A 72,089-nucleotide genomic window follows, 5' to 3' on the forward strand; every position below is an offset into this window, starting at 1 on the left:
AACACACACACACTCCTACCCCATGCCTTAAACATAAAGATAAAATCAGAGAAGGGCCTACCTTGCTCTCAAGAGGAGATAAAATAACAACATAAGGTAGAAAGCGTAAGCACCCTGAGAGATGTGCAGATGTTACTATCTCACAGAAACATAACCCTTTCATCTGTTGAAAGCAATTTTATAACAATTAACTCCCTCTAGGCTCACAACAGCCAACTCTGTTGCTGAAGTGCAAATGTTTTCCTAATATTACAGATGAGGAAACTGAAGCACAGAAAGGTTGATCAGTTCCAAAATGTCACACAGTTAGTTACAAAAATAGAGACTGTTTCTGTTATATTTTTTCTGGGGGAGTAGATCAACATATGGCAAGCCTTTTGTAAAAGGAAAGAGTATTTTGATACTGTGAGCAATCACTTCCTAGTCTATTTTATATATATATACATAGATACCTATATAAAAAACCTTGATTTCCATTAACAGGTGTGCTTAAAGCAAGGCAAAGCAACTAGGTATTATAAATATTAAAATAAACCTCCACTATGTTTTAACAGAATGAGAAAATCAGATGCAAGATTTCTCCCTCCAGTAACTTGAGCTTATTTCTTCTGTAATTTTTACTCATGTCTAAATAAGATTCTAAAATTGGTCTGCTCCGGAGCCCAGACAAGTAAAAGTTGGTTCATCCAATAAACGCCTTTAAGAAAGGGTTCATCAAAACATTTTCAAAAAGCTACTGAAAAGTAAATAATGCCATGAGCTCTTCAGTTATCCATAGGGCCACGATGTGACCCAGCCTCGGCAGCTATTGATCAAGTATGCTGAACGGATGAATGAATCTCCGTAGCATTCTAAAATCCCAGGCCTGTTGCTCTTTGCACACTGCCGTGTTCCGCCTCCCATCACTGCCTCACCAGGTGCACACACGGAATGTAAATCTCAATATAGTGAGGATATAATCAGGGAAGCAAATCTGATGCAGGTGAATACACTAATCCCAAAGGTTAGAATTGCCCACACCACTACTCTCCAAGGTTAACTCCTCTCTTTAAGAGCGACCGAGGCATGCAGCTATCATGGAAAGAAAAGTGACATACTTTGAGCAAATACTTTTCATAAATATCACTTATTCCCATCCAATACATGACTATTCTGATCCAGTTTATTGGAAGAACTCCATCTCTTCTCCATTAGGGCCGATTTCTCAACTACAGCTTCTCAACTCCCCCCCCCCCCCCAGCCAAAAAGAAGCGGCTCACCGACCTCACACGTGAAAGCACCAACAACGCACGGCGGAAGGCACAGGGTTCGGATCTTTGCCGTCTCCACCGCGACCCACCCTGCCCCCTTGCACGTGGTCTGGTTAGAAAGGCGAACTTATTTGCTCTTCCCGCACCTGTCCCCCGCTGTCACCCTCCCTGGCCCCTTCCGCGCTCCCCAGTCGGCCCCCGACTCCGCCCCAGGCCGAGCCCAGGCCGCCCCTGCGGGGACCCCAGCCCGGCCCCGCGTCGCCCGGCCCCGCACGGGACAGCCCCGGGCCGGCCCCCGCAGCCCGCTCTTCCTCCGAACCCCACGAGCTTCCCCCGCCCGGCCGAGCTCCCGCCGCCCCGACGCGCCCCTGGGCGGCCGAGGGAGGAGGCCGGGCGGCGGGGACCGGTCCCGACCCGCCGGGCCTGCGGCGCCCTCGCCCGGCCGAGAAGCCGACCCCGCGGCGGGAGTCCTGGGCGCCCTCGGACGAGCAGGCGCGCGGAGGCCGGAGCTGCCGGCGCCGGGGCCCGCTCACCGGGAGCTGGCGGAGCGCGGGAGTCGACGCGCCCCGGGCCTGAGGGGCAGGACGCGGCCCCGTCGCGCGGCCCCACGCCGGGACCTCGCTCCGCGCGGCGCACCGGGTGCTGCCTCCAGCCGCAGCCGCCGCCGCCGCCGCCATCTTGCCTTAGCCCCGCCCCCTCCGTCCCGCCCCGCCCCGCGGCCGGCGCCGGCCCCGCCCCCTTCCGAGCGCTGGGAGACCGGCGCCCTCTGCCGGGCGAGCGCCGCTCCTACCGCGGCCGAGTTCCTGGCTGGCGCCGCGCCTGGTCCCTGGAGTCTCCCCTAGGCCGGGCGGCGGGAGTCCCCTCTCATGCGTGTGTCAAACTGAAGAAGTGAACTCAGAAGATTAGAAATTAATTTTGTAGGTATTTCAACTCCACTCAACTTTCCGTGAAAGTTTCAAAGCATAGGTCCTTTGCAATACAGAAAAGGTCGAGTGACAAAACGAACATTGACCACGATACTGGATTATTGGATAATTGCACAGGTGTATTAGGTTATTAAGTATGAAACGTCCGATTTCCTTAAGTACTAACTTTGACGGTTGATATCTCTGACATTTCACTGTGACATTTATTTTATTTTTATTGTGAAGGTACATCCTCAGTCTTGTAAACACACGTTTTGGCTTGTGGTTATCTTTCAAATTAGTCAAAATTTCGTGTAATTTTCGAATATGAGTTACATCGGGGAACCAGTGCAGCACGGACAACTCGAAATACCAACGAAGTGTTTGGGAAGGATGTGGCTAATGAACGCACAGGAGCCTATGGTTTGAGAAGTTCCCTTCTGGTGATTTTAATCTTGAAAATGAGCTACGTCGGCGACCTGAGACCAAGGTGGATAATGATGAGCCGAAAGCTGTAGTGGAAGCAAATCCATCTAAACCTACGCATGAATTAGCAGCAAGGTTTGACGTTATTTTCCAACATTTTTAGACCATTTGAAACAAATGCTCAAGGTAAAGAAGCCGGATACATGGGTTCCGCAAGAATTAAACGAGCATGAGAAGAAAAATCATCTCGAAGCTTCCCTTTCTTTGGTGTCACAACATAAAGGGGAACCATTTTGACACCATATTGTTACGTGTGATGAAAAATGGATTCTTTTTGACAATTTCAAGTGTTTGGCAGAATGGTTGGATAAAGATGAAGTGCCGAACACAGTCCAAAACTGAATATCATCAAAAATGCTAATGGTGTCTGTTTGGTGGTCCAGCAAAGGTACGATCCACTACAGCTTCATGAAACCTGGTCAGTTGATTACAGTGGATGTCTACTGCAACCAACTGGACAAAATGATGAGGATACTTGTGATTAAGCAGCTGAGATTTGTCAATAGAGACAGGCCAATCCTCTTGCAAGACAACGCTTGACCACATGTCTCACAAACAACGCTGCTCAAACTACAAAAACTGGACTTGGAAACTCTCTGTCACCCACTGCATTCAGCAGACCGTGCACCAACTGACACTTCCTCCAGGCTTTGGACCACTTCTTGCAAGGAAAAATATTAAACTCTCAACAAGCTGTGGAAAATGCCTTTTGTGATTTCATTACCACTGGCTCTCCAGGCTTCTTCGCTGCTGGCATAAACAAGCTGCCATTAAAATGGCAAAACTGTGTCCATAGTTTAGGCGCATACTTTGATGCATTGTACTGCCTCTTGTTTGAGGTATAATAAACCACAGTTTTGATTCAAAATCGGACATTTCATATTTAATGACCCAATATAAATGAAGTCATTGAACTGTACACATACAGTCGGTGAGTTTTATGGTATGTCAACTTATACCTCAATAAAGCTGTTTTTTTTGTTTTCTTTTTTTTTTACATTTATTGCATGTTATATTTATTTTATGTTATATACATATGATGAATATATATATATTTTTTTATTTCAGCTCTTCATGGGGGTACAAAACCTCAAGTTACATACACTGTCCATGTCCCGCCCATCCCCCTGAGTCAGAGCCTCAAGCGTGTCCATTCTCCAGACAGTGCTCCTGGCACTCACCACGTAGTCACACCTCCATCCCCTCCCCCCCCCACCTCCCCGAGTCAGCACCTTCAAGCATGACCATTCCCCAGACGGTGCACAACGCACTCATCATGCAGGCATACACCCATCCCCTCCCCCCACCCCCCGCCTCAGTCTGATATGCAGTTGGTTTCCTTCCCCGATGTGCATTTAGGTGATGATCAGGGAAACCAATTTTCTGGTGAGTACATGTGCTGCTTGTTTTTCCATTCTTTGGATACTTCACTTAATATGATGGGTTCCAACTCTCTCCAGGAGAACCAAAGAGATGTCGTATCATCGTTATTTCTTATAGCTGAGTAATACTCCATGGTATACATATACTACAGTTTACTAATCCATTCGTGGATTGATGGGGACCTGGGTTGTTTCCACATCTTTGCGATTGTGAATTGTGCTGCTATAAACATTCAGGTACAGGTGTCTTTGTTATAGAATGACTTTTGTTCTTCTGGGTAGATGCCCAATAATGGGATTGCCGGATCGAATAGTAGGTCTACTTCAATCTGTTTAAGGTATCTCCATAATGCTTTCCACAGGGGTTGCACTAGTTTGCATTCCCACCAGCAGTGTATGAGTGTTCCTGTCTCTCCGCATCCACGCCAACATGTATTGTTTTGGGATTTTTTGATAAAGGCCATTCTCACCAGAGTTCAGTGGTATCTCATTGTGGTTTGGATTTGCATTTCACTGATGATTAGGGATGTTGAGCATTTTTTCATATGTTTGTTAGCCATTCTTATATCTTCTTTTGAAAAACTTCTATTTATGTCATTTGCCCACTTTTTGATAGGATTGTTTGATTTTTTTCTTGCTGATTTTCCTGAGTTCTAAATAGATTCTTGTTATCAGTCTTTTATCTGATGTGTAGTATGCGAAAATTTTTTCCCATTCTGTAGGCTGTCTGTTTATTTTCGTGACTGTTTCTTTGGCTGTGCAGAAGCTTTTTAATTTAATCAGGTCCCTTTCATTTATTTTTGTTGTTGCTGTGATTGCCTTAGGGGTTTTCTTCATAAATTCTTTGCCTAGACCAATGTCTGTAAGAGTCTTTCCTATATTTTCTTCTAGAATTCTACTCGTTTCCCATTTAAGGTTTAAATCTGTTATCCACCGTGATTTGATTTTTGTGAGAGGTGAAATCTGTGGGTCTAAATAAAGCTGTTTTTTAAAATTGCCCATGACTTCTTTTCCCATTTGGTTGTGCGTGGTTCCAATTCTTTTCCTATACAGATTTGTCACAGAAATCACATTTTGTAAAATTTTATATTCTTTTCACTAAACATTACTTTTTCATTTATTTAGCTAATATTTATTAAACATTTATGTGCTAGGCCTTATTCTGTGCCCTAGGAATACAACAGTAAAAACAAGCTAGATAAGGGCTGTGTCCTCATGAAACTTGAAATTAAAACATTTACTCATGTTAATAAGAGCTAAATATACAACCTTTTAAATGGTTTCATCAAGATAAACCTTAAATTAGTCTTCCTTTATTGTGTGTATACTTAGGGGTTTTTAAATACTTTTTCTCTATTACAAATGACAGCATCTGTATTTAAAATTATTTCATTAGGATTAATTTCTAAAATTGGCTGTTTTAAGGCTTTGCATGCAAATCACATTCCCAAAAACATTAAACCAATTTATATGTTTACTGGCAGTAATGAGAGTATCTGTCTTAATATATTACCCTCGCTAAAGCATTGGCTGGCATTTTTTATAAATCTCTTGATTACTATTTTTTCTCAAAAAGTCTTTTCTTTCCAGTAGGAGTAAACCATCTTCCATACTTATTGAGAATTTGGGTCTAAGCACTTCTCACTCTGTGCTGTGTTAAGGATTGCTCCTAATTGCAAATCGGTCAGGCCAGTGGCTCCCACGTGTAATCCTAGCACTCTGGGAGACCGAGGAGGGAGGAATGCTTGAGGTCAGGAGTTCCGAGACCAGCCTGAACAAGGGCAAGACCCAGTCTCTACTAAAAATAGAAAAAAATTAGCTGGTCGTGGTGATGTACATGTGTAGTCCCAGCTACTCAGCTGGCTGAGGATCACTTGAACATGGTAGTGTGAAGTTGCTGTGAGCCAGGCTGATGCCACTGCACTCTAGTCAGAGTGACAGAGTGAGACTCTGTCTCAAAAAAATAAATTTTTTTTTAAAAATATCGTACTACAAGCCGTTTTTCCTACTATTTTCTGGTTTCTATAAATATACTTTACTGACTAGCCTCTTCAATTAAAAACAAAAATCAGACAACTGGTTTTGTGAGTTTCATGACCTTTGGGCTTAAAAATCTGCTCAAAACCAGCAACATATCTTTGGGGGTTTATTATAAATGACTTTGTCCTTCCTTGCTTTTTTGGAGATGTCCTCTTCTATTATTGGGTAATATGCAAGAAGGTGATAATAAAACTTGAAACATGATAAAGAGACAAGTTCCCTTTAATATGAGCAAAGAAAGAAAAACACCGCTCTATATATACATAAATGGCCAAAGTAGTAGTTTTTCTACTTTTCAATTCATTTCTAAAACACAAAATTTGCAATCAGGCACCATGCCTCATGGTTGCAATCCCTGCAAATTGGGAGGCCTAGGCAGGATGATCGCTTGACCCTTGGAGTTCAAGACAAGTCTGGGCAACATAGCAAGACCCTATGTCTACAAAAATAAAAAACAAAATTAGCTGGGTGTGGTGGTACCTCGGCTACTTGGAAGGCTGAGGCAGGAGGATTAAGTGAGCCTGGGAGTTCAAGGTTGCCATGAGCTGCAATTGCATCACTGCACTCCAGCCTGGGCCACAGAGCCAGACTTTGTCTCAAAAACCAAAACCAAGACAGACAAACAAAAAATTTTGCTCTGCTATTCTTACAGGACAGAAGTACTACAAAAAGAAGTTGTATCTTTACTATAACCTATATCTAGTTATGTCATAATTTTCAGACACTGTCCAGGAGCTAACCCCAGTTTGGATAGAGTTGCTACCTACAAATAGGTAGACAATAATCAATTTCTAAGATACACTGATAACTTTACCTAAACAGCTGACCTTATGCTCTGGGACACACAAGAGAAGCCTATGAAGAAGACACAGCGCCCGTGTCTAGAAAGTGGTTTCCATCATCTAGATTCTAGACACTCAGCTAAGGACCAGGGAGGAGCTGCCAAATAAGAGGCTGCCAAGTCCGTATATAAAGAAGGTCCCCACCAGCCTCATTCACTGTTTGTTTATTTTTATTTTCTACATCAGTGCAACAAACTTGGTCCCAATTGGTTTTGGTTTGGTTGGGGGGTTGTTTGTTTTTTGCCCTTAGAAGATGAGAACCAGTGTGTTATTAGAAGGTGGAGGGGGTTCCTGCCACAGGCACATACGGAGGAGTAGTAAATTACAAATGGGCACTGAATCTGCCGGGATCCCTTTAGGTGGCTTCAGCAGTAAGATTTGTCCTCTCACATATGAAGTCATCCAGAAGCAAGAGGGTTCCAGGGTGGCTCAACAATGTCCCAAGTCCTCCCATCTTTCTATGTGGCCGTTTCCATCGTATCAACATGCCTCCCCTCACGGTTACAAGTGACTGCAGCAGGTCCAGATGTCACACACAGACACAACCGTGTACTGCCAAGAAGGGGGCTATTTTATTCCTGCACATTGCTTTATATTCTGGAGAAAAAACAGAAGTGCCCAGCAGACTTGCTCAGGTCTCTTGCCCTGCATGGCTTACCACCCCAACCTCTACTACCTTCCCAACCGCTGAAGCTGCTAGATACTGGGAAAACCACTATCTAATATTTTCAGCTTTTGTAGTGGCAGGTGACATTTGCCAGCAGAGTTGGGAATGCTATAGCTAGGAAAAAATGCTTATTTTATTTCGTTGTCTTGCAAAGCTCATATGCTTTATACCCAACATGGACTTATGTTTTTCTTCAATTATGTTAGTGAAGTAAGCTTAGGGGGTTGGCCTAGCCTGGGTCCTAGGTGTAGGACTGCTTGGGATACAGAGCAAGGAGATGCATTTCAAGTCAAATCCATAGCAAAGTTTAACATGAGGTAGGTTAAGCAGAAGTAAACACAGGAAAGGAGGTGAGAAAACAGAATAAGCTTTGCTCTGTGGGTAGCACCTGGAAAACCGCCCCGCACCTGCAGAGGATCCACAGCAGAGCCTGGGGATGGGAAGAGGCTATTAGTGGCTCTAAGCTGGTGAAGACTGCTTTGGTGAGAAGAATCTCCGTTAGGTTGCTAGTGTTAGATTGGCTCCATGCCTTGTCCATGAGCTCACTCATTCCCCCTGAGTTTCCTTTTTCATTTCAACATCTGCTTTAGTTGCCTGCTTTTTTCCCCCAGTGGAAAAAGCAGTGAGTGGAGTTTAGGTGATCCATGAAAGAATTAGCATCGTCAGCATGTGCATCTCTTCCTGTCTGAACCTTCATGACATCACACAGCAACATAAACTGTGAATGGTAGAGAGAGCTGACTTTAGAAGGCATCAGACGGCACAAAAACAATTTAGGTAACCAAAACGTTTGTACCCCTGTAATATTCTGAAGCAAAAAAAAAATATATAAAATCAATAAATCTGCTATATACTTGCAATAAATCCTTATAAAATATGTCAAAAATATTATTGACAATAACAAAAATAAAATGAATCAAAATAAACTTTGCAAGAACTATTTAGTACCCAGATGAAGAAAACTATAAGAAGTCCCATACTTTGACCTTGGGGTCAGGGTCGAGGCCAGGCAGCTGCCCTGGGCCTGGCCAGCACCCGGGCGTGGCGGCTGGAGTTGAAAGAGACCAGACATGCGGGGATCTCCCAGGTGTCAGCCATTTGGTTGCCTTCTGGGAGGGAAGAGTGTGCCCAGCCTTACCATAGAATAACCGGAGTCCTCCTTCCTGGCCACCCTCTGGGCTGCCTTCTGGACCCGGCACTCCCACTGAAGCTTTAGGTTTCACCTGGTGGGAGGCTGCAGAGGGAGTAGTAGCTAGAAGAAAGTGAGAGGAAGTGAAGTTTGCAAGGCTCGGTGCCCCTGTGACTGGTGCAGTGACCAGGACCTGGAGCCACAAGAGGGTCCCATGGCTGTGGCAGGGGTCAGGAAGCCTGCTTTGAATAAGAGACTTTTGGGGGACGTCCAGGGGAACAGTAGAAAAATGAACAATGGACACTAACAAAGGAAGTAAAAAGGAATGTAAAACGAATACAAAATACTCTGTGGTAGGAAGAATAATTCACCCACCTCCCCCAAGATGTCTATGTGAAGACTGCAGATTAATTTATGGTTCTATTCAGCTGAACTTGAGGGAGGGAGATCATCCTTGATAATCTGGTGGGTCCACTGTATTCACAAGGTCCTTAGAAGTTAAAGGACACAGGAGAGAGAGCCAGTCTGATGTGATGTGAGAAATATAGGACTTGGAGTTGACTGCCGGCTTTAAAGGTGGAAGGGGACCAGGGGACAAAGAACATCAGCCCCTCTACAAGCTAGAAAAGGCAAGGAGAAGAATTCTCTCCTAGAACTTCCAAGGGGAGCACAGCCCAAAGGACACACTGATTTTTGGCCCAGTGATCCTCATTTCAGATATCTGACCTCTAAGTCTGTGAGATAGTAAATGGATTTTTTTTTTTGGCATGGGAGACAGAGTCTCACTCTGTCGTCTAAGCTAGAATGCAGTGGTGTCATCATAGCTCACTGCAACCTCAAACTCCTGGGCTCAAAAGATCCTCCTGCCTCAGCCTCCCCAGTAGCTGGGACTACAGGGACATGCCACCATGCCCAGCTAATGTTTTCTATCTTTTTGGTAGAGATGGGATCTTACTCTTGCTCAGGCTGGTCTCAAACTCCTGACCTAATCGATCCTCCCACCTCAGCCTCCCAAAGTGCTAGGATCACAGGTGTGAACCATCGTGCCTGGCCCAATTGATGTTGTTTTCAGCCTCTAAGTTTGTGATCATTTGTCATAGCAGCTACAGGAAACTAATACAGACACCAACATACGTAGAAAGATGTTCACCCTCATTTACTATGAACAACCTGGAAACCTGAACAAAGACATCATTTTTTTTCTTTTTAACCTGTTAGATTAGCATCAATTAATGATATTAAGAAACGTGTTAATATACTTGAGCCCCTGAGAGGAAGAAAACAAGACTGTGGTTCCATATTGGTGAAAGAAAAAAATTAGCTCAAACATTTAAGAGGGTGCTTTGGGAATATACAGAACAATTTGACATGTAGATATCCTCTAATATAGATTAATGGCTAAGAATCCACTGTCCTGTATCTCCCCAAACCTGCCAAGGGTTTTGTTTTTAAAGCAACTTTATTGAGTTTATAATCAGAATACAAAAAAAATGCATTTATTCAGTGTGCAAAATTGGATAAAGTCGAATGAATACCTCTTGAGACCATCACCAGAATCAGGAGTGTGAACTCGCTCATGACCCCACAGGTGTCCTCAAGCTCCAGAACATGAATGTCCATCTTCATTTGAATCTGTTAGTCCTGGCCTTCCCAGCAGGGCCACTAGGTCCAGCCGGTGGCTGCGGGGCAGGAGGAGCCGGGCCTGGGTTCCAGATGGTGACAGGGACTGGGCTGGACGTGACCCTCCCCCAAAGGTGAGGTCTGGATGGGGATCCTGGGGGACCCTATGACCTCAGTGACCAAGGGGTGTGGCTCGTCCTGGGCTCTGGCACATGGGGATGGAGAGGTCCCCAAGTGAGAGCTCCTGGGAAGTCCTGGCCCTGGTGACAGTGTCTTGGCCACAGCACTTTGGGAGACAGGAGAGACCCTTTGGTGCAGCCCCGGATATACTGCGGTTCCCACAGGTCAGTTAAGGTGCGGGTCTGGGTGCCACCGGCATCCGTGAATTGTACAGACAACTCTAATTTGTCACTTAAAGTCACTTCTTTGCTCCTTTGCTTTCAAAGGGAACACCCCTGCTCCCCACCCAGTCTCCATCTGTCTTACTCAGGGGCGCATTCCTGAGCTGGAAGAGTTTGCAGCCTTTTGAACCCGACCTTCCTAGATATCTTGGACTCAATATCTAGAACCAAAAACAGAGCCTATAGACCATCTTTCCACCCGAAGGAGCGGGGTCCACGGTCCCCACACCTGCGTGTTGGGAAGGTGAGCCCCACTGGACCAGGGAGCTTAGAAGTCCTGTCCCATCCCAACGACAGGGCATCAGCCCAGGAACACGTGTTAGGGGCGTTCCTGCCCGCACATTTCCGTGGGAGGTCCCCTACTCTTTGGACACTTCATGTACTTGTATTTTACCAACTAGAATTTTGAAACTCATGTTTGTAGTTGAAAGGGTTTTTTTAAAAAATCAAACAAAAATTTTTAAATTGATTTGATAAGTCAAATGGAGAAGGATGCAGAGGATTTGCCACACTGAGGACTTCAGGGAGTCTTTATCAGACGGTGTGCACCTGCGGCCTCCTCCCTGGGCATCTCCGGCCACTCAGGACCATGCGGCATTGCAGGAAGGAAGCCAAGACCTGGCTCCTCGCTCCTTGCGGAAATGAAATGGAGAGGCAGAGTCCTCCTGCGTGTTTTATCAGACCTTACACTATTCCTGTACCTTCCTCCCTTGGTGGGAGCAGTAACCAGACTTTAGGCTCAGATTGTCATAATGGAATTTCCAGGGCTAGATGGTGTCACACTTGACTTACATTTAAACTTTGTTAGGTAAAGCAAAACAAAATAAAAATAGAATAATTTAAAAACCCATGATTTCTCACAATGAGCTCTCTAGGGGCCAAGAGGCAGCATATAACCCTGGAAGAGCCGTTCACACTCTCAGTGCCTTGACTCTGGAGGATGATTTTCCTTATCGGTGACAGCTGCACAGACATGTGAGGGTTTGCCTTCTTTTCAGTAGGTTATGCCTCAAGTAAGATTCTCTCTAAACTATCACTGTCACATTTCTACTTCTTCTAGTGGCACTTGAGCATATAACTGTGGCAACTCCAGGAGAGAATCCCTTGTGATTGTTTATACCAGGGCTCCTGTGCACGAGGTCACGGCAGAGGGGAAGGCAGGTGGACATGGGTGGGGGAGGGTGGGTGCTCCCCGCATCGAGGCTGAGCCCAGAGGGGTCAGCAGGGCCTGGCTCTGTCCCAGCCTTAGGTGGGCAGGGTCGTCTGTTCCCCACCATGTGATCCAGGGGAGCAGATCTCTCTTGTCTCTGAACCGAGGGCCAGCGCCCCACCCCCAGAACTTCCCGGCCCACTTGAGCGTGTGAGGCTGTTTGGCTCTCACATTCCTGGAGGCCCAGGGCAATTTCAGCCCTAAGAAGCCTCTGTAAACCCATCCCCTAGCACTGCACAAATTCACGGCAGAGGGAAAGCCAGGGAAAGAGAGGGGAGCCAACCCCAGGGTGGGGTCTCCATTGGGTCTGACAGCCCTGAAGACTCTGTAGTGATGGGCTTATGAAAACAAGGTGCAGGGAGGGACCCTGGGGTGAGGGTGCGTCTGCAAGCCCACCAGGCTCCTGCACGCCTGTCCCTTCTAGGACCCACACGCGGGGAGAGCAACACTGGCCCCTTACCTGTACCCCCGCATCCCATAGACAAAAGCCACCAGCACTAATGAGAAAAAACCACATTTATTAGGAATATTAGGAAGCAATACATGTCTTTTTAGGAGGAAGGCATTAGCATATAGGGGATGCAATACCATGAGACAAAACAGCTTTTCTCTGAATGAACACAACATTCCTTCCCTTGGAGAGAACGTCCCACCAGGAAAGGCACAAGCAGCATGGTCTGGTTGACCAGACAACCATGTTATGTGATAGTGAAGGAGGCCCGAGGCTCTTGCTGCCTTTGCTCTTGCTGGCAGGATCTGGCCGGGGAAACAGCCTCCCTGAGTGGGGAGCCCCAACTGCTGTCCCTGCTTTGGACCCGCCTGCTCTTCATAGGGCGGCTGTGGCCCATGGGGGTGGTGTAGTGACTGCAGGTCACATCTTGCATCACCACCTTTTGCTCTGGGTGGCAGGGATCCCCAGGGTAGCAGGAACACCCATACATTGGGCCTGGAGTTGCTCCTTGTGACAACTGAACTCCAAGGGACTAAGGCCTTGCCAAACCCCGATTTCTCCTCTAGGATCTGTCCAACTAGTGGAACGAGTGCCTGGACCTGAGCAGCCCTGCTGTGCACAGACACTCTTCTTGGGGCTGGCCCTGGGCTCTGGGCTGGGGCTGACCCAGGCGTGCCCTTCTGCAGGGGATCTTCCTGCCTTTTGCCTTTTTTATTGGGCTGCAGGCAGTGCAGAAAGTATTCCCTTTACTGAAGCGGCTTTCTTCTGTAAGTTTTCTGCCAGAAAATGATAGTATTCCCTGACCCAGGCAGCGTGGCTCATCATACTGTCTTGGGAGGTCCTTGGTCCTACAAACCTTTGTTCGTGCTCTGCTAGTCTGGGCCTCCCACAGGGCTCTGTCTTCTCAGTAGGGCCAAACTTCTCTCTCTGACTCTTCCTGGGCACCTTGAATTTTGGGCTGCTGGGCTCCTGCTGCCACTGGCTGCTCGCTCCCTTCCATGCAGGGTCACATAGCCCCTGGGAAGATGACATTTCCCTAGTGGACGCACTCACGGAATAGGACAGAGGGGCCTGAGAAGGCAACGTGTCTGCGGGGGGAGCACATCTGTGTGACGGCCTCGAGAGTGCAGGCCAGCGGCACAGCCTTGGAGGAGGACACCAGTGGCAGGACCCTGAAGCCGGTTCTCTGACTCTGCCTCCACTTGGAACTCAAACTTACTCACAACCTTTGCTTTCAGGCATAGCTCTGCTGGATCCTGGCTGGGAGAAATTCTAGAGAGTGGGGAGCTCTGACTGGTCCCCAGAGAGGCTGAGCTCAGATTCACATTGACGGCTTGGTAGTTTGTGATCATACTTGCTCCCAAGGTGACTTCCCAGGGGCTTCTCCTCCTCAGCCTCCACGGTCTTCTCTGGCCTTCAAGATAGGGACCCTCCGCTGAGCTTCAGCACTGCTGGGCCACTGTAGGAGTCTCCTAATACCACAGTCTCCTTCTCCTCCCCTAGCACATTCCTGCCCATTGCTGAACTTGGACTTGGCTCTGCACTGCCTCTCCTGGTCCCTAGGACTGTCCTACTCTGCCAGGTTCTGTCCCTGAGGCTGCATGTGAGGAGATGAGAAAGTCACCTGCCCTCCGGTCCAGTGTGAGGGGCCCCTGAGTGCCCATGGTTGTCCCCAGACTGGGGCTATCTCTGGACGTCCTCTGCCGCAGGTGAGGGGGCAGAGAGAAAACCAGTCAGGGTGAGGACTGACTTCTCTGCTGTCACCTTCTCTCCTGGACCTCTCCAAGGACGTTCTCCCAGGAAACTGTCAACCTCCCCTATAGAGTCATCCCCAGACTCACTGATGGCCCAGGAGGGAAGAGCAGAGTGTGGAAGGGGCCGACGCTGAGTCTTCAGATCTCTGGGCTCCAGGGACTGGAGGTTTGAGCCCCACCTGTGCCTCCCCTGGAACCTTCCAGTGTGAGTTTCGAGCATCTGCTGAGTGCACGGATGGAGGAAGAAAAGCTCCTAGGAGGTGTTCGGGCAGCATTTCTGACCTCTCCAGGGTGGCAGATTTGTGGGTTTTGTGTGGGAAAGAATCTCTGGGAAGGGCTCCATGAGGGTGAAAGGAAACAAGGACCCAGCAGGGGCCTAAGGCAAGATCTGGAGAGGGGCCCAGAAAATCCATGCACAGGATCAGAAATACCTCACTGAAGGTTCTAGAGGATGATGAGGAGGAGACAGACAGTGAGCGGATCAGGCCCCAGGGCTATACATGAGGAAAATTCTTACTGAGGGGCCCAGAGAAGCAGCATGTCAAAGAGACCCTTAAACCTAGTGTGCACAGAGCACCGTTGCTGCGGGCGTGGTCCCTGTGCCTGTGCGCGGGTCCTGGCTTCCTGCCAGCCCTGCTGTGCCCAAGTCTGACACCGCACAAAACCCACAAATCTGCCATCCTGGAGGGGTAAGATGCTGTATGAACACCTCCCAGGAGTTTTTCTTCCTCCATCCGTGCACCCAGCAGATGCTTGAAACTCACACTGGAAGGTTCCGGGTGACGCACAGGCCAGGCTCAAACCTCCAGTCCTGGAGCCCGTAGATCTCAAGGCTCAGCGCCGGCCCCTTCCAGCTCTGCTTTTTCCTCCTGGGCCATCAGTGAGTCTGGGGATGCATCTATAGGTGAGGGTGACAGTTTCCTGGGAGAACATCCTTGGGGAGGTCCAGGAGAGAAGGTGACAGCAGAGAAGTCAGTCCTCACCCTGACTGGTTTTCTCTCTGCCCCCTCACCTGCGGGACACGATGTCCAGAGGGATGTGAGGGGGCCCCAATCTGGGCTCTGAGCTCCTGGGCCCCACCTGTGGTTATGTCCTTGCTGTTTTCACCTGCACACCCAGGCGGCTGGGAGGACGGGGAGGCCCCCTGCTTGTCTTCAGCCAGACTCTGACCCGTCCCTGGGAATCCACCCTGCTGGGGCTGGGAGGAGGTTTGAGTCAAAGGCTGGGGCTGGGCCATGTGCTGGGGCCAGGGCTGGGCCTGGGGAGGCTGCGAAGGTGCTTCAGCCCGAGTGTGCAGTGGAAAAGCCTCAGGGACTTCACTGGATGAAACGGAGCGATGCGGGATGGGGGAGCTGCTGAGGAATGGGCAGCTGCTCTGGTTTGTCTCTCATGTTCCAGAAGAAGTGTGGGGTCGCCGTGTCCGGCTCCCAGCCCGCTGACTTGAACGTATTCCCCAGAGAAGCCCGGGTGCAGTCTGGGCTCATGTGTTGCAGAAATGACCCCTCCTTTCCTTCCTCCTTCACAGCTGCAGTTCTGCTCTCTCGGTGAGGAGCATCTTCAGGAGCTTGCGGACATCGGGGTTGATGAAAGTGGGGTCACCACCCTTTATCTGTCTGTGCGTGGGGTCTCCCCAGAATGAAGCCTCTGGTGGATGCTGGAGAAGAGGCTCTCGCTGGGACTGGCTGTGGTGCGAGGTGGGGAGTAACTGGGCCTTGGCCACTGCCCCCCACCTGGAAAGGAAAAAAATGATGAATTCAAGGCCTGAGAGGGTCAAGAAGGGAGGCCACCAACAAGACTAACCTGGAGGTGAGCTGTACCGCACAGTGCCCAGGGGGCTGTCTTCAAGTCAGACTGGTCTCCGTGAGGTTCTGCTGACAGGGTGGAGCCCAGAGGTGGAAGGTGCTCAGCCAGGGGAGCTGGGGAAGCCCATGGGGATGAGGTGGTGGCAGAAGCATCTTCCACACACTCCCCACGCGGCCCTTAGGCTCCGGGAGGTGCTGCTTGCACCCCTCCCTGGGGGAGCCTGGACATGAGAGCTGAGGAAAGTCCCCCTTGTCAGGGAGCTTCCCCAGGCGGCTGCAGGAGAGGGGAGGCACAAGCTGCGGCAGGGGAGGGTGGGGCAGGGGTGCAGGCAGGGTGCACCGCCTTCCACTGTCCCCACGCTGACTTCACAGAGCTCTGCCCCTCCCAGGCCCCAGGGCTCCAGTCACATCCCTTTTCCCCTCTGAGATCTCCCCCTCCCAGGTCAGCCCCAGGCCCGGGTCCCACCCCAGGCCCTGGTAGGAAGGGGGACAGGGAGACAAGGGGACAGTCCCTCACCTCTGCGGAAGTGAAGTCAGGTCCATAGACCCCTCCTCTTCCCTTGGGCCATCTCTACAAGCTGGAAATCAGGAGCCTGGTTGAGGGGAACAGAGGGGCCTGGGCATCCTGCAGGAGGGTGAGTGTCCCCCTAGGCCAGACATGCGGGGTTAGACCCTGCAGCCCAAGCGTCAGTGTCCAGGCCACAGGACCCTGGCAGTGACAGAAAGAAGCGCGGTAGGCAGCGCTTCGTCATGTACTCAGTGCTCCACATCCATCCCCAGGGGCCTCACCCGCCCTTGTGGGCGAGGAGACAGGTGTCACCTCCAAGAGGGACCAGCCTCAGGCAGGCGGAGCCGCTGTCCAGAGTTGGCCTGGAGGCTCCACCTGCACACGCAGGTGGTCATGGGTCACCCCCACCTTCCCGCTGTGGCCGCAGCCATGCCCGGCCCGCCTGGCATCTTGCCCGGCGTCATGCCCGGCACGGGATCTGAGAAGAATCCGGGTCTGATTGCCTTCCCAGGAGCCCCCCAGGCCTCTGCAGCTGACTTCCTGGAGACTCGTCCCTCAGGAACAGCGAGGCTCAGTCCCCCGGGGACTCCGGGCCAAGCCTTACCTTGCAGACCACAGCTCTGCTTCCCGCTCCCGGGCCTCCCCGTCATCAACACTGGACGCTGAGACACAAGAAACACGGAGGGGCTGGGACAGTCCTCACCTGCCTCCCGTGAGAGGAGCTGCAGACGTTCAGTGTCTGGAGGACGTGACCTTCTGCATCTACCTGATGGAGCTCTGTCTGCTCTTCTTTCCTTGTAGTCATTTTTAAAGTGGATTAAAGTATTTTCTGTTCTCCTTCTTGGAAACAGGCACGGAGGGATTTTCTATGTGAGATCCACCATGGGCGTCTTTTGTCCCCATTCCTCTGCTGGAGAAGCTCACTGACTTGGGCCTAGGGGCTGAGCTGTCAGGCAGGAGCCTGCTTCCCCAGGAGGCCAGAGGCCACCGCAGCCTCGGATGGGAGGCTCTGGGGGGCTCAGCACAGCCCTTAGGTCACCTGACACAGAGGAAAGGCCGGGCTGAGGCCCAAGCCACGGGAGGGGACTGATGACTGATACACCAGGGCCCAGGGCCTTCCTCCCACAGAGACCTCAGCTCTGTCATCGCCTCGTCCTGGCCCCTGCATCCTGGCATTTGATTTGCCCTGACGCCGCCTGCACACCTGCACATGTGGTCTGAGAGCTTGGGATAGAGATCCCACAGCACTGTCCCCTCCCTGCCGCACCTGGGCCTGGGAGGATAAGGGCATTTCCCATCCCAGGAGTCTCTAGTCAGTTTGGAAAAGTAGCAGTAATAATAAAAAGAAAAGAGAGAGTCATTCTCTGTTGGGTCTGGGCCGAGGGTCCTTACCTTATGATACTTCCTTTCTGCCCATAGGCTGGTGAGGATGGGTCACCCCCAAGGCAGGGGAGTAACAGGAGGAAGAGCCCCAGTCCACAGGGGAAGCCCAGCATGAGATCTGCCACCCAGGCAGGGGAGCTGGGGCTCAGCCCTGTGTCACTAAAGCTTTTCAGAGGTGAGAGATGATTCTCCATCTTCTGAATCACACTGTTGCCCTCAAGCCCCCGAGGCTGGGAGTCTCCTGCGAGCCTATTGACCAGGGCCCAGCCCTGTGTCACAGAGCTCTGGCCTCCCAGTCACAAAGCACTGCTGGTTGGTGGGGGGGGGGCGGTGAGAGGAGGAGGCTGAACCACAGCCCCTCCCCGACCCTGCAGATCCCTCCACCCCTGGGCTCGTGGATCCCTCCCTCAGACTCCACCTGCACAACCTGTCACAGAGGGACCTCAGTCAATTTTCTAACCTGTCCCCCTGGAAGCCAGGTATTCCCTGTTTCCTTTTATCTGCTTCCCTTTTAGTAAACACTCCTTGTATTTATGCACACTTTTACTGAAATTCTTGTGCCTATCTCTCTAAATAGCATAGCCTTGCCAAGGATTATGTGGACCTTTACTTTGATGAATATTGACTAGAACAACATTGTTCACTTGGGAGGCACTTTTAAAACATAAAATTGGGAGGCAGAAAACTCCACATAAAATTCTGAATTAAAAATTGCTTCACTCATCATGTAGGTATACACCCATCCCCTCCCCCCACCCCCCATTTCCCTGAGTCAGCACATTCAAGTGTGACCATTCCCCAGAAGGTGCTCAACGCACTCATCATGTAGTTATGCACCCATCCCCTCCCCCCACCCCCACCTCAGTCTGATACCCAATTGGTGTTATTCCCAAATGTGCATTTAGGTGATGATCAGGGAAACCAGTTTGCTGGTGAGTACATGTGGTGCTTGTTTTTCCATTCTTGGGATACTTCACTTAGTAGAATGGGTTCCAACTCTCTCCAGGAGAACCAAAGAGAATGTGCACTGTCTGGGGAATGGACACGCTTAAAGCTCTGACTCGGGGGGATGGGCGGGACATGGGCAATATATATAACCTGAACTTTTGTACCCCCATAATAAGCTGAAATAAAAAAAAGAAGATAAATAAAAGATGATGTCTTATTTATAAAGTCCCTCAGATCCATGCCTTCTATTGAAAAAAACAATTGCTTCACTAGTATCACAAGAATGGGAAAAGAAACACCACATGCACTAATCATTAAATTGGAGCTAATTTATCAACACTTATGTGCACATATGGAAATAACATTCAGCGGAAATTGAGCAGAAGGGAGGGGATGGATAAATTCACACCTAAGGGGTACAATGCACACTATAGGGGGGGTGGGCACACTTATAACTTTGACTCAAACTGTGCAACAGCAATTTTTATGTAACCAAAACATTTGTACCCTCATAATATTCTGAAACAAAATTTTTAAAAATAATAATAAAAATTGCTTCACTAAATTATTCAGTGGCCAAAGGTGATAAAAATTCATAAGCAAAAAAACTGGACTCATTTTTTTAGTAAACCTTCTCCCTTCTTTTCTCTCCCAGTTACCTCCTTGTATCCAGCTCTCCCATCGCCCTCTCGTGATTCTGATCTGTCTTCTTCTGACCCACCATTGACTCCTCCTTCCTATCCTCTTTGTCCTGACCTCTCCATTTTCCAAATGACTGTCCTAAATCCCCAAAATGCCAGTCACATCTAAAGATCTACCTCTCCCATAGTCAAGTATGTAAGCAACTTTAGAATTTAAACCCAAGATATTAGTTTAATTAAATGCTATAGTTAACAATTTCCTTAAATTTAAACAAGAACATCAGATATGCACTGAATATTTTAGAATTATTTTGGGTGCATATGACCTAGGGTCATCTGACTTGCATCAATTTGTGTACATGATGATTGGAACCAGAGATGGTAAATCCTGGATGGCGAAGTATGATTGGGGCCAAAGTCCTGAATGGGGAGAGGGAAGAGAGGGTCAATCAGAATGGGCAGAAGATGCAGCCTCAGCGATGAGCAGGTCTGAGGCACCTTCTGGTGCTTGGAGTTCGTGAGAAAGGCCTGGGTGAAAGTGCCACTCTGTCTTCCCCATCATTGTCTGGGCCTTTATGCATTTGGCACCCTCAGTGAACAGAGAATAAAACCCAGGGACACCCACAAGCTTGGATTCAATTCTAAAGATTTTTTAAACTCCAGTTCAGATCACTGTCACCTGCCTGGGACTGTGGGTGACTGTGGACCCTGATCTGTGAATGCCTGAGCTCCATTTGGAGCCAGTGGGACAAGAAGGACAAGGAGCACCTGGTACCCATCATCCACGCAACCTTCACCAGTTCCAGAGTGAATGAATCAATCTTGATCTAGCTTGGCCAGCATGTGATGAAATCTGTTTGTATTTCTGAATGATGTAAGGGTTTATGGAATGATGTAAGCAGAAGAAAAAAATCACAGTGCCTACTGGTCAGACATCCAGTTAACCAGCAAACATTTACCAAATGTACATCTGTCTATATTGTGCCAGGAACTGGTAATGCAGAAATGGATCAGATATATTTCTTGTTCTCAAGTAAGTTGGGTATGAACAAATACATTTAGTAAAGTCACTGTAGATTTGGGTAGAACATAGCTAAAGAAAAATAAAACTGTGGGTTATAGAGTCTGGATAGATTTTGAAAGAAGATTACACGTGAGCTAATTATAAAGATTGGGTATATATTCTTCAGACAGATGGATAAAAGGGGAAGGAAGAATCCTTCCAAGCCAAGGAGCATGATCTAAAAAGCAAGAAATTATAAAATAGCTTGTTGGGTTAGAAAAATGCAGAAATGTTCACACAATTAACATGTTCACACTGTGTCTCCCAGACCTAAACACATACAGGATTAGACATGAGTGGACATGAGTGGATGTGGGTGGACATGAGTGGACATGAGTGGATGTTAGTGGACATGAGTGGACATGTGTGGGTGAGGGTGGACATGAGTGGACATGAGTGGACATGAGTGGAAGCGAGTGGACATCAGTGGACATTAGTGGACGCGAGTGGACATTAGTGGATGTGAGTGGATGAGAGTGGACATGAATCCACATGAGTCTACATGAGTGGATATGAGTGGACTTGAATGGACATGAGTGGATGTGGGTGGACATGAGTGGGCAAGGGTGGACATGAGTGGGCAAGGGTGGACATGAGTGGACATGAATGGGTGAGGGCGGACATGAGGCCACATGTGTGCACATGAGTGGACATTAGTGGATGAGAGTGGACATGAGTGGATGTGGATGGACTTGGTTTGACATGAGTGGACCGTAGTGGACATGAGTGGATGTCAGTGGACATCAGTGTACATGAGTGGACATTAGTAGATGTGAGTCAACATGAGTGGAAGTGGGTGGACATCAGTGGACGTGAGTGGACATGAGTCAACATGAGTGGACAAGAGTGGACATGAGAAGACGTTAGTGGACGTGGATGGATGTAGGTGGACAAGAGGGGATGATAGTGGACATGAGTGCACATGAGAGGACATGAATGGACATAGATGGACATTAGTGGATGTGAGTGGACATTGGTGGACATTAGTGGATGAGAGTGAACATCAGTCCACATGCGTGGACATGAGTGGACATGAGAAGAGATGTGTGGACATGGGTAGACATAAGAGGATGTGAGTAGGCATAAGTAGAGTCAACATGAGTGGACATGACTGGACATTAGTGGATGTGAATGGACATTAGTGGAGGTGAGTGGACATGAGTGGATGAGAGTGGACATGAGTAGATATGAATGGACATGAATGGACCTGAGTGGACGTGAGTGGATGTGGGTCGCTGTGGGTGGACATTGGTGGACATGTGTGGACATGGGTGGACATGAGTGGACATTAATCGACATCAGTCGATGTGACTGGCCATGAGTGGATGTGGGTGGACATGAGTGGACATTAATGGATGTGAGTGGCCTGTGTGGACATGAGTGGATGTGAGTGGACATAGGTGGACATGAAGGGACATAACTGGACATGGGTGGACCTGAGTAGATGTGGGTGGACATGAGTGGATGTGAGTGGATGTGGGTGGATGTGGGTGGACATGAGTGGATGTGAGAGGACAAGAGTGGACATTAGTGGACAGAAAACTCCACACTTGGAAACTATTCGGGAATGAGTGGTCACTTCTGATCGCCATGTAAACCCCCAACCCACCACACCCCTTGCTGCTCCAGGGCAAGGCGGCCTCACCTTCACACCCACTTTCTCCAGGGAGGAGATGTCCTGAGTCCAGCAGCTTCTATCAGCTGCTCAGCAAAGTCCTCACCTTGCACATACACCCTGGCTTGGCTCCGTCATGGCTTTCACTACTATTGAGGTCCATTTTTTGCCAACCTGGAAGATTTGGGGACTTGGCGTTTCTCCTCTAATACTAATTTCTCAATGGCCTAAAGCCCTCTGTTTCCTGCCATGAACCCAGTGAGCTCCACAGCAATGTCTTGAAGCTCCCCCTTGGTTTCTGTGCAGGCACTCTGCAGGCGAAATCCCAGCCTCTGCCAGCACCTCACTCTCCAAGGGCACCTCCACGTCTAAGATCTTTGTCTAAAGCTGTTGGAGAAATTAAAGGAGGGGTGGTTAGACATAGTAAAGTGACTTGTGCCCTTTGAGCCCATCACCTCACCTGATTTGCTGCCCCTTCTCCCCTAAATCTTTGCAACCTGATCATCCTGATTGTCACCATCGCATTAACTGAAACAGTATTCCTTAAGGCCCAATCTCAAGTGCTTTGTCTAGCCATGCTGCTCTCATTTCTGTGCAGCATTTGACACAGCTGACAGCTCCCCTGACCCCTCCCCTTACACATACACACAGGTGCACACATACATGTACACATATATGCACACGCATGCACACATGCTTCCTTGACGTTTTCTCTCCCTGGTTCCTGTGGCTTTCTCTGCAACCTTTCTAACACCTCTCTCTTCTACAGTCTGATGACTTTCAAGCCTTTTCTCTCAGATATTCTCAGACTCAACATACCTAAAACCAAACCCATGCTCTCTCCTTCACACCTACTCCCTTGTTCTTAAATGCTGTTACCACCTCCCAGCCTGCCAGACTGGGCACCAGGGAGTCATCTCTGCCTCCTCCGTTTCTCCACCCCACATGCAGTGAGTCCCCCATCCCAGCAAATTTTCCTTCAGAATTCCCCCCTAGACTTATGCCACCATCTTTGTTACCACTCCATCCTCTCCTTTCTAACCCACCTTACCCATCACCAATGGATTAACCTCCTAACACACTTGTCCAGCCTCTCCAACAGTGACTCCCACTTCCCATATGAAACAAAAGTCCTTGCTCTAAACTTAAAATTCCTAATCATGCTGGCCCCATCCTGCTCAATCACCTAAATTTCCCAGTATTCTACAGCGTGAATTCTTTGCTGCAAACTCTACTTGTTACATTTCTGCACTTATGCAGATGAACATGACTAGCTCCCTCCCAGCAGGTTGAGGATGGTGCTTCTCTAGGTATTGGAAACACTCTGTCTCTGCGTGCCACTCTGCCTCGTCTTGTTCAGCCTATGGGACCCTGTTCAATCCTCACTTCCTTCCTCGTGGCACTTGGTAACTCCTGGTCACCCTGATTTCATCTCAAAGTCTTCTTGCTCTCACTGCTGATGCTGCCTATGTCGGTACATATGGTGGGTGTAACTATTCAAGTCAACACATGTTGAAGATTTGTTCTGACCAAGTCACTAAGCTAGGACATACAGAATGTGGAGAGGGAATACAAAGATTATTTTAATGGTCTGTATCAGCAGACTTGGAGATAAGGAGAAGGATTTCAGCTTTCTCATAATCCTCCTCAGCCACCCCTTCCATTCTTTCACATGGATACTTGAAATTTCTTCAATTTTAGGTAAAAGATACGAAGCCAGTAGAAGTGCAGTTTTCTCTTCCATCCAGATGGAAATTCTAGAACCTGTCCTGTTCTGTTAATAGAACAAAAAGGAAATGTTGTGTAATACAGTTGGAAATCTACAACAAAAAGATAACCACACAAAAAAATCTACACCTGAAATCTTTCAAGAATATTTTCAAATAGCTCCCAAGTTTAATAAAAGATATAAGCAAATTGCAAACTTTTTATAACTTAACAAGAGTATTACATGGAAAACCTTATGGGATGCAGCCAAAAAGGTACTCAGAAGCCAATGAATAGAAATAAACAATTTTATTGGCATAAAAGACAAGTTAAATGATCTCAACTTTCAAACCAGGAAGTGCAAAAACAAAATAATCGAAGGAAAGAAGAAGAAAAATAATTTACAAAGGAATTATAAGTTAATCATTAAAAATGAAACTGGCTCTGTGATGAGCTCAATCTTTGGCAAATTTGGTCAAGAAAGAGAAAGTGCACAAACACATGGCATCTCAGAAAGGCAGGGGGCTGAATGTCAACCTGAACTTCAGTTACAAAGCAAGAAACTGTGTAGTTTCAGGCGGGTTCCTTGACTTCTTTCAGCACAAACACATCATCTACAAATTGCAGATAACAACAGCAACAACAAAATCCTGCCTCGCAAGTTGGTGTCATAATTAGAGGAGACAGCATATGCAAAGAACTTAGCACAATGCCTGGCTCACAGAAATCGTTGCCATCATAATGTCATTTTAATGTCATAAACTTAAACAAATAGAGTAGCAGATCTAAGTCCTGGGTTTGCATCAGAATTACCTGTGAAAATTTTTTGAATGTTCATAGATTGACTATTTTTATTTTTATGGGCAATCTAATTCTTTCATCAGAAAACTCATTTTTATAATTCTCTAAACGACACTGTTAACAAAAATATGCTTCATAGATGCTGCCAGACATGGGGATTTATGATTCTATAATCTTTTTTTCCCCAACAGATTTGTTTTTCTGTTTTATTTCCCATGCAAGTTTCAAGGCTGAGAAAGTCTAACACTGGAAAAATTTTCATCTTTTCCTTTCTTTTTCTTTTCTTATGTCTTATGAATAAGAGTCTACATTCAATGGTTAGTTTGAGCAACAAAATAAACTAAATTACTCCCCCAAAAAGGGGACTGTTTTAGTTAGAGTTCCCCTGGAAGCAGCCCCTGAGACAAGGATCTTTGTACGTGTGGTTTATTTTGGAGGTTGGGTGAGTGGAAAGTTGAGCAAAGGAAGGAGAGGACGCCAATAAAGTGCATTGATGCCCAGGTTGCTACAGTGGGAAATTGGGGCTCAATGCCTTTGAGGACCTCTGGGACAGTGTGTAAAACACATCCCAGAATTGTCCATGCAAGGTGTGAAGAAGCTTAACCATCAAATCCATTTGGCCTGGATTGGAGGGGGTCCTGAGCAATGCACAATAGTGGCAGAGAAATCCCTTGAGCAGTATCAGATTTGCTTGTAGTAGGAAGCCATTGGCACTCAGGATACCAGGATTGCCGGGGGCTGTGGCCATCTGCTACAGGAGCCAAGAAGCATCAACCTGAGGCTGACGTTTGGGGTGGTTTGTCTGTGGGATTTGGTTCAGGAGAAAATGAGGAGTGAGCAACAGGCTGCAGAAATCCTTTCACACTTCCCTTCTACCTTAGATTACTTTTTATTCAACCATTCTAGTCTTTTGGAAGTTCATTATAAAAATGAAAAGATGTGTGTTTTTTAATGAAAGGCGTGGGAATTTAATACAAGTAATCTGCAAGGTACTTCATGGGATACATGCTACTAATAGCTTCCTTACCTGTTGTGATTCTCTGTTCCAAAAATATTCTTTCTTGAAAACAGAAATCTGGTCACAGATTATTTATGTGACAGGAATGGACATGGGATCAAGTGCCATGCAATGGCAGTGACTGAGGGAGGGCCCTGCACATTTAGCAATTAACACAACCGTCTGGAAATGCCATACTCAGAGATCTTCAAGAGCATTTGCAACCTTTTTAAAATTAGTTTTCACAAAACTTCTAACAGCAAAAATAACAGTCATTTATTTATTACTTTTAAGAATCTCTCAGAAGTTGCTCATCACTCTTAACTCATTTTTTTCATAGTTTCTGTTGTGGTTTAAATGTGCCCCTTTCAAAATTCAGGTGTTGTCCATGTGCTAGTAGTGTTAAGAGATAGAGCCTGTAAGAGGGGATTGGGTCATGGAGGCTCTTGTCTTGGGAATGGGATCGAGGCCTTGAAAAAGGGGCTTTCTCCAGCATTTGGCCTCTTTGCCCTTCTGCCTTCCGCCATGTGAGGATGTGCCAGTGTCCTGGTCTTGGACTTCCCAGCCTCCAGAACTGTAAGAAATAAATTTCTGTTTTTTGAAAATTACCTGGTCTCAGGTATAGCAGCACTATTAAGCTAAGACAGTTTCCAATAAGATGAAGAATATAGATCTCCCCCTTTTGCAGAATAAAACACTGGGGTATAGAGAGGTGAAATAAATTGCAAAAGGTGGCAAAAGGTCTCTTTATAATCACCCTTACTTAGTAGGACTGTCATTTCCTCTGCTGCACAGCTGGCTTTGGCTGGACTCTCAGCAGCTTTTGACACAGGTCAGATCTGAGCATGAGGGACTGTATAACCAGAACAAAGCCACAGTTTGTTGTGGGGACAGAGTAAGTTCTGAGCCTCATCAGAAAGCCCCAGGACATGGGATGTGACTTGGAGAAAACTGGGCTCACCTTATGAATAAAGATTTCTCAATGAGAGTTTTACTTCAACTCAAGGAATTAGACAGTCTCTCAGTTGCTTAAACCATGTCCAGAAGTCCCCATGGGAGGTGACTTCACAGTCAGATACAAAGCTATCCGACACACAAGGCAATACCACCTAGCAAAGAGAATGAACAAGTTTAACCTTACGCAACAATATGACTGAACTGTGCAACTGTATTGTTGTGCAAAAGAAGCCAGACTCCCAAGTGTGTGTGCTGCATGATTACATGTGTGTAACATCCAGAAGCAGGAAAAACTACAAATGCTGGTAAAAGACAGCTTAGTCATTACTCTGGTAGAGAGTTGTCAGTGACTGAAAGTGGGTAGTGAAGGACTTTTAGGGGTATGGTGGTGTCTGTTTCTTGATCTGGATGCTGGTTTCATAGGTGTGTTCAATTTGTGAAGATGTATGAACCTATACACTAATGATTTGTTGACTTACTGTATGTATCTGGTTTTAAACAGACAATTTTTCAGAGCATTTTTAGGTTCACAGAAAAATTGAGTGGCAGGTGCAGAACGTTCTCATATACCCCAGGCCCCTGCACACGCACAGCCTCACCAAACTGTCAACATATCCTCCCAGGATGGTACATTTGTTCCAATGGACAAACCTACATTGACACATCATAATCACCCAAAGTCCCTAAGTTTCATTAGGGTTTACTCTCAGTGCCGTACATTCTGGTTTAGACAAATGTACAGTGACATGTATCCACCACTAGAATATCTGACAGAATAGTTTCATTATCCTAAAAACTCTCTGTGCTCCATGGACTCATCCCTTGCTCCCCTTGAACCGTCAACAACTACTGCACCTTTTACTATCTCCATAGTTTTATCTTTGCTAGAATGTCATATATTAGAATATTACAAAATGTAACCTTTATAGATTGGCTTCTTTCACTTAGTAATATACGTTCAAGCTTCCTCCATGTCTTTTTTTGTGGTGTGATAGCTCAGCTCTTTTTAGTACTGAATAATGTTCCATTGCTTGGATGTACTACAGTCTGTTTATTTATCCACCTACTGAAGGACATTTTGGCTGCTTCTATAGACATTTGCATGCAAGTTTTTGTGTAAATGTAGGTTTTTAACTCATTTGCATAAATACCAAGGAACACAATTGCTGGATCATATAAGAGTATGTTTAGTTTTGTAAGATACTGCCAAACTGTCTTTCAAAATGACTGTACCACTTTGCATTTCCACCAGCAATGCATAATGGTTGTATGTTATATTTTAATGAAATGTTTTTTAAAAACTAGTTGAAATATAAAAACAAAAGTCTACTCGAAATCCAAACAAATTCGGAGTATTTAAAAGAATGTGCCACAGGTTCTGAATGTAAGTCTAAAAGAGTTTCCAAAAATATTTAGATCACAAACAGTGTCCTTAGAATAAGAGTAAATGCATGGCCACCCTACTAGAGCCTCCCTGGGGCATGTGTTCGATCAGGCTTGTGAAAACTGCACTGAGAGTCGGTGCACTTTAGAGCCTCAGCAGGGCAGGTCCACCAGATCCACACGAAGCCTTCGGTGCCTTCGAGCCCCTTGAGACCTGGGCAGACACGGCCTTCAGCCAAACGGCCCTGTCTTCCCAGTCCGAGGCCAGTGTATATCTGAAGTCCTCTGACTTCGGATCATATATTTAGATGTGAAACTCCTTTTCACTGTTTGCTAGTTAGAAAGTCTGTAATGCACCTCTCCATCTTTAAAAAAAAAAAGTGATTGTTTTGTGTTTGACAATGAGCTACCCAAGAAGGAGATATAGGCAGTCAATCCCCAAACTAGCAGGACATCAACTTCTACTGAGCGTCTTGGGGATGAGAGGTTATCCTCCTTGGGTTCACATAGTGGGTGTCTATCTCTGGAAATATAAGTTAGAAACAAAAGTAACAGTCATACTCTGCTTTGTATGGTTGCTTTAACTTTTCGAAGTGTTGGCATATCCACTTAGCGTATTCATTCACTATGCCATTACAGCAGAGTCACATTTTATGAGGAGCAATAGACTCTGAAGAGAGTGTGTGAGGTAAACATTGTCCTTACAACTTCCTTAAATAACTGTACGGTCTACATGGTCTGTTCATTCACAAAGTAGCTGGCTTGCATTTAAACACCAGGTGGTATTACAAACACGTGTCTTTAAACAAGAGGCTGATGATCACAGTCGGCACAAGATGCATGCTCTCAGTGGGAGAGCAAACACATACTGACAGGAAAACAGTGAGTTGAGTCTCCCATCTCATGCTCTCTTCCTAGAGCGGGGCTCAGCCAGCTTTTTCAGAAGAGGCCAGAGAACACACATTTTAGGCTTTTTGTGGTCTTTGTCACAAATCCTCAACTCTGCCATTGTAACATGAAAGCAGCCATGGACAACAGGTCAACAAGTGGGCATGGCTGTGTTCCAATGACACTTCATCTACAAAGCACACAGTGGGCAGGGTTTGGCCCAGGGGCTGTTGTTTGCAGACCCCTGTGGCAGGTGTACGGCCATTGCCTGGGGTTTGCAGACAGGAATGCAGGCACTATTGAGATTGTTTTCTTTCTCTCAGTTTCTTTGAGTGGGTAAATTTACAGGGACGAAATACACAGAGGATGCAAGTCTCCCGTGCCGAGTATCTGTGTTATGAACTGTGTACGGTGCCGAGACAGGGGGACCACGATGCCTCGCCCTCCCGGGATCTTAGTTGTGAAGAGACAGCAAGCTGTCCACCAAATAGTCATAGTTCTCTTTTTGTGCAAGGATTAGTATTAATACGTGGCCTCCTTCACAATTAGGTGAAAATACATAACTGTTGTCACCAGTGAAATGTGAGCAGAAGTAACACAAGGGTAGTTATGAAGCAGTAGCGTCTCCTCTGCACACTCATCCCAGGTTTTGGCTGCACATATGCAACTCCAAGCGTCTAGGGGAGGACAGAGCCGTAAGACAGAAGGAACCCGAGTCTCTGAATTTCTGCCTGGAGGTATCCATCAACCAAGTGATAAATATACTTCTACTGAGTTAAGCCTCTAAAACATGGGGTTTTAAGGGTTATGGCCACTAACATTACCCTAACTGGAGCAATAGTCTGGCAGAGAATACAAACCACATGAACTGTCATGAGCCAGTGTCTTATGAGCTGTATAAATGCTGTGTTGCAAGAGTATCAAGGAGGGAACATGAGAAAGACAACTTCTACCTGAGAATTCAGGCAAGACATATGACAGAGTCAGTGGGTCTGGAGGGCTTAGCTCACCAGATCTTTGCAAAAACCCTGTCATCACCATTTAGGATATTAGGACTCTGGGGTTCAGAGAGGCTAAATGACTTGGGCGAAATCACCCTCCTGGTCACTGGCGGGGCCAAAATTCCTGAATCAACGCCAGCTCCCTTCCCCTGCATGACACTGTCTCCAACCCGTGATCGGGAGAGGGGATGGGACTGGCCAGGACAAGGCTTAACCAGGACCTACAACCTACAACGTCTGTTCTTCTCCCCGACACAGCCAGTGCCCTGCTTTAGAAGCGATCCTGCTCAGGGATTCCTGAATAAGCCAACTCCTTTCCTTCCTCAGGGGCCAAGAAAATCAGGACATGTGACCTTAGGTGGTAGAAAGAGTCTGGTGCACAGGTGGAAGCTGCTCCCTGCAGGGAAGTGTCCGTGCCCCCTGCAGGTGTGGCCTGACCCTCTTGGCCTCCCACAGCAGGCCAGGCAGAGTGGGCATTGGAAGGCAGACCAGAAAATGGAGCATGGAGGGTGGTGGGGGAGAGATTAATGGTTTCTACTTTTTATTATGATAAATGATGTTTGACACATTAAGTAGAAGAATTTTAATACATATGCACACACAAAAAGCCAGTTTCCCTAAGGCGGCTCTTCCTGGCTCCGATAATTTTCTTGGCAAGATAAATGGTGCACACACTTCACCTTGTTTTTATTTCCCTTGAGCCTCTCAAAATCTCGTGGGCGGGGTGGGTGGTCCCGACCCGATGTTTTCTCCTGCACAAGTCCCCATGCTGGGGCCGGGGACTGGGCCCTGGGTGGCGCAGGTGGCTGGCTAGGGCCTCCCTGACCCTCTCTGCCACGGGGGGGGGTTCCTTGGAGTCAACCAGATGTCCCTGAATGCCCCTTGTCTGCTGGCACTGGGGACCCGCTGGAGACAGGTGGCCCTGTCAAGTGTCAGGGTAGCAGGCGTGTTCAAGTGGCTCATCCCAGTCTCCCTGCACTGTATTTTTGGTCACCTCATATCATCATCTTCCGCCTCCAGGTTAGTACTTGCACACTGTCCTTTGGCGAATGTCACTGGAGGGGTTGGGCCTCCGCTCTCCGGGGCCTTTAGCCGCGTGCCAGGCGAGGGAGGGTCCATTCCTGGTGAATGGGGGCCGCTCTTCTCCTTCTGCCCGCGGGCACCTCGTCTCTCCTCCCCGCCTGCGGGCGGTGGGTGGGAGGCGCGGGTGCAAGACTATGCGGCCTGACCTCACTCGCCCCACCCTCGGCCTCCTGGCCTTGGGGGCTTGTGGGTCCTCTTGACTCAGCGGGCAGCCCTCCCTCCTCTGTGGCTGTTGCCTGGTGGGATCAACCCCCCGCGATGGACGGGAGACTGTCCCTCCCGCCTGGTCGCGTGCCCTGTTTGGCATGCGGCTTCTGGGTCTTGCGTGGCCGTTTTGCGGTGCCCCTGGAGCGCACTCGGTTGTTCCTCAAGGTGCCCAAAGCCGAGTGGTGGTTGTCGTCCTCATTCCTGGCGACCCCCTCGTCGCTGCTGCAGCGTCTGCTGCTTTGGGTACACCCTCGAGCAGTTTGCTTGGGGGGGGGTCGAGGCGGGTAAGCCAAGAGGCACCCCTCTTCGCTGCGTGGGCACCCCCAGGATGTGCGTGGGGGACTTTGAAAGGCAAGCACGTGGCTTCTGCTTTTCGCTCCCTGCCCAAGAGGGAGTTATTGCAAGGTCGTGTGGTCGTGTGGAGATTGTGGTGGGGTGCCGGCCGGCCCCATGGAGTCCTCTAACCCGGTCTGGTCTGCCTCGTTGTCCCTCTCCCGTGCTGGCGTGAGAGCGTTCCCTTCGAAGTGAGGTGGTTTTTGGATGAGAGGCCCCCATGGCCAATGCTCAGGAGTTGCCACGTGCGCTTTTTCCCCATATCGCAGACCCCCCCACTCCCCCCGGGCGTGGCTGAACGCCTCCACTGGGGCCCTGACGGGGGTGACCCGGCGTCTGAGCGACCCACCTTCCACGAGAAAGCGTTTTCTCTAGCGATCCTGGAGGCGTGTCCTCTTCTGGGGTTTGTCGGATTCCGCCCCAGCCAGCCGCCTCTCTGCGCGTCGTCAGCCGCCGCCCCTGCGGCTGCCAGTTGTGCGTGGGCAGAGTTCCCTCCTCCCCCGCCGTGGGGGTGGAGTGGTCCGCGGGCCCCGCAGTGGGGGCCGAGTGCCACTCTTCGCCTAACGTGGTCCGCGCCTCCCCACTCTGAACTCCGGGGGAGGGTCACGCCGGGCCGGGCCGGCGTTCCAGCCGTGAAGGGCGCCCACGTGCGTGCGCTGCGTGCCGCGGCCGCGGGTCGCCCCGGTGTGCGCTGGGGGACGGGAGGGTAGAGCCCGTCTCACGGCCCCCCTCCCCTGTGAGCGTGCGGCCCTCCACCCGGTCCGTGCCAGGCCGCGGATGGATGGGTGCTCCCGTGCTGGCACGTGTGGACCACGGCTTGGGGTCGCCTGGCCTCGGGGCCGCCCGCCCTCGGGGTCGTTCCACGGGGTCATGGCACTCCCGGGAACAGACGAGAATGGGATTAGGCGTGGTGACATAGGGGACCGAGAGGCGAGGTCGCTCTGGGAGGCCTCAGTGGCGAGGCCGTGGCCCGTGGGGCGGTCGAGGGGTGCCGAAGGCTTTGGCCACCTGGCGCCACGGGTGCGTTGTGGGACCATTCTCGAGGTTAAGGAGGTGGGATCCCGTGGCGTTGTTTCCCCAGTGGCCCGGTCGTGGTGGAGGTCTTGCCTCCTTTGGGTTGTGGTGCCTCGCCCTCGCAAAGTCTCATCCTGTACAGGGCGCACACTCTCTGTCTTCTTCAAGGCTGGCGATCACCCCTGACGAGCGTTTGACCAATTGCGCTGTCCGAACCTGACCTCGTCACATGGGGGGATGTCGCCCTGGCCGCCAAGGGCGTGGACTGCGTCCCCCAGGCGCACCGTGCCTCGGTTGAACGGTCAGCGGGCCTCCACGTGGTGGGGCGAAAGGCGTGGGGGGGCCGGTCGCGCGTGCGCGCATGAAAAGGGTTTCTCCAGAGCTGCACATGACTGCGGCGGTGGTCGGGTCCGGTCCCTCTGAGGCCCGCGGGTGGGTTCGCCGGAGGTGCAGCAGGTCCTCCTAGGTGCCGCGGGACCGCCCTTGTGCACAGAGACCACTGGCAGTGAGATCCCGTGCGTGTCATGGCCCGTGTTTTGTCATCGGACCTTGCCCCCTTGGGCTCCCTGTCGGCCGGAGGCCCATTGCCATGTCGTCGCCTTATGCCGTGCCTGACGTCCCCTGCCGGAGGCCGCCTTCAGCCGTCTCGTCCTCTTCCGTCCGGCTTTCGATCCTGGGGATCTGTGCCCCAGTGTGCATCGCTCATGTGTGTCTGTAGACGCCCCTCCTGTGCTACGGCAATGCCCGCCCGCTTGCCCGCGGTGTTGTGTGTCTGCGTGCGGGGCGCCATCGCCCCCCGTAATGGCCTTTTCCCCCCGGCCGGTGGGTTTGCGTGCTTGACTGCGGGGTCTGGTGGTCTCTCTTCACTGGCCAACCGTGGTGCCCTTACAGACCGGGCAAGGATGCCTGCTGTGGGGACAGTATGGGCTTTGGCCCGGCCCGAGCCTCATTCTGTGTGGGACAGGCACAGGTGGCTATGGTCATGGTGCCGACTGGCTGCGTGGTTTGGGCACCAAGCCCCTCTGTCTCGGCCCGCGTGCCCGTCCTCCGGTGGTCCCTATCGCTGCGGGGGCCGTCGCCCTTCCCCCGCTGCTTCACGTTCTCTGCGCCTGTGCACCCTGCCTTTGCGGTTGGACTTGTGGGTGCTTGGGGTCCACCATGGCAGGCGTGGGCCAGGGCATCAGGGCGGGGTCCTTCTCTGCACTACCCTTCTCCTCCCCGTCTAGCCCCATACTCCGCTACCTTCCAGGATTCCCTTCCTTCATGTTTCTTCTAACACCTGGCCACCAAAAGAGGCTGGCGAGGACGGCTGTCCTGGTGCGGGGGGGGGGGGGGCGTGCTTCTCGGCTCACCGGGCTCTCCTACCTGGTTGATCCTGCCAGTAGCATATGCCTGTCTCAAAGATTAAGCCATGCATGTCTAAGTACACAGGGCTAGTACAGTGAAACTGCGATTGCTCTTTAAATCAATGATGGTTCCTTTGGTCACTTGCTCCTCTCCTACTTGGATAACTGTGATAATTCTAGAGCTAATACATGCCGACGGGCGGCGACCCCCTTCGCGGGGGGGTGGGGGGGAATGTGTGCATTTATCAGATCAAAACCAACCCGGTGAGCTCTTTCCTGGCCCAGGCCGGGGGGCGGGCGCCGGCGGCTTTGGTGACTCTAGATAATCTCGTGCTGATTGCATGGCCCCTGAGGCAGCGATGACCCATTTGAACTTCTGACCTATCGACTTTCAATGGTAGTTGCTGTGCCTACCATGGTGACCATGGGTGACGCAGAATCAGGGTTTAATTCTGAAGAAGGAGCCTGAGAAACGGCTACCACATACATCCAAGGAAGGTAGCAGCTGCACAAACTACCTACTCCCAACCCAGGGAGGTAGTGATGGAAAATAACAATACAGGACACTTTCGAGGCCCTATAATTGGAATGAGTCCACTTTAAATCCTTTAACGATGATCCATTGGTGGGCAAGCCTGGTGCCAGGAGCCACAGTAATTCTAGCTCTAATAGTGTATATTAAAGTTGCTGCAGTTAAAAACCTCATACTTGGACCTTGGGAGTGGATGGGTGGTCTGCTACAAGGTGAGCCACCACCCGTCCCTGCCCCTTGCCTCTCGGCGCCCCCTCGATCCTCTTAACTGAGTGTCCTGTGGGGCCCAAAGCGTTTACTTTGAAAAAATTAGTGTTCAAACAGGCCCGAGCCGCCTGGATACCACAGCTAGGAATAATGGAATAGGACTGTGGTTCTATTTTGTTGGATTTTGTAACTGAGGCCATGATTAAGAGGGATGGCTGGGAGCATTCGTATTGTGCTGCTAGAGGTGAAATTCTTGGACTATTGCAAGACGGACCAGAGTGAAAGTGTTTGCCAAGAATGTTTTCATTAATTAAGAATGAAAGTCTAAAGTTTGAAGATGATCAGGTACCGTCGTAGTTCCGACCATAAACGATGCCGACTGGCGATGTGGTGGCCTTATTCCCATGACCTGCTGGGCAGCTTCTGGAAAACCAAAGTCTTTGGGTTCCGGGGGGAGTATGGTTGCAAAGCTGAAACTTAAAGGAATTTGATGGAAGGGCACCACCAGGAGTGGTGCCTGCGGCTTAATTTGACTCAACATGGGAAACCTCACCCGGCCTGGACATGGACAGGATTGACAGATTGGTAGTTCTTTCTTGATTCCGTAGGTGGTGGTGCATGGCCGTTCTTTGTTGGTGGAGCGATTTGTCTGGTTAATCCCAATAATGAACGAGACGCTGGCATGCTAACTAGTTATGTGAACCCCGAGCGGTCAGCGTCCACAGCTTCTTAGAGAGACAAGTGGCGTTCAGCCACCCAAGATTGAGCAATAACAGGTCTGTGATGCCCTTAGATGTCCCGAGCTGCATGTGCACTACACTGACTGGCTGGGTAACCCGTTGAACCCCATTTGTGATGGGGATCGGGGATTGCAATTATTCCCCATGAACAAGGAATTCCCAGCAAGTGCGGGTGATAAGCTTGTGTTAAGTCCCTGCCCTTTGTACACACCGCCTGTCACTACTACCGATTGGATGGTTTAGTGAGGCCCTCAGATTGGCCCGCCGGAGTCGGCCCACAGCCCTGGTGGAGCACTGAGAAGATGGTCGAACTTGACGATCTAGAGAAAGTAAAAGTCATAACAAAGTTTCTATAGGTGAACCTGCAGGGAAGAATCATTAATGAGAGCCTGTGGGCCTGTTGCTGAGCTAGCAATCGATTGGTGGCTGGTTGTGTGTGTGTTTCCTCACGTGTGTGGTGCAAGGGCCATTGCTGTCCTGGCTCCCCGTCCTTCCCGCTAGGGTGGTTTGAGGTTCGGGGGACTGCGTGTGTGCCCCTCTTGGCACCCTGCTGGCCTGCTGGCCACACACCCTGGCCCCTGCCTTACGGTGCTGTCCATGACTGCCTGCAGTGTGGGCCACCCTTGGCACATCTCTTATGATGCGCATTGAGGGTGTGGTGGTCCCTTCCCTGTGGAGTTTGCCCGCAGTTCCGGGGGGTGGCTGGGGACTCAGCCACCAGGGGGTCCTGCCGCATCCTGTCATCTCCTGTGGCCACTGGCCTGGGATGTGTTCCACCCCTCCCACCCCTGCCATTCATCTGCCATCCGTTCATGTGGTTGGTGGGGGGGGTTGGGTGCCCCGTCATGGCTGTGGTAGGGTCGTGAGATGTGGTGCCCTGTGGCAGCTGCAGCTTGAACTGGGGAGGTGGTGTGTTGGTGTGGCTGGCGATTGTTGGTGAAGGGTGCATGCCGCCATCTTTCCTCCCCATCTGCACCCCCGTCCAGGTACCTAGCATGTTTTGGTGTGGAGGTTTAAGGACCCCTGGGGGTTGCCTGTCTGCACTGTGGGTTGGGGCAGTGGGCCTGGCATTGTTTGGGTGGAGGGGGTGGAGGTCTGGAAGGCCTGGCCTTGCCCCGGCAGACCCCAGGCCTTCCTCCTCCCCTGCTCCTCCCATGTCACCCAGACTCCACCCCTGGTCTGGGGTGCTGCGCATGTGTGTGCAATGTGCCATGGGTCATTGGTGGTTGTCATGGAAAAGGGGGCTTGACCTTGGTGGTCATTGTTGCATCCATTGCTGCATGCCACATGGGGGTCTGTGCCCGCATGCCATGTGCCCTGTGTGAGAACTTCCGACCTTTTGGAGTCTGGTCCTGTTGTCTTGACTGGCTGGCCTGAGGCAATTCCCTCCTCCTTGGTGGGGTGGGGGGAAGGTGTGCCAGGGAGGGCCTCCCTCCGCAGAGGGCCTTGCCCATCAAACCTCATATGACTCTTAGCTGTGGATCACTCGGCTCGTGAGTCGAAGAACGCAGCTAGCTGCGAGAATTAATGTGAATTGCAGGATACATTGATCATAGACACTTGAAGGCACTTTTGGCCCCGGGTTCCTCCTGGGGCTACGCCTGTCTGAGCCATTGCTTGGAGATCAGTCAATTGCCCCCTGGGTTGTGCCTCAGGGCCTCCACTGGGTCATGAGGCTGGGGGTTTCTACCGCAGGGCCCTGCTAAGGGGGCCTCTGTCCCCCTAAGTGCAGACCTTGGCGATGTGACCCTCTTCTGTCTGATCCCCCCATGTTAGGCCTGCCGTTGGTGCATGGGGTGGGGGGTGTGGTGGGGTCACATTGCTGCCTGCGATGAGGGAGAGAGGCCAGGAGGGCTTTCTCACCCCCAGATTTCTCCTGTGGCCTCCGCGGTGCAATGCTCTCAGGAGCTGCCTTGTGCTGTGTGTGGGCAGGCCTTCCCCCTTCTTGGGGTTTGCCTGGGAGGGCCCAATGGGGGGTTCCTGTGCCCATCGTGTGCCTTGGTGTGTCTTGGTTGGTTGGTGCTGGGGATTGGGGATGAGGTTTGGGTGTGTGAGGGTGTTGTGTCTGTCTGGGTTGCTGTCTTTTGCCACCTGCCCCCAGCAGCAACCAGGTGGTCTGGCCCGGCTCCCCCATACCCCTCTTCTTGCCCTCTTCCCTGGTGCTGCCAACCAAACGTGCATGGTGTGTACAGGGGGCTGCGTCACGTACCCACTGTATTGCCTGTTTGGTCCTGCGCCTTGGGGATACGTGCCCCATTGGTGACCCGTGGGACACCGTGGTGTCATATGCCATTGTGTGCCCACCCCTGGGGTTGCTGTGGCCCACTGCCATGCTGTGTGTCCTGAGCCTGGGCATGGGGCTTAGAATGGGGTTGAAGCCCTGTCTTGGCTGGTCCCTGCCTGGCCGAGAGGATGCCTGGGTGCCTGGGGAGAAGGAGGGTAGTCTGTTGGTGGGGGGCTCTGGTCTCATCTGGAGGTGGAGGGGGAAGAGGGTGCCACCAGCCTGTCCCTGTTTACGGCCCAATGGCGCCCCTCTCTGTGACCCCCTCCCTCCCTTGTGTGTCTTGGTGCACCCCTTGTGCTTGTGCAGTTGTGGTTGGCTGACGTGTGTGGTCTTCGACCCACCGGCTGGTCCATGCTGACTGACCTGTGCTCTGTCCTGTTGCCCCCTGGCCTCTGACATGCTCTCCTTCCCCGTGCCTGCCTTTGTGACATGCCTAGGCTGCTGCTGGGGTCCTCACGGGGCATGGCTGGGGAGGTGCCATTGTATGGAGGGCCGGGGACAGTGGTTGACTGTGGCGCCCCCTGCTCTGTTGAGTGTGTGTGGCCACTCCCACCTCTGCCCTCGCCTCTCCAAGTGTCCAAATGTGCACTGGGATGCGCCCTTTTTCCCCACTGTGTGGGTGCCTCCCCTCTGGGAGGCGACCTCAAATCAGACATGGCGACCCGCTGAATTTAAGCATATTAGTCAGCGGAGGAAAAGCAACTAACCAGGATTCCCTCAGTAATGAGTGAACAGGAAAGAGCCCAGTGCTGAATCCCCCCGTGGTGGGGTGCGGGGGGGGGGATGTGTTGTTAGGAAGACGCACTCCCTGGTGTTGCTTGTGGGGGGCCCAAGTCCTTCTGATCGAGGCCCAGCCCATGGACGGTGTGAGGCCGGTAGCGGCCCCCGGTGCGCCGGGCCCGGGTCTTCCCGGAGTCCGGTTGCTTGGGAATGCAGCCCAGAGCGGGTGGTAAACTTCATCTAAGGCTAAATGCCGGCACGAGACCGATAGTAAGTACCGTAAGGGAAAGTTGAAAAGAACTTTGAAGAGAGTTCATGAGGGTGTGAAACCATTAAGAGGTAAATGGGTGGGGTCCGTGCAGTCTGCCTGGAGGATTCAACCCAATGGTGTCGTCTGGCCCTGCCACCGATCCGGTGGATCTTTTCTGCCACCCCATTCCTCCTGACCGCTTCACCCACCCTCCCTCCTGTGCTGCCCCTCCTCCTCCCCCTTCCAGGTGTGTTGAGGGGCTCTGATGGTGCCTGGATGGGCGAGTGCGGCCAGGGCTGGCGTTGGTGGGGGCCTGCCCCCCGTCCAGCGACCGGCTCCTGCTGGGTGCATTTCCACTGCTGGTGATGCGCCTCGACAGGCTACATAATGGCTGGGGAGGCCTGGCAGGGAAGGTGGCTTGGGGGTCCCTGTCCACTCTGCCACCCTCCCTCTCCCGAGAGGAGGGGGCACAGTGGGGGGTAGGCCCAGCCCCCGAGTGTTACAGCCCCCTGGCAGCAGCGCTGGCTGAATCCTGGGGCTGAGGAAGCAAACCTGTTGCTGTGCTCTCTCCCATGCTGGTGCACAGCCCCATGGAGGTTCCCACGCAATTGGGCTTCCCTCCACGTGGGCATGCTGTTGATTCTCTGGGGGGGTGGGCTGCCCCTCCCATGCTGCCACCGCTCCCCCACCCCCTCTGTGCTCTCCTCGGACCCCCTCCCAGGGGGCTTTGGGGAGGCCCGTGCATCTGGGGGTGGGGCGGACTGGCCCCAGTGCACCCCAGGTGGGTTGTGCCATTGGGTCCAGGGTATTGTTTTCTCTCCAGGGGCCATGCTGGACGTTTTTGAAAGCCAAGCATGCCCTTGGGGTCGGTGGTGACATCGGCTACCCACCTGACCCCTCCTGAAACACGGACCAAGGAGCCTAACGTGTGAGTCAGGGGCTCGCACAAAAACCGCTGTGGTGCAAGGATGGTGAAAGCTGGTGCCACTGGCCGGCTGAGGTGGGATCCTGAGGCCTCTCCAGTCTGCCGAGGGTGCACCACCGGCCCGTCTCGCCAGCCAGGCGCCGGGGAGGTGGAGCACAAGCGCATGTGTTAGGACCCGAAAGATGAACTATGCCTGGGCAGGGCGAAGCCAGAGGAAACTCTGGTGGAGGTTTGTAGCGGTCCTGACGTGCAAATCGGTCGTCCGACCTGGGTATAGGGGCGAAAGACTAACTGAACTGTCTAGTAACTGGTTCCTTTTGAAGTTTCCCTCAGGATAGCTGGCACTCTCGCAAACCCTCCCCGCCACCGCAGTTTTATCCAGTAAAGTGAATGGTTAGAGATCTTGGGTCCGAAATGATCTTTAACCTACTCTCAAACTTTGAAGTTTGCAGTGAGCCTTGAAGCCTAGGACGTGGGCCGGGTGGAGCTGCAGCAGGTGCAGATTTTGATGGTAGTAGCAAATATTCAAATGAGAACTTTGAAGGCTGAAGTGGAGAAGGGTTCGATGTGAACAGCAGTTGAACATGGGGTCAGTGGGTCCTGAGAGATGGCTGAGTGCGGTTATGAAGGAATGAGTGATGGCCCCTGAGGCCTCCTCCCCGAACATCCCTCTGGGGTTTATCCCTTGGGCTGGTACCCGCGTTCCGGGAGAGCATGTTGTTGGAGTGGGTGACCAAAGTGGTGGCAGCACTGGGGGTTGTTGGTGGGGTGGGCCCCATGTGGTGCCGCTACTGTCCTGGGTGGTGGCGATGCGTGGACATGGTAGTTGTGGCTGTCTGGGTGCTGCGGCCCTGTCCCCTGCTGTGGCAGCAGTGGAGGGGTCATCTGGTCCGAATCCCACCTGTCTCCGCTGCCTGCACCCTCTTCTTCCCCTGTGAATCGAGGTCGACCAGCAGGCCATCTGCCGGTGCCACCGTGGATGCCATGGTCCACGGGGTCCACCAGATGTCCCCGTCACAATGCGGGGCTGGCCTTGTTGACACTAGGGAAGGGGTCACCATGAGAAGGCTCTGCAGCTGCAGCTTCCCGACTCCCTCTCCTTCCCTTCCTCACTATGTGGCCGAAGGTGTGACTTTTTTTTTCTTCTTCCTCGCTCGCTCTTCCTTTCTTTACACCCCACCCCCCCTTTTTTCGTCCAAACACATGCAATCATCATGCTCACGAACTATCCTGGGACCTGGCGTGACTTTAATCGCAACCCCCCCCTCCCCCGTATTCATGGTTTCACGTCATGCGGGTGATGTACCAGCACAGCAGGAGGTGCATCTCACACATGCGTGTGAACACGCGATCACCACGTTTATGAACTGGAAAGGGATCTGTCTGGTGTGACTTTGCAATTACTTCCCCCCCCCCCCCCCCCCCCCGCTGAGAATGAGTTTCCCCGGCCTCCTGTGCCCGCCTGGGAATCGGCTGCAGACACCGTGGCCCCGGGTCCGCCACAGGTTGCCCTCGGCCTCCCTTGGCACAGTGCCCTGGGGTCCACCAGACGTCTCCGGCGAATTGGGGCCGCAGTGTGCTGTTGACGGTGTGGTCACTAGGTGTCGCTCTGGGCTCAGTAGTCTTCCTTCTCGCTGTGACTTTGGTCTCTTTTTTTAAAATTTCTTTCTTCTTCTCTTTCCCTGTCTCCATTTTCCCTTTTTAATCTCTTTCTCTCTTTTTGTTGCTTTTTTCGCGGCACATGGGTGATGTGTGTGTGGACCAAACGCAGCGTGAGGGAGAAGACACGTCACACACCTAGGTGTGAACACCCGATCGTCAAGCTTCTGAGTACCGACCGATGGATCTAGTACTGACTTTTTAATTGTTTTCTTTTCTCTCTCTCTCTCTCTCTCTCTCTCTCTCTCTCTTTCTTTCTTCTTTCTTCTTTCTTTCTTTCTTTCTTTCTTTCTTTCTTTCTTTCTTTCTTTCTTTCTTTCTTTCTTTCTTTCTTTCTTTCTTCTTTATTTCTTTCTTTACCTTTCAGATGGGGTCTCAGTATATTGCTCGAGATCCTCTCCAACTGCTGCACTTGGACAATCCCCCTGCCTCTGCCTCCCAACGTGCTAGGACTACAGGCGTGAGCCACCGCACCTGGCCTCATAATGTTCTGTCTTTACAGGTTACATGTGATGTTTTCATACAGGCATATAATGTGAATTAATCAAATCAGGGTAATTGGGGTACCCGTCACCTCAGGCATTTAACATTTCTTTGTGTGGGGAACATTTCAATTCCACTCTTTGAATTTGTTTCAGATTATACCCTACCCAACTGATGGTTCCTTCAAGTCACTTTGTTGTGCTCATCGATATTTTATTCATTTTCTCTATCTGACTATAGTTTCACACCCATGATCCATCCCCACTTTACCCATCCAACCTCACCCCTACCCTGTGCTGCCCTTCCTGGCTGCTGGTAACTGCCATTCTATGTTCTATCTCTGTGAGAGAGATTGTTTTTAACATTCAGCTCCCGCGTAGGGATGAGACCATCTCCCTGCCTCTTGACATGGAATCCAAAGACCATAAAAATTCACCCTTTTCTCATCATAGGATTGACTATCCATGGACAGCAAAATGACTGGAATGCATACTTACCACAGCGTGAATTTTACAAGATGGAAAACACATGTTGGTTGCGTGGGAAAACTACGATCTGAGTGAGAGACCACTGTTCCTGTGGATCATCATACTGGATTTATCCAAGTCTAAATTCTCACATCTCTCTTTTCTTTCTTTCTTTTTTTTTTTTTTGGGGGGGGGGCAGAGTCTCACTCTGTTGCCCAGGCTGGAGTGCCATGGCATCAGAGTAGCTCACAGCAACTTCAAACTCCTGGGCTCAAGCGATCCTCCTGTCTCAGCCTCCCAGGTAGCTGGGACTACAAGCATGTGCCAATGTGCATGGCTAATTTTTCTCTATTTATTTTTAGCTGTCCATATAATTTCTTTCTATTTTTAGTAGAGACAGGGTCTCGCTCTTGCTCATGCTGGTCTCGAACTCCTGAGCCTAAACTATCAGCCTGCCTTGGCCTCCCAGAATGCTAGGATTCCAGGCATGAGCCACCACGCCTGGCCTCATGTCTATCTTTTCTACCCATCTTCCAAATGAGTAGGCAGTTTAGAGAGACAGGATATCCATGATGTATGTGGTGTGCGAAGTGTGTCATATGCGTGTAGAGTACGTGGTGTGTGAGACTCAGTGATATTGTGCATAGTACATGGTGTCTGAAGTGTGTGGTATGCGTGTGTATCACGTGGTCTGTGAGACTCTGTGGTATGCGTGAGTAGCACATAGTGTATGGAGTGCGCGGTATGTGTGTGTAGCACGTGGTGTGTGGAGTGTGCAGTATGCATGTGTAGCATGTGGTGTGCACAGTGAGTGGGATGCGTGTGTAGCACATGGTGTGCAGAGTGTGTGGTATGCATGTGTATCACGTGGTGTGTGAGACTCTGTTGTATGCATGGGTAGCATGCGGTGTGCAAAGTGTGTGGTATATATGTGTAGCACGTGGCATATGAGACTCTGTTGGATGCAAATGTAGCACGTGGTGTGCGGAGTGTGTGGTATGTGTGTGTAGCACATGTGCACACAGTGTGTGGTATGCTTGTGTAGCATGTGGTGTGCAGTGTTTGTGTTATGGGTGTGTAGCACGTGGTGTATGGAGAGTGTGTTCTGCGTTTTTCGCAGGTGCTGTGCACAGTGTGTGGTATTATTGTTCAGCAAGTGGTGTTCAGGGTGTGTGGTATGCGTGTATAGCACATAGTGGGTGAGAGTCTGTTGTACGTGTGTGTAGCACATGCTGTGCGGTGTATGTGGTATTCGTGTGTAGCACATGGTGTGTGTAGTGTATGGTAAGCATGTGTAGCATGTTTTGTGTGGAGTGTTTGGTATGCATGTGTGGCACTTGGAGTGTGGAGTGTGTGTTATGTGTGTGTAGCATGTGATGTGCAGAGTTGTGGTATCTGTGTGTAACACATGGTTTGTAAGAGTCTGTGGTATGCGTGTGTGGTATGTGGTGTGTGATACTTTGTGGTATGTGTGTGTAGCACTTGGTGAGCAGAGTGTGTGGTATTCTTGGGTATCACGTGATATGTGATAGTCTGTGGAATGTGTGTGTAGCATGTGGCATGTGGAGTGCGTGGTATGCATGTGTAGCACGTGGTATGCAGTGTGTGTGTGTTATGCATGTGTAGGACGTGGTGCGTGGAGACTGTGGTATGCGTATGTAGTACGTGGTGTGTGAGAGCCTGGGTATGCTAGTATAGCACGTGGTATGTGAGAATCTGTGGTATGCATCTATAGCACGTGGTGTGCGGAGTGCATGGTATATGTGTGTAGCACGTGGTGTGTGAAGATTGTGGTATGCATGTGTAGCATGTGGTGTGTGATAGTCTTTGGAATGCATGTGTAGCACGTGATGTGCAAGAGTCTGTGGTATTTTTATGGAGCACGTGGTGTGCAGATTGTGTGGTATGCATGTGTGGCATGTGGAGTGCCTAGTGTGTGGTACGCATGTGTAGGACTTAGTGTGCGGAGTGTCTGGTATCTGTGTGTAGCACGTGGTGTGTGAGAGTTTGTGGTATGCAGGTGTACCATATGGTGTTTGTAGTGTGTGGTATGCGTGTGTAGCACGTGGTGTGCGCAATGTGTGGAATGCCTTTGTAGCACATGGTGTGTGTAGTGTATAGTATGTATTTGTAGCACATGCTGTGCGGAGAGTGTGGTATGCATGTGTGGCATGTGTAGGACTTAGTGTGCCGAGTGTGTGGTATCTGTGTGCAACACGTGGTGTGTGAGAGTCTGTGGTATGCATGTGTAGCATGTGGTGTGTGGAGTGTGTGGTGTGCGTGTGTAGAATGTGGTGTGCAGAGTGTGCCTTATGCATGTGTATCATGTGGTGCGCACAGTGTGTGGTATTCCTGTGCAGCAAGTGGTGTGCAGAGTGTGTGGTATGTGTGTGTATTACATGTGTGAGAGTCTGTGGAATGCATGTGTGGCACATGGTGTGTGAGAGTGTGATATTGTACTATAGCATGTGGTGTGCAAATTGTGGTGTATGAATGTGTAGAACGTGTTGTGCGAAGTTTGTCATATGCATGAGTAGCTCTTGGTGTGCAGAGTATGTGGTATGCATGTTTAACACTTGGTGTGTTAGAATCTGTTGTATGCATGTGTAGCACTCGATGTGTGAAGCTCTTTTGCATGCAACTATAGCATGTGGTGTCCATAGTGTGTGGTATGTGTGTGAAGCACATGGTGTGCAGGGTGTGTGGTATATGTGTGTATCACTTGTTGTGTGAGAGTCTGTGGAATTTGTGTGTAGGAAGTGGCGTGTGAGAGTCTGTGGTATTTTTGTGTAGCACGTAGTGTGTGGAGTGTGTGGTATGCATGCGTTGCACAAGATTTGTGTAGTGTATGATATGCGTGTGTAGCACAGGGTGTGCAGAGCGTGTAGTATGTGTGTGTAGCATGTGTATTGTGAGTGTCTGTGGAATTCACGTGCAGCACGTGGTGTTGGGAGTGTGTGGTACATGTGTGTAGCACGTGGTGTGTGAGAGTCTGTGGTATGTTTGTGAGCACTTGGTGTGGTGAATTCTCTGGTATGAATGTGTAGCACGTGGTGTGTGGAGTGTGTGGTGTGCATGTGTAGCAGGTGGTGTGTGGAGTTTTTGGTATGCATGTGTAGCAGGTGGTGTGCGAGAGCCTATGGTAGGTGAGTGTAGCATGTGGTGTGTGAGACTTTGTCGTCTACATGTGTACCACTTGGTGGGCAAAGTGTGTGGTGTGTGTGCATGGCACGTGATGTGTGAGACTCTGTGGTATGCATCTATTGCACGCAGTTTGTGGAGTGTGTGGTATGTGTGTATATCACATGGTGTGTTAGACTCAGTGGTATGGCTGTGTAGTACATGGTATGCAGAGTGCATGGGACACATGTGTAGCACCTGGTGTGTGAAGTGCTTGGAATCCATGTGTGGCATGTGGTGTGTGAGGTGTGTGGCATGCGTGCGTAGCACGTGGTGTGCGGAGATGTGTTATCCGTGTGTAGCATGCAGTTTGTGAGTCTGTCATATGCTTGTGTAGCACGTGGTGTGCAGAGTGTGTGTTTTGTATCTGTAGCATGTGGTTTGTGAGAATCTGTTCTCTGCATGTGTATCACAAAGTGTGAGGAGTCTGTGGTATGCATGTGTAGCATGTCTTACGTGAAAGCCTGTGGTATGCATGTGTAGCACGGAATGTGTGAAACTGCAGTATGTGTTTGTGGCACATGATGGGCGGAGGGTGTGGTAGGAATGTGTAACATGTTTTGCATGCAGTGTGTGGTATGCATGTGTAGCACGTGGTGTGTTAGCATCTGTGGTATGCATGTGTAGCACATGGTGTGTGGGAGTCTGTGGTATGTGTGTGTAGCATATGGTGTGGTTAACTCTGTGGTATACATGTGTAGCACATGGTGTGTGGAGTGTGTGGTATGCATGTGTAGCAGGTGGTGTGCGGAGTTTGCAGTATGCATGTGTAGCATGTGGTGTGTAAGAGTCTGTGGTATGCCTATGTGGCAAGTGGTGCATTGAACCCATTGGTATGTATGGGCAGCACAGCGTTTGTTAGACTCTGTGGTCTGCAACTGTAGCATGTGGTGTGCGTAGTGTGTGGTGTGCATAGTGTGTGGTATGCGTGTATAGCACGTGGTGTGTGGAGTGCATGTTATGCATGTGTAGCACGTGGTGTATGGAGTGTGTGGTATGCATGTGTAGCATGTAGTGTGTCTAGTGTGTTGTACTCATGTGTATCACGTGGTGTGTGAGTCTGTATTATGCATGTGTAGCACTTGCTATGTGGAGTGCATGGTTTGTGTGTGTATCACGTGATGTGTGAGAGTCTGTGAATGCATGTGTAGCACGTGGTGTGTGAGACTCTGTGTTGTCTGTGTGTAGCATGTGGTGTGCAGAGTGTGTGGTATGCTGTCTAGCATATGGTGTACATAGTGTATGGTATGTATATAAAGCAGGTGGTTTGCAGAGTGTTTGGTATGCGTATCACGTGGCATGTAAGAGTCAGTGGTATGGGTGTGTAGCACGTGGTGTGTGAGACTCATTGATGTGTGTGTGTAGGATGTGGTGTGCAGACTGTGTGTTAAGCGTGTGTAGCACATGGTGTATGGTGTGTGTGGTATGCGTGTGTAGCACATGGTGTGTACAGGGTGTGGTATATGTGTGTAGCACATGGTGTGCATAGTGTATGTTATGCGTTTTTAGCACATGGTGTGCAGAGTGGGTGGTATGCGTGTGTAGCACGTGGAGTGCAGAGTTGTGGTATCTGTGTGTAGCTCATGGTATGTGAGAGTCTGTGGTACGCATGTGTAGCCAGTTGTGTTAAGAGTGTGTGGTATGTGTTGTACCATGTGGTGGGCAGAGAGTGTAGTATGAGTGTGAGGCATGTGGTGTGTGAGACTCTGTGGTATGTGAGTGTAGCAGGTGGTGTGCAGAGTGTGTGGTATGCATGTGTAGCACAGGGTGTGTGAGAGTCTGGTATGGGTGTGTATCACGTGGTGTGCGGAGTGTGTGGTATGTTTGTGTAGCACGTAGTGTGTAAGACTCTCTGGTACCCATGTGTAGCACGTGGTTGTGGAGTGTGTGGAATGCATGTGTAGCATGTCATGTGTGGAGTACTTGGTATGTGTGTGCAGCATGCGGTGTGTGGAGTTTGTGCTATGAGTCTGTAGAACATGGTGTGCAGAGTGTGTCTTATGCATGTGTCACACATGGTGTGTTACAGTCTGTGGTATGCCTTTGTAGCACGTGGTGTGCATTGTCTGTGGTATGTATATGTAGCATGTCATGATCATCATGTGTGGTATGCATGTGCAGCGCGTGATGTTCGGACTGTGAGGTATGCGTGAGTAGCACATGGTGTGCAGAGTGTGTGGTATCAGTGTGTAGCACGTGGTGTGGGGAGTCTGTCATATGCAAATATATCACGTGGTGTTTGTAGTGTGTGGTATGCGTGTGAAGCACATGGTGTGTGGTGTGTTTTGTATGCATAAGTAGCACATGGTGTGTGGAGTGTGTGGTATCAGTGTGTAGCATGTGGTGTGTGAGAGTCTGTGGTAGGTGTGTGTAGTACCTGGTATGTGGAGTGTGTGGTATGGAAGTGTAGCTGGTGGTGTGTGGTGTGTGTGGTATGTGTTTGTAGCATGTGGTGTGTCAGAATCTGTAGTATGCATGTGTAGCACGTGGTGTGTTAGACTCTGTGGTGTGTGTGTAGCATGTGGTGTGAAGAGTGTGTAATATGTGTTTGTAGCACACATTGTGCGGAGTGTGTGGTATGCGTGTGTAGCATGTGGTGTGTTAGTGTCTGTGGTATGCATGTGTAGCACTAGGGGTGTGGAGTGTTTGGTATGCATGTGTAGCATGTGGTGTGCAGACTGTGTGGTATGTGTGTGTAGCACATGTTGTGCAGAGTGTGTGGTATGTGTGTGTAGCATGTGGTGTATAAGAGTTTGTGGTATGCCTGTGTAGCACGTGGTGTGTGGAAATCTGTGGTATGCGTGTGTAGCATGGGATGTGTGAGACTGTGTGGTATGCATCTGTAGCCCGTGGTGTGCGGAGTGTGTGTCATTCATGTGTAGCATGTGGTCTATGGAGTGTGTGGTATGCGTGTGTAGCACATAGTGTGTGAAGTGTGTGTTATGTGTGTGTATCACATGGTGTTTTAGTCTGTGTTATGTGTGTGTAGCAAATGCTGTGCAGAGTGCATGGTATTTGGGTGTATCATGTGGTGTGTGAGAGTCTGTGATATGCATGTGTAGCACGTGGTGTGTGAGACTCTGTGCTATTCGTGTGTAGCACTTGGTGTGCAGAATGTGTGGTATGCGTGTGTACCATGTGGTGTGCAGAGTGTATGGTATCTGTGTGTGGCACATGGAGTGCAGAGTGTGTGGTATGCATGTGTATCACGTGGTATGTGGTGTGTGTGTGGCACGTGGTGTGTGGTATGGTATGTGTGTGTAGTACATGGTGTGCAGAGTTGTGGTATCTGTGTGTAGCACATGGTGTGTGACAGTATGTCATATGCATGTCTAGCACGAGGTGTGTGGAGTGTGTAGTATGTGTGCATAGCAGGTGGTGTGCTAAATCAGTGGTATGCATGTTTAGCACGTGGTGTATGGAGTATGTGGTATGCGTGTGTAGCACATGGTGTGTGAGTTTCTGTGGTATGTGTCTGTAGCACATGGTGTGGAAGACTCTGGGTATTCGTTCTTAGCATGTGGTGTGCAGAGTGTGTGGTATGTGTGTATATCACATGGTGTGTGGAGTGCATGTTATTCGTGTGGAGCACGTGGTGTGTGAGGGTCTGTGGTATGTGTGTGTAGCATGTGGTGTGTAAGACTCATTGGTGTGTGTGTGTAGCATGTGGTGTGTAAGACTCATTGGTGTTTGTATGTAGCATGTGGTGTGCAGAGTGTGTGTTATGTGTGCATATCACATGGTGTATGCAGTGTGTGGTATGCATGTGTAGCATGTAGAGTGTACAGAGTGTGTTATACGTTTGTAGATCATGGAGTGCAGAGTTGTGGTATCCGTGTGTAGCACGGGGTGTGTGAGAGTCTGTGCTAGGTATGTTTAGAACATGGTGTGTGGAATATGTGGTATGTTTATATAGCACGTGGTGTGTGAAGTGTGTTATGTGTGTGTAGCACATGGTGTATGGAGTGTGTGGTAAACATGTGTAGTCCGTAGTGTGCGAAGTGTGTGGTATGTGTGTGTATCACATGGTGTGTGAGTCTGTGATATGTGTGTGTAGCATGTGCTGTGCAGAGTGCCTGGTATGCATGTGTATGATGTGGTGTGTGACAGTGTGTGATATGCATGTGTAGCACATGGTGTGTGAGACTCTGTGCTGACTGTGTGTAGCACTTGGTGTGTGGAGTGTGTAGCATGTGTGTGTAGCACAGGGTGAGAGGAGAATGTTGTATGCATGTGTAGCATGTGGTGTGTGAGAATATGTAGTATGCATCTGTAGCACATGGTGTGCGGAGTGTGTGGTATGTGTGTGAAGCACATGGTATGTGCAGATGTGGTATCCGAGTGTAGCACATGGTTCGTGAGAGTCTATTATACATGTGTGTAGCATGCAGTATGTGGAAGTCTGTGGTATGCATGTTTAGCACGTGGGTGGCAGAGTGTGTGTTATTCATGTATAGCATGTGGTATGTGAGACTCTGTGGTCTGTGTGTCTAGCACATGGTGCATGGGGTGGGTGGTTTGCATGTGTAGCAGAGGGTATGGGTGACTCTGTGGTATGAGTCTGTACCATGTGGTGTTCGGAGTGTGTGGTATGCCTCTGTAGCACATGGTGTGCAGAGTGTGTGTTGTGCATGTGTTGCACATGGTGTATGGAGTGTGTGGTAAAGGTGTGTAGTACGTAGTGTGTGAAGTGTGTGGTATGTGTGTGTATCACAAGGTGTGTGTCTTGGTATGTGTGTGTAGTACATGGAGTGCCTGGCATGCGTGTGTATGATGTGGTGTGTGACAGTCTGTGGTATGTATGTGTATGACGTGGTGTGTGAGACTTTGTACTATACGTGTGTAGCACATGGTGTGTGCACTGTGTGGTATGCATGTGCAACATGTGGTATCCAGAGTGTGTGGTATTTGTGTGTAGCACGTGGAGTGTAGAGTGTGTGTTATACATATGTAGTATGTGGAGTGCCAAGTTGTGGTATCTGTGTGTAGGACGTGGTGTGTGAGAGTCTGTGGTATGAATGTGTAGCACTTTGTGTATGGAGTGTGTGGTATGCATGTGTAGAATGTAGTGTGCGAAGTGTGTGGAATGTGTGTGCATCACACAGTGTATGAGTCTGTGATATCCATGTGTAGCAGTGGGTTGCAGAGTGTGTGGTATCCGTTTGTGCCATGTGGTGTGTGGAATATCTGGTATCTGTGTGTAGCACATGGACTGCAGATTATGTGGTATGTATGTATAGCATGTGGTGTGTGGATTGCCTGGTATGTGTGTGTATGACATGGTGTGCGACAGTCTGTGGTATGCATGTCTAGCACGAGTTGTGTGGAGTTTGTAGTATGCGTGTGTAGCAGGTGTTGTGCAAAATCTGTGGTATGCATGTGTAGTACGTGGTGTATGGAGTATGTGGTATGCATGTGTAGCAAGTGGTGTGTGAGAGTCTGTGGCATGCATGTGTAGCACATGGTTTGGAGGACTCTGTGGTATTCGTTCTTAGCACATGGTGTGCAGAGTGTGTGGTATGCGTGTGTAGCACATGGTGTGTGAGTCTGTGGTATGCGTGTGTAGCATGTGGCATTTGAGGGTCTGTGGTATGTGTGTGTGGCATGTGATGTGTGAGACTCATTGATATGTGCATGTAGCAAGTGGTGTGCGGAGTGTGTGTTATATGTGCATACCACATGGTGTATGCAGTGTGTGGTATGTGTGTGTAGCACGTGGTGTGTGCAGGGTGTGATATGTGTGTGTAGCACATGGTGTGAATAGTGTATGACATGTGTGTGTAGCACATCATGTGCAGAGTGTGTGGTATGCATGTGTAGCACGTGAGTATAGAGTGTGTGTTATATGTGTGTAGCACATAGAGTGTGGAGTTGTATCTGTGTGCAGCATGGGGTGTGTGAGAGTCTATGGTAGGTATGTGTAGAACGTGGTGTGTGAAGTGTGTGGTATGTGTGTGTACCACGTAGTGTGAAGAGTCTGTGGTATGCGTGTGTAACACATGGTGTGTGAGACTCTGTGGTATGTGTGAGTGGCACGTAGTGTGCAGAATGTGCAGTATGCATGTGTAGCATGAGGTATGCAGAGTGTGTGGTATGCGTGTGTAACACGTGGTGCTTGAGAGTCTGTGGTGTTCGTATGTAGCATGTGGTGTGTGAGACTCTGTGGTATGTGTGTGTAGCATGTGGGGTCTGGAGTGTGTGGTATCATTAGTGGCACGTGGTATGTGGAGTGTGTGGTATGCATGTGTAACACTTGTAGTGTAGAGTGTGTGGTATGCATGGGCAGCATGTGGTCTATGACTGTCTGTTGTATGCATGTGTAGCATGTAGCGTGTGAGATTCTGTGGCATGTGTGTGTAGAACATGGTGTGCGAAGTATGTGGTATGCATGTGTAGCACATAGTGTGTGGTGTGTGTTATGCATGTGTAGCATATGCTGTGTGGAGACTGTGGTAGGCGTGTGTAGCACGTGGTGTGTGAGAGTCTATGTATGCATGTAGTAAGTGTTTTGTGAGAATGTGTGGCATGCATCTGTTATATGTGGTATATGGACTGTTTGGTATACATCTTTAGCACGTGTGTGCAGTGTGTGTGTTATGTGTATGTAGCATGTGGTATGCTGTATGTGTGGTATGTGTGTGTAGCCAGTGATGTTTGAGAGTTTGTCGTATGCATGTGTAGCACATGGTGTGTGAGAGTCTGTGCTATTTGTTGTTAGCATGCGGTGTGCACAGTGTGTGGTATGCGTGTGTACCAAGTGGTGTGCGCAGTGTGTGGTGTGTGTGTATAATACATGTTGTGTGAGACTCTGTGGTATCCGTGTGTAGCACGTGTTGGGTGAAGTGTGTGGTACGCTTATATAGCACATGGTGTGCGTAGTGTATGGTATGCATATGTAAAACCTGGTATGTGGAGTGTGTGGTATGGGTGTGTAGCACGTGCAGTGCGGATTATGTGTTATGCATCTGTAGCACCTGGTGTGTGAAGTGTGTCATATGTGTGTAGAGTACCTGGTGTGTGAGACAGCGGTATTGTGCATAGCACATGGTGTCCGAAGTGTGAGGTATGTGTGTGTATCACGTGGTCTGTGAGACTCTGTGGTATGCATGAGTAGCACATAGTGTACAGAGTGCACGGTATTCATGTGTAGCACATGGTGTGCGGAGTGTGCGGTATGCATGTGTAGCATGTGGTGTGTGCAGAGAGTGGGATGCGTGTGTAACACATGGTGTACAGAGTGTGTGGTATGCATGTGTAGCACGTAGTGTGTGAGACTCTGTTGCATGCAAATGTAGCACGTGGTGTGTGGAGTGTGTGGTATGTGTGTGTAGCACATGGTGTGCAGTGTTTGTGTTATGCGAGTGTAGCACGTGGTGTATGGAGTGTGTGCTCTGTGTTTTTCGCAGGTGCTGTGCACAGTGTGTGGTACTGTTGTTCAGCAAGTGGTGTGCAGGGTGTGTGGTATGCGTGTATAGCACATGGCGGGTGAAAGTCTGTGGTACATGTGTGTAGCACGTGCTGTGCGGTGTATGTGGTATGTGTGTGTAGCACATGGTGTGTGTAGTGTATGGTAAGCATGTGTAGCATGTTTTGTGTGGAGTGTTTGGTATGCATGTGTGGCACTTGGAGTGTAGAGTGTGTGTTAGGTGTGTATAGCATGTGATATGCAGAGTTGTGGTATCTGTGTGTAGCACGTGGTTTGTAAGAGTCTGTGGTATGTGTGTGTGGTACGTGGTGTGTGAGACTTTGTGGTATGTGTGTGTAGGACTTGGTGAGCAGAGTGTGTGGTATTCGTGGGTATCATGTGATGTGTGATAGTCTGTGGAATACATATGTAGCATGTGGCATGTGAGATTCTGTGGTATTTTATTACCACGTTATGTGCAGATTGAGTGGTATGTGTGTGTAGCACGTGGTGTAGAGAGTGTGTGGTATTCATGTGTAGCATGTGGTGTGCAGTGTGTGTGTTACGCGTGTGTAGGATGTGGAACACAGAGACTGTGGTAGTCATGTGTAGCATGTGGTGTGAGAGTCTGGATATGTGAGTATAGCATATGGTGTGTGAGAATCTGTGGTATGCATCTGTAGCACATGGTGTGCGGAGTGTGTGATATGTAACTGCAGCACATGATGTGCGGTGTGTGTGCTATGTGTGTGTAGCACGTGGTGCGTGAAGATTGTGATATGCATGTGTAGCATGTGGTGTGTTATAGTCTGTGGAATGCATGTGCAGCATGTGGTGTTGGGAGTGTGTGGTATGCGTGTATAGCACGTGGTGTGTGAGTCTGTGGTATGTTTGTGTAGCACGTGGTGTGGGAGACTCTGTGGTGTGTGTGTAACATGTGGTGGGTGAGACTCTGTGGTATGCGTGTGTAGCATGTAGTGTGCAGACTGTGTTATGTGTGTGTAGCATGTGGTGTGTGAGATGCTGTGGTATGCATGTGTAGCATGTGGTGTGGAAGAGTCTGGTATGCATGTGTAGCACATGGAGTACAAAGTGTTTGGTTGACTGTGTGGCATGTGGTGTGTGGAGTGTGTGGTATGCATGTGTAGCATGTGATGTGCAGAATGTGTGGTATGTGTTTGCAGCACATGCTGTACAGAGGATGTGTTATGCGTGTCTAGCACATGGTGTGCAGAGTGTGTGGTATGCATGTGTAGCGCATGGTGTGTGGAGTTCGTTGTATGTGTGTAGCATGTAGTGTGTGCAGTGTGGTGGGCGTGTGTAGCACATGGTGTTTAGGGGGTGGGATATGAGTGTATAGCACATGGTGTGTAGAGAGTGTGGTATGCATGTGTAGCACGTGGTGTGTGAGAGCCTGTGGTAGGTGAATGTAGCACGTAGTGTACGAGACTCTGTGGTATGCATCTATTGCATGCAGTTTTCAGAGTGTGTGGTATGCATGTGTATCATGTGGTGTGTTAGACTCAGTGGGATGGTTGTGTAGCACATGGTGTACGGAATGTGTGGGATGCATGTGTAGCACGTGATGTGTGAAGTGCTTGGAATCCATGTGTAGCACGTGGTGTGTGGAGTGTGTGGTATGCGTGTGGAGCACATGGTGTGCGATGTATCTGTAAGATGTGTTATGTTTCTGTAACATGTGGTTTGTGAGAATCTTTTCTCTGCATGTGTATCACATGGTGTGAGGCGTCTGTGGTTTGCATGTGTAGCATGTCTTATGTGAAAGTCTGTGGTATGCATATGTAGCACGGGAAGTGTGAGACTCTGCGGTATGTGTGTGTAGCACATGGTGGGCAGAGGGTGTGGTATGAATGTGTAGCACGTTTTGTATGCAGTGTGTGGTATGCATGTGTAGCACGTGGTGTGTTAGCATCTGTGGTATGTGTGTGTAGCACATGGTGTGTGGGAGTCTGTGGCATGTGTAGTATGCTTGTGTAGCACATGATGTGGTGAATTCTCTGGTATGCATGTGTAGCACATGGTGTGAGGAGTGTGTGGTGTGCTTGTGTAGCAGGCGGTGTGCAGAGTTTTTGGTATGTGTGTGTAGCACGTGGTGTGTGAGAGCCTGTGGTAGGCGAATGTAGCACGTAGTGTATGAGACTCTGTGGTCTACATATGCAGCACTTGGTGGGCAAAGTGTGTGGTGTGTGTGTGTGGCACGTGGTGGGTGAGACCCTGTGGAATGCGTGTGCAGCACGTGATGTGTGAGACTCTGTGGTATGCATCTATTGCACGCAGTTTGCAGAGTGTGTGGTATGTGTGTGTATCATATGGTGTGTTAGACTCAGTGGTATGGCTGTGTAGCACATGGTGTGTGGATTGCGTAGGACGCATGTGTAGCACATGATGTGTGAAGTGCTTGGAGTCCATGTGTGGCACGTGGTGTGTAAGGTGTGTGGCATGCGTGTAGCACATGGTTTGCAGAGATGTGTTATCCATGTGTAGCACGCAGTTTGTGAGTCTGTGGTATGCGTTTGTAGCACGTGGTGTGCGGAGTGTGTGTTATGTATCTGTAGCACGTGGTTTCTGAGAATCTGTTCCTATGCATGTGTATCACAAAGAGTGAGGAGTCTGTGGCATGTGTGTGTAGCACATCTTGTGTGAAAACCTGTGGTACACATGTGTAGCACAGGATGTGTGAAACTGTGGTATGTGTGTGTGGCATGTGGTGGGCAGAGGGTGTGGTATGAATGTGTAGCATGTTTTGCATGCAGTGTGTGGTATGTATGTGTAGCATGTGGTGTGTTAGCATCTGTGATATGCATGTGTAGCACATGGTGGGCGGAGTGTGTGGTATGCAGGTGTAGCAGGTGGTGTGCGGAGTTTGTGGTATGTGTGTGTAGCATGTGATGTGTAAGAGTCTGTGGTATGCTTGTGTAGCACATGGTGTATTAAACCCATTGGTATATGTGGGCAGCATGGAGTTTGTTAGAATCTGTGGTATGCAACTGTAGCATATGGTGTGCGGTGTGTGTGGTATGCGTGTGTAGCACGTGATGTGTGGAGTGTGTGTTATGCATGTGTAACACATGGTGTATCGAGTGTGTGGCATGCATGTGTAGCACGTAGTGTGCCAGTATGTTGTACTTGTGTGTATCACGTGGTGTGTGAGTCTGTATTATGCATGTGTAGCATGTGCTGTGTGGAGTGCGTGGTTTGTGTGTGTATCATGAGGAGTGTGAGAGTCTTTGGCATGCATGTGTAGCATGTGGTGTGTGAGACTTTGTGTTGTCTGTGTGTAGCATGTGGTGTTCAGAGTCTGTGTTATTCCTGTGTAGCATATGGTATACATAGTGCAAGGTATGTATGTGAAGCAGGTGGTTTGCAGAGTGTTTTGTATGCATGTGTAGCACATGTTGAGCGGAGTGTGTGGTATGCATGTGTACCATGTCGTGTGCGGAGTGTGTGCTATATATGTGTAGCACGTGGTGTGTGCAGTATGTGTTATGCATGTGTAGCACGTGGTGTATGGAGTGTGTGGTATTTGTGTGTAGCACGTGGTGTGTGCAGTGTGAGATATGTGTGTGTGGCACGTGGTGTGATAGACTCTGTGGTATGCATGTGTAGCATATCGTGTGCAGAGTATACGGTATGTGTGTGTAGCATGTCATGTGTGGAGTGCATGGTATGTGTGTGTACCATGTTGTGTACAGAGTGTGTGGTATTCATGTATAGCACATGGTGTGTGAGACTCTGTGGCATGCATGTGTACCACGTGGTGTGTGAGACTATGTGGTATGAATGTGTAGCTTGTGGGGTGTGGAGTGCGTGGTATGAATGTGTGGCACGTGATGTGCGGAGTGTGTATATTTTTGTATAGCAATTCGTGTGTGAGACTCTGTTCTCTGCATGTGTATTTTATGTCATGAGAACAGTCTGTGGTAGACATGTGTAGTACGTGGTTTGTGAGACTCTGTGGCATGCGTGTGCAGCACATGGTGTGCGAAATGTGTAGTATGCATGTGTAGCACATGTTGAGCAGAACGTGTAGTATTCGTGTGTATCACATGGTTCGTGAAGTGTGTGTTATGCATGTGTAGCACATGGTGTATCAAGTGTGTGGTATGCGTGTGTAGCACATGGTGTGCACATTGTGAGATATGCATGTGTAGCACATGGTGTTAAGACTCTGTGGTATGCGTGTGTAGCACGTGGTGTGCAGAGTGTGTGGTATACCTATGTAGCACATGCTGTGTCAGACTCTGTGGTATGTGTGTTTACTACATGCTGTGCACAATGCATGTTATGCGTGTGCAGCACATGCTGTGTGGAGAGTGTGGTATGCATGTGTAGCACATGGTGTGCAGAGTGTGTGGTAGGTGTGTGTAGCTTGTGGTGTGTGAGACTCTGTGGTATGCATGTGTAGCATGTCATGTGTGGAGATTGTGGTACGTGTGTGTAGCATGTGGTGTGTGAAATGTGTGGTACGCATGTTTACCACATGGTGTGTGGAGTGTGTATTTGTATGTGTAGCCCGTGGTGTGTGAGACCCTGTGGTATGCGGGTGTAGTACATTGTGTGCCAAGTATGTGCTATGCATATTTAGCACGTGGTGTATGGAGTGTGTGGTATGCATGTGTAGCATGTGGTGTGCAAAGTGTGTGATATGTTTGTGTAGCATGTGGTGTGTGAGACAATGTCTGAGTGTTTAGTACGTGGTGTCTGAAGTTTGAGGTATGGGTGTGCAGTATGTGGAGGGATAGTGTCTGTGGTATGCATGTGGTGTGTGAAGTGTGTTATGTGCATGTGTACATTGTGGTGTCTGAGACTCTGCGGTACTCTTGTATAGCATGTGGTGTATGAGACTCTGTTCTCTGCTTATGTACCATGTCGTGCGAGCAGTCTGTGGTACACATGTGTACCACATCATGTGTGAGAGACTGTGGTATGGGTGTGTAGCACGTGGTGTGGTAGACCATGTGGTATGTGTGTGTAGCACGTAGTGTGCAGAGTGTGTGGAATCTGTATGTAGGTCATGGTGTGTGAGACACTGTGGTATGTGTGTAGCATGTCACGTGCCAAGAGTGTGGTATGTGTGTGTATCACATGATGTGCAAAATGTGTGTTATGTGTTTTTAGCATGTTCTGTGTGGTGTGTGTGGTGTGTGTAGCACATGGTGTGCTGACTGTGTATATGCGTGTGTAGCTCGTGGTGTGTGAGACTCTGTGGTATGCATGTTTAGCAAATGGTGTGTGAAGTGTGTGGTATGCATGTGGCACATGGTGTACAGAAGGTGTGGTATGCATGTGTAGCGCATGGTGCGTGATAATCTGTGGTATGTGTGTGTAGGACATCATGGATGGAGTCTGTGGTATGTATGTGTAGCATGTAGTGTGCAAATAGTGTACTATGCATGTGTAGCAAGTACTGTGTGGAGTGCATGATATGCATGTGTAGCACCTGGTGTATGGAGAGTGTGGTATGCATGTGTAGCAAGTGATGTGAGCAGTGTGAGGTATGCATGTGTAGCATGTGGTGTGTGAAGTGTGGTAAGCATGTTTAGCACACGGTGTGCATAGTGCATGATCTGCAACTGTAGCACGTGTTGTGTAAGATTCTGTGGTATGCGTGTGAAGCACATGGTGTACAGAGTATGTGGTATGCATGTGTACCCTGTGGTGTCTTAGAACCTGTGGTATGCATGTGTAGCACGTAGTGTCTGAGACTCTTTGGTATGCATCTGTAGCACATGGTGTGTGGAGTGTGTGGTATGCATGTGTAGCACATGCTTTGTGAGATGTTGTGGTATGCATGTGTAACACTTGGTGTGCCAAGTGGGCAGTATGCATGTATAGCACCTGGTGTGCAGAGTGTGTGGTATGTGTGTGTAGCAGTTGGTGTGCAGAGTGTGTGGTATGCCTGTGTAGCACGTGGTTTGTGAGAGTCTGTGTTATGCATGTGTAGCACATTATGTGGAAGATTCTGTGGTATGCATCTGTAGCATGTGGTGTGCAGAGTGTGTGGTATGTGTGTCTAGAATGTGGTGTGTGGAGTGTGTTGTGTGCGGAGTGTGTTGTGTGCATGTATAGCATGCAGGGTGTGAGAGTCTGTGGTATGCACGTGTACCATGTGTTGTGTGAGCGTGTGTGGTAAGCATCTGTAGCAGGTGGTAAGCAGAGTGCTTGTGATGCATGTGTAGCACATGGTGTGCAGAGTGCTTGGTACACATGTGTAGCACATATTGTGCGGAGTGTGTGGTATGTGTGTGTAGAGCATGGTGTGCGAAGTGTGGAGATGTGTGTGTAGCACGTGGCATGGACAGTTATGGTATCCGTATGTAGCACGCAGTTTGTGAGAGTCTGTGGTATGCCTGTGTAGCACGTCATATGTGGAGTGTGTGGTATGTGTGTGTAGCATGTAGTGTACGAAGTGTGTTGTATCTGTGTGTAGCACATGGTGTATGGAGTGTGTTGTATGTGTGTGTAGCACATCATGTTCGCAATGTGTGGTATGCGTGTGTAGCAAATGGTGTGCGGAGTGTTTGTTATGCATGTGTAGAACTTGGTGTGTGAGAGTCTGTGGTAGGCATGTGTAGCACGTAGTGTTTGAGACTCTGTGGTATGCATATACATGCACTCCACACACCACGTGCTACACACACATAACATGCACTCCACACACCACATGGTACACCATAGAGATTCACATACCATGTGCTGTGCACGCATACCACACACTCCTCACACCTCCTGCTACACATGAATACCACACTCAGCCCACCAATGCTACACACGCATACCACAGAGTCGCACATACCATGTGCTACACAAGCATACCACAGACTCCACGCACCACATGCTACAAGTGCAGGAAACAGAATCTCACACCCCATGTGCTATGCACACGTACGACCCACTCCACACACCACGTTCTACAAATGCATACCATGCACTCCGCACACCACATACTACGCACGCATAGCATGCATTTCACACACCACGTGCTACACACATATACCAGAGAGTCTCACACACCACGTGCTACACATGGATACCACAGGCTCTAACACACCACGCGCTACCTACGGATACCACAGACTCCACGCATCATGAGCTACACACACAGAGAACAGTCTCACACACCACGTGCTACACATGCATAACACACACTATGCAGACCATGTGCTCACATGCATTCCACAGAGTCTCACACACCAGGTGCTATGCACGCATATCACACATCTGCACAAAATGTGCTATACACATCCCACACACTCCGCACACCAGGTGCTACACATGCATACCACAGAGTCTCACACACCACTTGCTACACTCACATAGCACAGACTCTCACACAATATGTGCCACAAGGAATACCACAGATTCCACGCACAACATGGTACACATGCAGAGAACAGAGGCTCAAACACCATGGCTATACACGCATACCATGCACTCCACACTCCACGTGCTACACACACATACCACACAGTCTCATGCACCATGTGATAAACACACATATCACACACTTCTCACACCACGTGCTACACACACATACCAGAGAGTCTCTCACACCACGTGCTACACACGCATAGCACGCATTCCACCCACCACATTCTACACATGAATACCACAGACTCTCACACACCACATGCTCCACACGGATACCACAAACTCTATGCTACCCAGGCGTACCACAGACTCTGCGCACCATGTGCTACACATGCAGAGAATAGAGTCTCACACACCACATGGTACACATGCATACCACACACTCCACACAACACGAGCTACACATGCATACATAACACTCCACACAACACATGCTACACACACATACCACAGAGAATCACACACCACCTGCTACACATACATAACAAGTACTCCATGCACCACATGTTACACACGCATACCACACACTCCGCGTGCTGCATGCCACTCATGCACTCCATGTGCTATACACACATACCACAGAGTCTCATGTGCCATGTGCTATGAACGCATATCACACACTTCACACACCATGTGCTACACACACTTACCACAGTCTCTCACACCACTTGCCACACATGCTTAACTTATATTGCGCACACCACGTGCCACACACCCATACCACACACTCCATACACCACATGCTACACACATGTAGCACACACATAGCACCCATGTGCTACACACACATAGAACACACTCTGCACATGACGTGCTATATATGCTTACCACAGAGTCAACATACCGTGAGTTACACATGCATACCACACACCCTGCACACCTTGTGCCACACACACATACCACATATTCTCACATACCATGTGCTACATACATTCCACAACTCTGCACACCATGTGCTACACACGCATACCACAGAGTATCACACACCACGTGGTACACACTCATACCACAGTCTCTTACACACCACATGCTACAGTCGCATATCATGCACTATGCACACCATGTGCCAAACAATCATATCACACTGCGCACACCACATGGTACACACGCATACCACAGAGACTCACACACCAGGTGCTACACACGCATACCACAGACTCTGCACACTGCATGCTACACATGCATGTCACACACTCTGCACACCACATGCTACACAACATACCACAGAGTCTCACACAACATGTGATACACATGAATAGCACAGACTCTCACACACTAGATAAAACACACGCATACCACATACACCACACCTTATGTGACTACCCATGCATACCTCACACTCTGAAAACCAGGTGCTATACACACATACCAACCACTCTGCACACCACATGCTACAAACGCATACCACATACTCTCACACACCACGTGCTACACATGGATACCACAACTCTGCACCCCAGGTGCTACACACATATACCACACACTCCACACACCAACTACTAAACACAAATAACAGAGCAGACACCAACTGCTACAAACATATACCATGCACTCTGCACACCACATGCTACACAGGCATTCCACACACTCCACACCCCATGTGCCACAGACACATAGCACAGACTCTCACACACCATGTTATACACATGCATACCACAGCATCCAAACACCACATGCTACACAAGAACACCACACACTCCAAACACCACATGCTACACACACACACCACACACACCACGCACCATGTGCTACACATGCATACCATGCACTGCACACAATGCTTGCTACACATACATACAACAGAGTCTCACTTAACACATTTTAAACATGCATACCACAGAGTCTCATGCAAAATGTGCTACAGGCACATACCACAAAATCCGCACAACACGTGTTACAGACACATACCACAGAGTCTCACACACCACGTGGTACACATGCCATCCACAGATTCTGACACACCATGAGCTGCACACACATACCACACACTCCACACACCATGGGCTACAATGCATACCATACACTGCCCACACCACATGCTACGCACACATACCATAGAATCTCACACACCATGTGCCAAACACACATACCAAACACTTCACGCACCATGTACAACACACGCATACCACAGTCTCACATAAATGAGCTATACACACATACACACACTCCGCACACCAAATGCTACACATGCATACCACACACTCTATATACCATGTGCTACACACACATAACACACACAGTGCACAACATGTGCTACATAGGCAAACCACACCGCACATCATGTGCTACAGATGCTTACCACAGACTCTCACACACTGCATGCTACACACCCATGCCACACACTCAGCACCCCACGTGATACACACACACACCACAGGGTCTCACACAAAAGGTTTTCCACATGCATACCACAGAGTCTCATACACCACGTGCTCCACACGCATACCACACACTCTGCACACCATGTGCTACACACACATACCACACACTCCACACACCACGTGCTACACATGCATAGCACAGACTCTCACACACCATCTGTTACAGAAGGATACCACAACACCGCACACCATGTGCTGCACATGTATACTATGCACTCTGCACTCCATGTGCTACACACGCATACCACACACTCTGCAAACCACATGCTACACATGCATACCATACACTACCCACACCATGTTCTACACACACATACCACCCCCAGCACACACCACATGCTACACATGCATAGCACACACACTCCATACACCACGTGCTACACATGCATATCACGCACTCCCACAACACGACCTACATATACATACCACACAATGTGCACACCACGTGCTACACACACATGCCAAACAATCTCACACACCACGTGCTACATGCGCATCCCACACACTCTACACACCATGTGCTACACACGCACACCCCAGAGTATCACACACCCTGTGCTACACATGCATAGCACAGGCTCTCACACACCATGTGCTGCACACTCATACCACATACTCTGCCTACCACGTGGGTACACATGCATACCATGCACTCCACACACCATGTGCTACACACAGATATCACGGAGTTTCACACATCATGTGTTATACACGTATACCACAGAGTCTCACACACAACATGCTACACACACATACCACACAATCCACACACCACGTGTTACAGATGCATACCGCAGAGTCTCAGACACCACATGGTACACATGCATACCACAGATTCTGACACACCATGTGCTACACATGCATATGACACACTCTGTGCACCATGAGCTGCACACACATACCACAGACTCTCACACACAGTGTGCTACACACACATAACAAGCACTCCACATACCACATGCTACACACACATACCACACACTCCATACAATCCTTGCTACTCATGCATAACACACTCAGAACAACACATGTTACACACGCATACCACACACTGCGCACACCACATGCTACACATGCATACCACAGAGTCTCAAACACCACATCCTACACATGCATACCACAGACTCTCACACACCACCTGCTACAGACACATACCAAGCACTATGCACAGCATGTGCTAAACACGCATATCAGACTGCACACACCACATGCTATGCATACATACCACACACTCTGTACTCCATGTGCTACACATGCATATCACACACTTCATACACCATGTGCTACAGATGCATAACAGAGTCTCACACACCACAGGCTACATATGCATACCATACACTCCAAAGATCACCTGCTACATAGGCATACCTCACACTCTGCACACCATGTGTGACACATGCATACCATACACTGCACACAGCATATGCTATAGATGCATACCACACACTCCACACACGACATGCAACACACACATACTACACAATGCCCAGCATGTGCTACAGACACATAACACACACTCTGCACACTATGTGCTACACATGCATACCACACACTGTGCACACCACATGCTACATACACATACCAAAGGGTCTCACACTCCATGTGCTGCACAAGCATACCACACACTTCACACACCACATGCAACACACGCATAACACACCACACACCACAATCTATGCATGCATGCCACACACTCCATACATGACATGCTACACATGCATACGATACCCTCTGCACACCACGTGCTACACACGCATACCACAGAGTCTCACACACCACATCCTACACAAAGATATGACACACTCCGCACACCATGAGCTACACATGCATACCACACACTCCGCACACCACGTGCTACACATGTGCAACACAGACTGTCATTAACCATGTCCTACACATGCATACCACAGATTCTCACACACCACATGCTACAGAGGCAGAATATGCAATATTCACACCATGTTCCAAACATGCAAAACACCCTGCATGCACCAGGTGCTACACACACATACCACACACGCCATGGTTCACAAGCATAGCACAGACTCTCAAACACCATATCCTACACATGAATATCAAACTCAGTACACCACATGCTAAACAGGAATACCACATACTCAGCACACCACATGCTGTAGATGCATACCACACACTCCACAAACAACATGCTACACATGCATAGCACAGAATCTCACACACCATGTGCTACAGATGCATTCCACAGACTCTCACACACCACATGATACACAAGCATAACACCCACTCTGTACAGCACGTGCTGCACACGTATACCACAGACTCCCACACACCACGTGATACACACGCATTCCACAGACTCTCACACAACACAGGCTACACATGCCTACCAAAAAGTCTGCAAACCATGTGCTACACGTGCATACTACACACTCTGAAGACCACGTGGTACATATGCATGCCACACACTCTGCACATGATGTGCTACGCATGCATACCACAGAATCTAACACACCACATGCTAAACACGCATACCACACTCACTGTGCACCACCTGGTACAAACATATCCCACAGAATCTAACACACCACTTGCTACACACGCATACCACACACTCCGCACTCCATGTGCTACACATGCATACCACACACTCTGCACACCACATGCTACACATGCATAACACAGACTCTCACTAACCACGTCATACACATGCATACAACAGACTCTCACACAGCACATGCTACAGATGTAGAAAATGCAATATTCACACCATGTGCTAAACATGCATAACACCCTGCACACTCCAAGTGCTACACACACATACCACACACTACACACACTATGTGCTACACGCACATACCACAGACTCTCACACACCACATCCTACACACCAATACCAAACTCTGCACACTACAGCTACACATGCATACCACACACTCTGCACACCATTTGCTACACATGCGTAACACAGACTCTCACTAACCAGGTCCTATACAAGCATACCACAGACTCTCACACACCTCGTGCTACAGATTTAGAATATGCAATATTCACACCATGTGCTAAAGATGCATAACACTCTGCACACACCACGTGCTACACACACATACCACACACGCCACACACAACGTGCTACACATGCATACCACAGACTCTCACACAGCACATCCTACACATGGTTACCAAACTCTGCACACCAGATGCTACACATACATACCACACACTCCGCACTCCATGTGCTACACATGCATACAACACACTCCATACACCACATGCTACACTTGCATAACACAGAGTTTCACACACCACAAGCTACGCACGCATACCACACACTCCACACACCATGTGCTACACATGCATATGACACACTCCACACACAACATGCTACATAGGCATACCACACACTCTGCACACCACCTGCTACACATGCATACAGCACAGTCTGCCCACCATGTGCTATTCATGCATACCACAGAGTCTCAAACACCATGTGCTAAACATGGATACCCCAACCTGCATACCCTCTGCTACACACACATACCACACACTCCACACTCCACTTGCTACATGCACATACCACACACTCTGCACACCATGTGCAACACACGCATACCATACACATCACACAAGATGTGCTAGCAATGCATACCACACAGTCCACACACCACGTGCTGTACACACATATCATAGAGTCTCACACACCACGTATTACAGATGCACACCATGCACTCTGACACCACCTGCTACACATGAATACCGTGCAGTCCACACACCACGTGCTACACATGAATACCATGCACTGTGCACACCATGTGCTACACACACATACTAAGCACTCTGCACACCACATGCTACACACAAATACCACACACTCCATACAAACCCTGCTACACACCCATAACACACTCAGAATAGCACATACTACACACGCATACCACAGACTCTCACACAATACCTGCTACAGATGCATACCATGCACTATTCACAGCATGTGCTAAACATGTATATCAGACTGCACACACCATGTGCTACACATGCATACCACAGATTCAGACACACCACATCCTACACACAGATACCACAACTCCACACACCACACACTACACATGCATACCACGCACTCCACACTCCATGTGCTGCACATGCATATCACACACTCCATACACCATGTGCTACAGATGCATACCACAGATTCAGACACACCACATCCTACACACAGATACCACAACTCCACACACCACACACTACACATGCATACCACGCACTCCACACTCCATGTGCTGCACATGCATATCACACACTCCATACACCATGTGCTACAGATGCATAACACAGAGTCTCACACACCACAGGCTACACATGCATACCACACACTCCAAAGACCACCTTCTACATAGGCATACCACACACTCCATATATCATGTGTAACACATGCATACTATACACTACAAACAGCATGTGCTACAGAGGCATACCACACACTCCACACATCACATGTGACACACACATACTACACAATGCCCAGCATGTGCTACAGACACATAACATAGACTCCTCACACCAGTGCTACACACACATACCACACACTCCACACACTATGCCCTACATATGCATACCACACACTGTGCACACCACATGCTACACACACATACCACAGGGTGTCACACTCCATGTGCTACACAAGCATACCACACACTTCACACACCACGTGCAACACACACATAACAGAGAGTCTCACACCATGAGCTACCCACGCATATACGCACTCCACACACCACGTGCCACACTCGTGTACCACAGAGTCTCACACATGACGTGCTACACATGCCTACCACAGAATATCACACACCATGTGCTACACACACATACCAAACACTCCACACACCATTTGAGACACTTGCAACCCATGCACTCTGAACACCACGTGCTACAGATGCTTACGACAGACTCTCACACACCACGTGCTACACACGCATACCACACACTCCTCACACCATTTCCTACACATGGATACTACACACTGCACACATGAAGTGATACACATGCATACAAAACATTCTTCACACCATGTGCTATACATGCATACCACACACTCTTCACACCACGAGCACCACACCACAAACTACGCACACCATGTCTTACACATGCATACCAAGCACTCTGCACAACACGTGCTACACATGCATCTGACACACACTGCACACTACGTGCTACACAAAAATCCCACAGATTCTCACACACCATGTGCTGAACAAGCATAGCACAGAGTATCACACACTACGTGCTACACATGCATACCACAAAATCCACACAACATGTGCTGCACATGCATAGCACAGAATCTCACACACCACGTGATACCCACGCATACCATGCACTCCACACATCACGTGCTACACACGCATGCCACAGACTCTCACACAGCATGTGATATACCTGCATAACACAACTCCGGAAACCCCATGCTACACATGGAACCACACACTAGGCACACCACAGGGTACACACAGAGACAACAGACTCTCACACAACACGTTCTACACAGGCATTTCACCCACTGCACTCACGATGTGCTACAAATGCATACCACAGACTCCATACACCATGTGCTACACAGGCACACCACACACTCCGCTCACCATGGGCCACATACGCATACCACACATTTCATACACCACATGCTACACATGCATACCACACACTCCACACACCATGTGCTGCACACACATAGCAGAGTCTGACACACCACATGATACATATGCATACCATGCACTCTGTACACCATGTGCTGCACAAGCATAGCACAGAGTCTCACACACCACATGCTACATACGCATACCACACAATCCGCACAACATGTGCTGCACACACATAGCACAGAATCTCACACACCACATGATACACATGCATAGCACGCACTCCACACATCATGTGCTACACACGCATACACAGAATCTCAGACACCATGTGATACACACACATATCACATACTTTGCACACTTCATGATACACATGCATAGAGCACACTCCATACACCACGTGTTACACACGCATACCACACACTCCAAAGACCACCTGCTACATATGCATACCACACACTCTGCACACCATGTGCGACACATGCGTACTATACACTGCACACAGCACATGCTACAGACACATAACACACACTCCTCACACCAAGTGCTACACATGCATACTACACACTGTGCACACCACATGCCACACACACATACCACAGGGCATCACATTCCATGTGCAACACAAGCATACCACACACTTCACACACCACATGCAATACACGCATAATGCAGAGTCTCACATACCACAAACTACCCGCTCATACACACACTCTGCACACCATGTGCCACACTCGCATACCACAGAGTTCACACACGATGTGCTACACACACCTACCACCGAATCTCACACAGCATGTGCTACACATGCATACCAAACACTCTGCACACCATTTGACACACATTCATCCCATGCACTCTGCACACCACGTGCTACAGATGCTTACGACAGACTCACACACACTGCATGCTACACAGGCATACCACACACTCTGCACATCATTTCCTACATACGCATACCACACAGTGCACACATGAAGTGATACACATGCATACAAAACATTCTGAACACCATATGTTATACACACATACCACACACTGCAATCTGCGTGCTACACATGCGTACCACACACTCCTCACACCACATGCTACACATGGATACTATAATCTATGCACACCATGTACTACACACACAAACCACACACTCAAAACACCACGTACTACACATGCATACCACACACTCAGCACACCACATGCTGTAGATACATACCACACACTCCACAAACCATGTGCTACACATGCATAGCACAGAGTCTCACACACCACATGCTACAGATGCATACCACAGACTCTCACACACCACATGATACACAGACATTCCACAGACTCTCACACACCACAGGTTACACACACATACCACAAAGTCTGCAAACCACATGCTACCCAAGCACACCACACACTCCATACACCATGCACTACAGATGAATAACACAGAGTCTCACACACCACGAGCTGCACATGCATGCCTCACACTCCGCACAACACATGCTATACACATATACCACACACTCCGCACACCATGTGGTACATACACATTCCACACACTACGAACACCCATGCTACACATGCATACCACAGACTCCACACACCAAGTGCTATACCTGCATTCCATACAATCCACACACCACATGCTAAACACATTTAACATACACTCCGGAGACCATGTGCTATAATGCATACCACACACTCCATACACCACATGCTACGCACGCATACCACAGAATCTTACACTCCAAGTGCTACACACACATACCACAGATTCTCACGCACAACGTGCTACACACACATAGCACACACTGTGCACACCACGTGCTACAATGCATAACACACCCTGCAAACACCATGTGCTACACATGCACAATGGACACTCCACACACCATGTACCACACACACATGCCAGAGTCTCACACACTATGTCCCACACACACATAAAACAGACACAAACACATCACGTGCTACAGATTCAGACCATGCACTATGCACAGCATGTGCTAAACACACATACCACACTGCACACACCACGTGCTACACACGCATACCACGCACTCTACACATGATGTGCTACACATGCATAAAACTGACTCACACACACCGTGTCCTACACATGGATACCACAACTCCACACACCACATGATATATACACATTCCACACACTCCGCACTCCACATGCTACACATGCATAACACTCACACCATACACCATGTGCTGCACATGCATAACACAGAGTATCATAGACCATGAGCTACACACACATACCACTCACTTTGTACACCACGTGCTACACACGCATACCAGAGAGTCTCAGACACCACGTGCTACAAAAGAATATCACAACTCTGCACACCAGGTACTATACACACATATCAAACATTCTGAATGCCACGTGCTACACATGCATACCACACATTCTGCACATGTGAGACACATGAACACCACACACTGCACACAGCATGTGCTACAGATGCATACCACGCACTCTGCACACCACGTGCTACACACACATACCACATGTCTCTCACTTCATGTGCTACAAAAGCGTACCACACACTTCACACACCAAGTGCAACATACACATAACACACTCTGCACACCATGTGCTACACACGCATAACACACACTGTGCACACAACTTGCTACATGTGAATACTACACACTCCACACATGACATGCTACACACGCATACCACAGAGTCTCACACTCCACCTGCTGCACATGCACACCACAGATTCTCACACACCAGATGACACACGTATACCACAGAGTCTTACACACCACATGCTACACATGCATACCACAGAGCTTCACACACCATGTGCTACACACACATAGCACACACTCCACACACCACATGGTACACACAGATACCACACACTCTGCAAACCACATGCTATACATGCATACAACACACTGCACACACCACGTGCTACACACGGATACCACAGAGTCTCATATACCATGTCCTAATCATGCATACTACAGACTCTGCACACCACGTGCTACACATATGTACAACAACACCCTGCACACACCACATGCCACACACAGATACCACAGTCTCACACACGATGTGCTAAACACACATACCACAGACTCTGCACACCATGTGCTACACACACATACTGCCCATGCCACACACCACCTGCTACACACTCATACCAAAGACAACAAAGTGCTACACACAGAGAAGAGATTCTCACACACCACGTGCTACACATGCATACCACACTCTCTACACACCATGTGATACACACGCATACACACACTCCACACACCACGAGCTAGACAAAAATACCACAGACTCACACACACCAAGTGGCACACAGGCATTCTACACATTCTCACGCACAACATGCTACACATTCATACATCACACTCCACACACCATATGCTACACACACATACCACAGATTCTCACACAGTATGTGCTACACATGCATACCACACTCTCTGCATACCACAGGCTACGCATGCCTACACACACTCCTCACCCCACATTCTAGACAAAAATATCACAGACTCTCACACACAATGTGGTACACAGGAATTCTACAGATTCTCAGACACCACATGCTAAACATTCATACCACACACTGGGCACACCATATGCTACACACGCATACCCCAGGCTCTCACATACCACGTGGTACACATGCATACCACACACTCCATACACCATGTGCTACACATACAAAGACACACTACGCACCCCACATGCTACACACACATACCACAGACTCTCACACACCACATGTGACACAGGCATAGCACTCACTGCACTCACCATGTGATACAGACGCTTACCACAGACTCTCACACACCACATACTACACACACATACCACAGACTCTCACACGCCACATACCACACTCGCATACACAGTCTCACACATCACACAGTACACACACATACCACACAGACTCACACACCACATACTATACACACATATCACACACTCCACACACCACATACTACACACCCATACCACACCACACACCACATACTACACATGCATACCTCTCACACTCACACACCACA

General features: G+C 49.3%; 2 pseudogenes; one reads left to right on the forward strand and one right to left on the reverse strand.

Annotated features, from left to right (window-relative positions):
• Positions 1–36,759: 36,759 nt before the first annotated feature.
• Positions 36,760–36,908, forward strand: LOC123648765 (annotated as a pseudogene).
• Positions 36,909–40,759: 3,851 nt separating this feature from the next.
• Positions 40,760–40,851, reverse strand: LOC123648758 (annotated as a pseudogene).
• Positions 40,852–72,089: the final 31,238 nt, after the last annotated feature.

Source organism: Lemur catta, chromosome 12 (genome assembly GCF_020740605.2).
Source record: "Lemur catta isolate mLemCat1 chromosome 12, mLemCat1.pri, whole genome shotgun sequence".
NCBI lineage: Eukaryota > Metazoa > Chordata > Mammalia > Primates > Lemuridae > Lemur > Lemur catta.